Source organism: Chelon labrosus (genome assembly GCF_963514085.1).
Source record: "Chelon labrosus genome assembly, chromosome: 1".
NCBI classification, from domain to species: Eukaryota; Metazoa; Chordata; class Actinopteri; order Mugiliformes; family Mugilidae; genus Chelon; species Chelon labrosus.
In genome coordinates this window covers 17,499,794-17,571,882 of record NC_140337.1, presented here as the reverse complement: position 1 = coordinate 17,571,882, position 72,089 = coordinate 17,499,794, and the positions used below count along the sequence as shown (strand labels likewise).

General features: G+C 40.0%; 3 protein-coding genes across 3 annotated transcripts; all 3 read left to right on the top strand.

The window, feature by feature from the left end:
- Window positions 1-15,120: 15,120 nt before the first annotated feature.
- Window positions 15,121-25,577, top strand: LOC311491475 (uncharacterized protein; the record flags this gene model as incomplete). Its single annotated transcript, XM_084549403.1, has 3 exons — window positions 15,121-15,321; window positions 24,994-25,047; window positions 25,133-25,577. The coding sequence occupies 3 exons, from the start codon at window positions 15,121-15,123 to the stop codon at window positions 25,406-25,408; spliced, it is 531 nt and encodes a 176-aa protein (XP_084405529.1). The 3' UTR covers window positions 25,409-25,577.
- Window positions 25,578-46,513: 20,936 nt separating this feature from the next.
- LOC311487302 (uncharacterized protein) lies at window positions 46,514-48,023 on the top strand. Its single transcript, XM_084543524.1, has 3 exons — window positions 46,514-47,152; window positions 47,339-47,392; window positions 47,478-48,023. Exons 1-3 carry the CDS (start codon window positions 47,024-47,026, stop codon window positions 47,751-47,753), a joined length of 459 nt encoding a protein of 152 aa, XP_084399650.1. The 5' UTR covers window positions 46,514-47,023; the 3' UTR covers window positions 47,754-48,023.
- A 2,450-nt stretch (window positions 48,024-50,473) lies between these two features.
- Window positions 50,474-52,507, top strand: LOC311498212 (uncharacterized protein). The gene is made up of 4 exons (XM_084558713.1): window positions 50,474-50,695; window positions 50,815-50,947; window positions 51,115-51,168; window positions 51,387-52,507. Exons 2-4 carry the CDS (start codon window positions 50,843-50,845, stop codon window positions 51,660-51,662), a joined length of 435 nt encoding a protein of 144 aa, XP_084414839.1. The 5' UTR covers window positions 50,474-50,695; window positions 50,815-50,842; the 3' UTR covers window positions 51,663-52,507.
- Window positions 52,508-72,089: the final 19,582 nt, after the last annotated feature.

Below are 72,089 nucleotides of genomic sequence, written 5' to 3'. Positions count from 1 at the left end.
CCATCCACGCTGTACTCAATATCCGATGGCTTTACTGCTTTACTGCTTGACACCGTGATAATAGGGTCAAACAAAAATCAAGAAATAATGTAAAAAAAAAAAAATGAAATTATTGTGACAAACCCCATTAATGTGCATATTACCAACACATTTTAATATATATATATATATATATATATATATATATATACAGCTCTGGAAAAAATTAAGAGACCACTGCAAAATTATCAGTTTCTCTGATTTTACTACTTATAGGTATGTGTTTGAGTAAAATGAACATTTTAGTTTCATTCTATAAACTACTGACAACATTTCTCCCAAGTTCCAAATAAAAATAGTCATTTAGAGCATTTATTTGCAGAAAATGACAAATGGTCAAAATAACAAAAAAGATGCAATGTTTTCAGACCTCAAATAATGCGAAGAAAACAAGATCATATTCATTTTAAAACAACACAATACTAATGTTTTAACTTAGGAAGAGTTCAGAAATCAATATTTGGTGGAATAACCCTGATTTTTAATCACAGCTGTCATGCGTCTTGGCATGCTCTCCACCAGTCTTTCACATTGTTCTTGGGTGACTTTATTCCACTCCTGGCGCAAGAATTCAAGTAGCTCAGCTTTGTTTGATGGCTTGTGACCATCCATCTTCCTCTTGATCACATTCCAGAGGTTTTCAGTGGGGTTCAGGTCTGGAGATTGGGCTGACCATGACAGGGTCTTGATCTGGTGGTCCTTCATCCACACCTTGATTGACCTAGCTGTGTGGCATGGAGCATTGTCCTGCTGGAAAAACCAATCCTCAGAGTTGGGGAAAATTGTCAGAGCAGAAGGAAGCAAGTTTTCTTTCAAGATAACTTTGTATGTGGCTTGATTCATGCGTCCTTCGCAAAGACGAATCTGCCCAATTCCAGCCTTGCTGAAGCACCCCCAGATCATCACCGATCCTCCGCCAAATTTCACAGTAGGTGCAAGACACTGTGGCTTGTAGGCCTCTCCAGGTCTCCGTCTAGCCGTTAGACGACCAGGTGTTGGGCAAAGCTGAAAATTGGACTCATCAGAGAAGATGACCTTACTCCAGTCCTCGACGGTCCAATCCTTATGGTCTTTTGCAAACCTCAGCCTGGCTCTTCTTTGCTTCTCATTGATGAAGGGCTTTTTTCTAGCTTTACACGACTTGAGCCCTGCCCCTAGGAGCCTGTTTTGAACCGTTCTTGCTGTGCACTTCACCCCAGCTGCCATTTGCCATTCTTTTTGTAGGTCACTTGATGTCATCCTACGGTTTCTGAGTGACATTCGAATGAGTTGACGGACATCCCGGTCAGTGGAGAGTCGTTTCCGCCCCCTGCCAGTCTGCTTTGTTGTCCCCAGTGTCTGCTGCTTGACCTTGTTCTTATGAACCGCCGTCTTAGAAATTTTAAGGATGGAAGCAACCTGACGCTCACTGTATCCCTCTGTCAGTAAAGCCAGAATTGAACCTTTCTTTTCCTCACTCAAAACTTTTCTTTTCAACTCTTTTGGCATGGTCAATAGTTATTGTTTGATTCTAATTATTTTTGAGGTATTAATAGCACTGTTTTTGCCATCCAGCTGGTCCTATTGCAACAGAATAGTGATGAACACAGCAGTGGTTTTTATACTTTTCCTCCTTAAATGAGATTTGGTTCAGGTGATCACCTAATCAGTACCTCATTACGCAGAATGAGGTGTGCTTGTGTTGGAATTCAACAGACGCTGGAATGGAATGGCTGTCATACATGTAGAGATGCTGATTTCAGAAAAAAATGCAGTGGTCTCTTAATTTTTTCCAGAGCTGTATATATATATATATATATATATATATAAAAACGTCCCTCTCACCCTCCTCGGGTGGTATCTGTGTCATCATCAAGCTTGGTCCTCTACCAGAGGCCTGGGAGTTTGAGGGTTCTGCGCAGTATCTTAGCTGTTCCTAGGACTGCGCTCTTCTGGACTGAGGCTTCTGATGTTGTTCCTGGGATCTGTTGGAGCCACTCCCCCAGTTTGGGGGTCACTGCCCCGAGTGCTCCTACTACCACGGGGATCACCCTCGCCTTGACCTTCCACATCTGCTCCAGCTGTTCTTTCAACCCTTGGTACTTCTCAACTTTCTCGTGTTCCTTCTTTCTGATGTTGGCGTCTGCTGGTATCACCACATCTATCACCACCGCCTTCTTCTGCTCTTTGTCTACCACCACTATGTCCGGTTGGTTAGCCAGGACCTGTTTGTCAGTCTGGACTTCTATTCCATACTGGGTACAGATGTTCCTGTACACTATTCCAGCCACTTGGTTGTGTCTCTCCATGTACGCTGACCCGGCTAGCATCTTACACCCTGCTATTATGTGCTGGACTGTTTCAGGGGCATCTTTGCATAGTCTGCACCTTGGATCTGATCTACTCTTGTAGATCTTGGCCTCTATGGCTCTTGTACCTAGGGCCTGTTCTTGTGCTGCCATGATCAGTGCCTCTGTGCTGTCTCTGAGTCCAGCCTTTTCTAACCATTGGTAGGTCTTCTCGATATCAGCTCCTTCTTCAATTTGGCGGTGGTACATGCCGAGTAGGGGCTTGTCCCTCCAGGTGATCTGCTCCTCTTCCTCTGCACTCTTATCAGATTTCAGTTGCCTGAGACATTCACTTAGCAGTTCGTCCTTTGTGGCCATCTTTCTGATGTACTCGTGGATTTTTGATGTTTCATCCTGGAGAGTGACCTTGGTGCTCACTAGTCCTCGGCCTCCCTCTTTCCGCTAAGTGTATAGTCTCAGGGTGCTGGATTTGGGGTGAAACCCTCCGTGCATGGTGAGGAGCTTTCTTGTCTTGATGTCTGTGGCTTCTATCTCCTCCTTTGGCCAGCTTATGATCCCAGCAGGGTATCTGATGACTGGTATTGCATACATGTTGATGGCTTGGATCTTGTTCCTACCATTTAGGTGACTTTTCAGGACCTGCCTCACTCTCTGGAGGTATTTGGTTGTGGTTGACTTCCTTGTGGCCTCCTCATGGTTACCATTAGCCTGTGGGATACCAAGGTACTTGTAGCTGTCTTGGATATCACCTGTTGCCCTCTGGTAGGTCGACCCCTTCAGTTCTGATCATCTTGCCTCTCTTTGAGACCATCCGGCCACAGTTGTCCAATCCGAATGACATCCCTGTGTTGTTGCTGTAGATCCTGGTGGCGTGGATCAGTGAGTTGATTTCTCGCTCATTCCTGGCGTACAGCTTGATGTCATCCATGTAGAGCAGGTGGCTGATTGTTGCTCCACTTCGGAATTGGTACCCGTAACCACTCTTTGTGATGATCTGACTGAGGGGATTCAGGCCTATGCAGAACAGCAGTGGTGATAGTGCATCTCCTTGGTATATGCCGCATTTGATGTTGACTTGGGCAATTGGCTTCGAGTTGGCCTCTAGGGTTGTCTTCCACATTCCCATCGAGTTCTGGATGAAGGCCCTTAGGTTCCTGTTGATCTTATACAGTTCCAGACATTCCAGTATCCATGTGTGTGGCATTGAGTCGAAAGCTTTCTTGTAGTCGATCCAGGCGGTGCACAGGTTGGTCTGTCTGCTCTTACAGTCTCGGGCGACTGCTCTATCGACCAGTAACTGGTGCTTGGCTCCTCTGGTGTTGCTGCCAATTCCCTTCTGAGCCCCGCTCATGTATTGAGCTACGTGCTTACTCATCTTAGCCGCAATTATGCCTGACAGCCTGTCAGGCATAATTGCCTGGATGACAGCTTGATGTCATCCATGTAGAGCAGGTGGCTGATTGTTGCTCCACTTCGGAATTGGTACCCGTAACCACTCTTTGTGATGATCTGACTGGAAAGCCCTGTCAGTGACAGGGCTTTCCATGTTGTGGAGAGACAGGTTATTGGCCGGTAGTTGGATGGGATAGGCCCCTTCTGGTGGTCCTTCAGGATTAGGACTGTCCTGCCCTGGGTTAGCCACTCTGGGTGGGACCCATCCCTTAGCAGCTGGTTCATCTGTGCTGCTAGGCGTTCATGGAGTGCTGTTAGCTTCTTCAGCCAGTAGGCATGGATCATATCGGGGTCTGGTGCTGTCCAGCTCTTCATCTTTGACACTCTTTCTTGGATGTCTGCCATTGAGATGGTTACTGGTTCTTGTTCTGGGAGGTTGCTGTGGTCTGCTCTTAGGTCCACTAGCCATTGGGCATCTGGGTTGTGTGATGCCTCTTTTTCCCATATACCCTTCCAGTATTCTTCCACCTCAGCTCTTGGTGGGTCTGACCGGTTGTTATTTCCTCCCTGCCACTGAGAATACACCTTGGCTGGTTAAGTGGAGAACAGCTTGTTTATTCTCCTGGCCTCTGCCTCCTTGGTGCATCTCTTCAACCGGGTGGCCAGCGCTGTTAGTCTCTGTTTGGCAGTTTTGAGTGCGTCAGGTATGGAGAGCTTGGTGTACTTCCTGGGTGCCCCTTTATTCACCATGTTGCCTTTCTGCAGTTCTGTTAGCTGGCTAACTTCTCTCATTGTTGCCCTTATCTTGGCCTCTTCTCCATGGTGGGTGCTGCCTGTTATGGTCTGAGCCCATCTTGTAGCCAAGCATTTCTAGGATTACTGTTGGTCTCAGTGATGGTTCCCGTAGGGATTGTTGTTAGTGCAGCATTCACATCCACTAGTAGATCTTCTGAAGGTACTTTACAAGTCAGCTTCGGTATTCGTCGGGGGTTCCAGGCTTCTAATTGTGCCATGATCTTCATTCTCAGGTCAGCAGCTCTTGCACTGAGGCTGGTATCTGCCGTAGCCGTAGCATTGTTGTTGTATCTCATCAATCTCTAGTTGTGATAGGAGTTTTCGAGTTTTCGATGTTGGAACACTGGTTCCACATTCGCTACATGTATCCCTTCTCTCTAGGGTTGTGATAGGAGTTTTCGATTGCGGATGTTGGAACACTGGTTCCACGATCCCTTCTCTCTAGGGTTGCTCGTATAGTAGCATTCCAACAGTTCCATGTTTTCCACCCTTATCCATCTATGTCTTGTTCCAGTAGCCCATTTCTCATCAGGTTGCCGTGGTTCCCTAGCACCTGTCGCGGACCTTGTTGTGTTTTTGCCCTCACTGGCCCCCAACGGGATTCGAACCCTCCCGTGTGGTAGTCCACGTTACTAACCGCTCGACTATCCTATCAAACAAACGTGGCTACAAATATAGTTTACTGAAGGCCGTAAACAATGCACTGCCAAGAAACAAAATATAGCCTCGCATCCATACAAATATAACATTGATGCGATATATGCATCTTTAACACAGACAGACAATTTTTCAGTAAATGATTCCCCTAGGAGATGAATGTTGATTCTCTGACTGCTCAGTTCTACAATGCTCTTACAATGAGGCTGCCTAAAAAGTCTGTGGTTCCAGCCAGGTCAGAACTGAGGGTGTAGCCTAAACAAAAGTTTGTTGTGTATCGCAACCACAGATTCTGCGAGTATAGGCATGTCTTTGTAACCTGGCACTGGCTCCACTAAGCCAGATGTCATTGGTATAGATGTAACCGAGGGGGGAAGGAATGATGAGAAGTGGAACATGAAATAATGATAAATGAAAAAGTTATTGTTATTAAAGGGGAAAACGCAGGTATTGGTGAATTATCGGGGGAGAGCACGCTGACAGCGACCAGGGGAAAGGGAGGCGGAGAACCACTCGATGCCGGTGTGAACAATGATTTATTGGAATGGACTTAACAAAATAAAACCACAAGGTGCTAAAACCTTAAAAGATTTTTAGAAAAAAACAAAGATAAAACTACGATCGTTAAAAACAGTCCAATCCTAAAGGGCGTCTGCTGGGGTGGCCAAGCCGGGTCCAAGGGCAGTTCAGAGGGGGTGGCGGAGGTCTGCCGCTGGAGCCAGGGGTTACCGGTGCCTCGGTTACCGATTGCAGCGGCCGTCCCGGGAATCGCCTGAAAAGTAAAAATACGAGACCAGTACGGGTGTCCACACAACACAGTTGCGCCGCCGCAAAACCACACGTCAGAGCGTTACTATGTCCCTAAGGGAGGTACTCACCCGCCTGGCAGAGCACTATGCTCTGCCGCTGCGAGTAGTTCGTGTTGTAACGCTCTGGGGTTTCTTCTTTCCTTCGGTCGGCGCACCCGCTGCCTGGCCTCGTCTCCAGCTCACTTGGCGTATTCCCTCTGGCGTATCCCCTCTGGCGTCCCGACCTCCTTCTGGCCCTCCGGCGTCCCGACCTCCCTACGGTGTCCCTTTCCTGTATCAGCTCCCCTCACCAGTCCCGTGATGCCACTTTTATTTCCGGGGCAAACCCTCCGTGCTCCTCTGATTGGGTAGGTGGCCGTCTATTAAGCACAGAGGGCGGAACCTCCCAGGTGCAGCTACTCCAAAAAGGTGTGTTCAGGAAGTCGTTTAAATCACACGCATGCATTGAACATAAATAAAACAATTAAAACACAACACAAATAAAAGCATGCAAAGGTAAAAACACAATAAAATATAAAACAAGTAAAAAAAACAATCACTGTAAAACCTGTCTTCCTGCCCTGTGACACTTCACCACACCTTAATGTTAGCAGTCCCTGCAACATTGTCAATCCCTGCATCTCACTGGGGGTTGTCCCAAATTTGCCCCCGTGGACCGTCGTGGTTCCGATTCTTCTCTCGCAGGAGGCATCCCTACAGGCCTCGGGGGAAACCCATAGATCAGAGGCAAGGGAAGCTCCTGAGTCTCTGCAATCGCTAGAGCTATCGGTGGAGTCTCTCATTTATCCAACTGTTTGGGTTGGCAGTTGACCGCTGTTGCTCCCTCACGGTTTGTATAGGTGGCTCTGGCACAATGCTGGTTGGTTGGAGGAGCAGTCTGATCTCCCTTAACAGTTCCTGAGTGATTCCGGACATTTGTAATCTTACATCCTCCATTATCTCTCGCTTCAGGGTCTCTTTCCAGTTGGCACCCTGAGTCTGAGCAGACACACCTGGGTTACTCACAGACGCACATATTACCTCAGGCCTTGGGCTTCCACGCTCCAAATCCAGCAACAGTGCTTCCTGATGAACAGCAGAAAAGGTTTCATCTGGGTTGCGGCGGACGTAAACCTTCAAGGTTTGGGCCAGGGGACCCTCACGTAGCCCCAGTAGTAGCTGGTCTCTCAAGGCAGTGTCGGAGGGGGCACCGTCTGGGTCATGTCGCCGCAGCCTGCAATGCAACTCTCGTAGCCTAAGGACATATGAGGGTACCGTCTCATCTGGCCTCTGGACACAGCTAAAGAATTGGGACCTTAGCACAGGTGTAGGGGTCCTATCACCATATAGTGAGTCTAAATACAAAAAGACTTTGCGAATTTGGTCCCTTTCACCCTCATCTAAAACACTTATCTGACGCTTAGCTTCCCCAGCTAATGCACCCAAAACAATATCGACCTTCCTGGCTTCTATCAAGTCTTGTGTGCCCAACAAACCTTGCATTTGTTCCTTCCAATCATTGTATTTTAAATCGTCACATGGTCCTTTAAACTTTGGCAACCAAGGGGCGCCAGGGTACACCGGCATCATCATGGCCGCCTCCTATCTTGGTCACTGCAGGTGCTCTAAACCCCGATCCTGCCGACAACGCCAAAATCTGTCACGAGGGGAAAGAGGGGGAGATGAGAAGTGGATGATGATGAATGAAGAAAAGGTTATTATTATTGAAGGGAAAGGGGGGAAGCACAGGTACTGGTGATTTATCGGGGGAGAGCACGCTGACAGCGACCAGAGGAGAGAGAGGACGGCAAACCAACGGGAGCCGGTGTACTAAAAACAAAAAGGTTTATTAATAGAACTTAAAATAAATACAAAAACAATAAAAGAACAAAAACGTTAAAACCTTAAAAAGGTTTTAAAACCAAAAGTTAAAAAGATACAAATAAACATTAAAAACTGTCCGTTGCTAAAATAAATTTAAAAAGAGTCCATCATGGCCGCCAAACCAGGGACGAGGCGGCTCAGAGGGGAAGATGACGGAGGCCTTCCACCTCTCCAGGTGCCGCAGGCGCCTCTTCTTCTCTCTTGGCAGTCGGCTGCCCGGCTGACACCTGGAAGATAAAAAGACACGGCCAGTACGGGTGCCCACACAACGCACGGGTTCCGGTGCCGCCGCACAACCACACACGAGAGCGTTACTGACGGCCCATAGGGAGAAACTTACCCGCCAGGCAGGGCGCACTGCCCTGCCGCTGCGAGTACTTCGTGTAGTAACGCTCCGCGGTCTCTTCATTCGTGCGGCCGGCACACCCGCTGCTGGGACACCCGCTGCCTTCGCCCGTTCTCGGCTCGATCACGGCCTCCTCCTCGTTCTCCTCCCCTCACGCCGCCCCGACGTCCCTCTGGCGTTCCTCTCGCATGATGACTCGTGTCCTCTTTCAGTCCCCGGTCAGTCAGTCAGTCAGTCCATCCGTCCATCCATCCGTCCATCCGTCCGTCCATCCGTCCATCCATCCATCACGTTCTCCTTCTGTTCCTACATGTTATCGCCAGACCTCTGGCGTCTTTCTCCCATCGTGCCTTTTTTTTCATCTTTTCCGGGTCGTGCTCTCTTTATACCCCTCCGCCACTCTCCCCCGCTACCGATTGGTTCCGTGGTACGGGGAGAGGGCGGAGCCTCCCAGGTGTGGTGTGTTCACGGGCAGAAGTAGTTAAAAACACACGCATGCATTAAAAACATAACAAATAAAATGGTTAAAAACAACACAAGTAAAAGCATGCAATGTTAAAATTCAGTAAAACAAACCATTCAAATCATGCTAAAACCCACACTTCTGCCCCGTGACATCTCCCCAGATCTTAATAATTGCAGTCCCTGCAAACATTAACTGTCTTCACATCGCACTGGGGGGTCATTCCAACTTTGTCCGAGTTCCTTCCAGCTTTGTCCGTGTTCCTCCAACCTTGCATTTTAAAACAGTCACTTGGTCCTAAAAACTCTGACCGCGGTGCACCAGGGTACACCGGCATACTACATGGCCGCCTCCTCTCATGGTCACTGCAGGTGCTCTTACCCCGATCCTGCCGACAACGCCAAAATCTGTAACCGAGGGGGGAAGGAATGATGAGAAGTGGAACATGAAATAATGATAAATGAAAAAGTTATTGTTATTAAAGGGGAAAACGCAGGTATTGGTGAATTATCGGGGGAGAGCACGCTGACAGCGACCAGGGGAAAGGGAGGCGGAGAACCACTCGATGCCGGTGTGAACAATGATTTATTGGAATGGACTTAACAAAATAAAACCACAAGGTGCTAAAACCTTAAAAGATTTTTAGAAAAAAACAAAGATAAAACTACGATCGTTAAAAACAGTCCAATCCTAAAGGGCGTCTGCTGGGGTGGCCAAGCCGGGTCCAAGGGCAGTTCAGAGGGGGTGGCGGAGGTCTGCCGCTGGAGCCAGGGGTTACCGGTGCCTCGGTTACCGATTGCAGCGGCCGTCCCGGGAATCGCCTGAAAAGTAAAAATACGAGACCAGTACGGGTGTCCACACAACACAGTTGCGCCGCCGCAAAACCACACGTCAGAGCGTTACTATGTCCCTAAGGGAGGTACTCACCCGCCTGGCAGAGCACTATGCTCTGCCGCTGCGAGTAGTTCGTGTTGTAACGCTCTGGGGTTTCTTCTTTCCTTCGGTCGGCGCACCCGCTGCCTGGCCTCGTCTCCAGCTCACTTGGCGTATTCCCTCTGGCGTATCCCCTCTGGCGTCCCGACCTCCTTCTGGCCCTCCGGCGTCCCGACCTCCCTACGGTGTCCCTTTCCTGTATCAGCTCCCCTCACCAGTCCCGTGATGCCACTTTTATTTCCGGGGCAAACCCTCCGTGCTCCTCTGATTGGGTAGGTGGCCGTCTATTAAGCACAGAGGGCGGAACCTCCCAGGTGCAGCTACTCCAAAAAGGTGTGTTCAGGAAGTCGTTTAAATCACACGCATGCATTAAACATAAATAAAACAATTAAAACACAACACAAATAAAAGCATGCAAAGGTAAAAACACAATAAAATATAAAACAAGTAAAAAAAACAATCACTGTAAAACCTGTCTTCCTGCCCTGTGACACTGAACTGAAGTCAGATTTGGAGGCCATTGCTGAGCAGAGAAGAAAGTCCTACATGTCATTTCCAGTGCATAACAAGTCTGTGGTAATGACTGCATCTGCCTTTAGTCTGTAGCGAACATTTATGTACTTTTTATATTTATATACATCCATATGTCATTCAGTTGTCTGATAATGGACATGCTGTGGTGTATTATCCTTTATATGATGAAGAATTAATGTGTGATTGATTAAAAATATATTTTTCCTCCATCAGGCTGAAAGGAATCGTCAGAGCCTTAGTCCTATTAAATCAACAATTATATGAGACCCATTTGAAATGGGAATGCTTGTTTACAATCCACCACTGATAAAGTGACGCACATGCTGATGCACTTAGTTGGGAAATTCAAACATTTCTTAGACAAGAAGATGATACTCTCCTGCTTCCCTCATGATATTCAGCATTTGTTTAAAATAACTGAGAGAGCTGTTGATTCAACATTGTTTTCACTGTGGAGGCTGTGGTTTGTAGTTCTATTAAACTGTATTGTTCTTCTCCATTTAACACAATGGAGAACAAAAAACACGTTACAATCAATGCAAGGTATTTGAAATAAACACAATTTTAGTTTGTGTTAAGATTTTGAATTTTGAATTTGATATGATTGTTTTTACTTTTGCTGTGACTAAAGACAGTAGTGTGATGTCAATAAAGCCAAAGTCCCAATGCAGCCGTTGTCTCTGATTCACTTTATTTTTCTGCTTCGTTCTATTTTATGTTTTGAATACAAGTCTTTACATTTCAAGTTTTGTTGTCTGGTGTTTCATTCAAATATTTGTATTTTAGTTAAAAGCATAAAAACAGGGAATATCATAAGAGCAACCCAGGCACTGCCCCATAGGCACATGAGAGGGGTGTTACATAGTTTTATGACAGCTTTTCACTTGGTTCATGGCAGTGTAGGAATATGCACCGTTGAGTCTGATTGTTAGATGATGAAACTATTACAGTCACACATAGTTGACATGAAAAGGCCTGGAGGCTTCTTAAAATCAAAGGTGCTGCTTCAAAGCTTTTAATCTTGTATTGAGACAATTGTCATACAACAATACAAGTCAACCTCTCCATTAGTACTAAGTTATCATCACTAATTCTGTGATTCTTCCATGAGTGTCTTTTTCACGTTTGTAATTTACTGGAATATTTGTGTAAAGTGTAACTGCTACATAGAAAAGAGAGTTAAAATGAAGAGGCTCATCACAGTATATACCACCCTGCCCTGCATGTAAGGTTTTCAGACATTGCATCTATTGTAGTAATTTTTTTTTTTAACATCCAACTCAATAGCTGTATTAAATAACTAAATCATTAGGAGGTCTGAGTCAGTAGATGAAAACAAGTAAAGCTGATTATTATTAATGATGTAAGGAAAGCATGTGTTCCTTCATCTTGTTCATCCCCATAATACCTAACTAGTCCCTTTTATTGTGTCTTTGACCTTTGTCTTTTAGGTGGTTAGAGGGTAAAACATATAGTATTCTCAACTTGAAAGACCGGTTAGGGCTCCTGATAGACTCATCTTGTAGAGAACTATTGTCTGTGAGTGTTTCATTAATGTTTTATCTCACAGCACTGACAGGTGTTATCATATTCCTGTAAACAGGTATTATTCCTTGGGAAGTGAAAGCAAAAGAAAAGCGCACACACGTGATCTGTAACTCCGAGCGACGTGACGTCAGGAGAGTATAAAATATGTGTCGTGCGTCCTCTGTTCATATTTTCATTCCCAACCTCCACAGCAGCAGCTCGACTCCCGCACGCCACGCAGGTAAGATACAATGCAGTTTATACTGTAAACTGGTAAACTATACACTGATAACTGTAAAAATGTTTCTGCTGAATTCTTCATCAGCCATCATTTTTTTTTAATTTTTATTTTCTGTAAAGTTCAAACAGCGTTTTAACCTTTTCAGCTGTGATGGCAGCAGCAGTCTTACCCAGCAGCAGAGGACTGGCTACAGTCAGAACCTCCAAAGGCCTCCTCCTCATCTTGTCTCTGCTCAGTCTGGTTCACGTCTCAAGTTCACTGTTAGGCTATGGCCAAATTGTAAAAACATTTTCATTTAATATTTTATTTGTAATGTAAAACATTTACACATATGCGGCAATTCTCCATGGGCTCATAAACACTTATAACCACATTCATCTTTAAATTTCAGATCAAGTTCAAGCAGTTCATGAGGACAGTAGATGAACAGCTAAAAGAAATGAAGGTGGGTCAGATAATTATCAACTGGGCCTTTCTGTGTGGAGTTTGCATGTTCTCCCTGTGTCTGCGTGGGTTCTCTCCGGGTACTCCGGCTTCCTTTCACCATACAAAGACATGCTGGTTAGGTTAACTGGTGATTCTAAATTGCCCGTAGGTGTGAGTGTGAGTGTGAATGACTGTCGACCTGTCCAGGTTGTACCCCGTCTCTCGCCCGATGAGAGGTTCCAGCAAACCCTGCAACCCTTAACAGGAATAAGCAGTTACAGAAGATGAACGAATGAATGAATGCATGTTTGTGTATGGACAGTAACAAAAAATAAATATTTAAGTATGAACAAAGAACTGCATTTGATATCCGATTGTCTTTATAAATACCTATAAAAATAAAAAGTGCAACTAGGAAGTATACATCATGCTCTAATAGTAAATTTAATGTGTGCTAAAAGTTTTATTCTCCTCCATCAGGCAGAAAACCAGCGTCGGACTGAAACTCTGTCAGATTTACTTGTTCTGTCAGATTCGCTCAACACCAAGGACCAGCTGGTAAATGAATGAGAACACATTTGTTGAATTTAAAACCACTGCAAGTCATCGTGAGCTCATCAAGTGTTGGAATTCTCTTTATTTACGGTTGTTTAAAGGTATATACGCAAAAGCAAGTCTCATTCTCACAATGATATTTCTGGAAAAGTTTCAGAAAATATTCAGAGAAAACCTCCAGAGAGCAGCGAAATATGCAAGAGAACAGAAGGTGGGTAATTCAAGTTTCATACTTCAGCCTTAGGCTCTCTTCATTGGTACGATGTTGATCCTGATGACATACTCTGAATTTGTTCTGGTGTTAGGGTGAAAGTTCAGCCCCCTGGCTAAGACATATTTTTAGTTTGAGTGAGCTCCCTATCTGACAGTTTCATCACCCAGCCGTGTATGGTCCTGTCATCCTGTTTCCTCTATCAGTCAGTTCTTCTGTTTGTTATGACGTGTTATTCTTGGTTTGTAAAGGAAGACATTTCCATTTCTTCTATTCTATACCTCTGGTGTTTTGTGAGATCTGTGAAACCTGGATAAACTTCCCCCAGAATTACCTTCGGTAGGTGCGATGCCAGTTTTTTTGAGCATGTGTTCAGCTTCTGACATAAGAGCATCAGTGGTGAAGTGAACCTGTCTCAAGCTGAGTCTTAGCTTAGCTGCACCTTAGGTTCAAATGTAAGTGGTTTCTGTAATCTACAAGTTTCCTTGATGTCCTCTCATGCTACCATTCGAAGGGTGCTTGTCCCGATAATTACTTGAATGCCCAGTGATAGGTTGTTACAAGAACATTGGGCAAGGAAAACTGAATCCAAACAGATCCATTGGATCTTGGGCAAACAGCTGATCGTTGACTTGACCCTAGTCATGCCATTTACAGGGTAACAGCCCACCAGCCTCTTAGAACAGAAGAAGTTACTTGGATGAAACATCTTCAAGAAATCCTTCAAGTCCAGTTGCCCTTGTTTCAGCTTGTTTTCTGGATATACCGTGACCTGAATGACTGAGAACCTTCACACACACGTAGCAGGCAGATGTTACCACAGTTATAGTTTTAGAGTTAACTAAACTAATGGAAATTTATGGTCTTTTGCTTGTTGTTACTTGGCAGTCGACTATGGTTTAAACAGGGTAATACCTTTCATTCAGTAAATTGAATGTGTGCTTAAAGATTTATTTTTCCTCCACCAGGCCGACAACTATGACATTACATCGCGCTCAACACTACTTGACGAAGTCTTTGAGCAATTTCAACCTTCACTGCAAATAGTGAAATTGATGGCTGGTGAATCTCCACTGGGAGAAGAACTGATAAATATCTTGGAGGATGTAGTTGAGAAAATGAGGGTTTACTTCCACAAGAAGATGAAGATGCGTCATGCAGAAAGCCTGAAGTCCCAAAGGGAACTGTAAGAAATGAGGAATTTCATTGAACTGAACTTTAACAGCTCTTTTTTCCATGTGTCTCTGCTGATCTGTCATGTTATGCTGTTTACGTTCTCATTGACACTTTATAAACCGCCATGAGTAGCATAAAGTTTGCCAGGACAATAATCATGTATCTATATGCATGCAACATTAAAATATATTTCTGTCCAAGAACAGTGCTGGAGGCAGTGCAGAAACACTTTTGGTTATGCCCAAAAATTTGAACATTGTTAGGAATACACAATTCCTAACAATGTGATGATCCTTTATTTCTATGTCCTAAACGAGAATGTGATTATTAAAAAAGGCTGGTATCTATGTAAAATCCTGTCGATCGCTTGTAAAAAAAAAAATAAAAAAAAAAAAAAGCTGGAACAGAGTTCTGGTATAAAACTGAGTCTCCAAGTCTTAACCAACGGATGGGCAGAGTGAAGGAAATGGAAAGGATGACTCTCAGATCTAGAGGAGCAACCTTTTCCAGGAAATGGGAGAAATATACTGCTTTTATCACAATGATGATGCTGCACATTAACAATTAAAGACACTAAACATTATATACAACTATTATTAACAGAGGAGCCCATATGTTTTTGTTTGTGTTTTTCTTTTCATTTTTCCTTGACAGCTTGTTGTCAACTTGCTTTCCCTTAAATTGAAAATACTAAATAAAAAGTACCAAAAAATATATATTTCTGTCAGTGTGAAGATATACTCTGTGTTTTGCTGTCATTAAAAGTTTGATTAAAGACACAATTCGATTGCTAGTAAAAAAAACTATGACAAATACAGTTTTAATTTTTAATTTAATTAAAGAAGTTTGCCTGGATGAATAAACCATGCCACCCAAAGCTTCTAACCATGCCACTGAGGAATATGTCACCATGGCTCAAGTGCGTGAATTGCTGGACCAACAAAAAGACTTTTACAGGACTTTGCTTGAGCAACAGGAAAAAAGCTTCAAAACTTGTGTTCAGATCATAGTTGACTCTTCAAACAGGAGGACTGATGATCTGTCAAAGCAAGTCTATGATCTCAAGGTGAGTCTGGAAATGACTCAAAAGGAATTTGATGATTTCAAAATCTCATGCAAATCTTGGTCCAAGAACTGTATGGAAACCAGGACTGACTTGGACACAATTTGTAAAAGCATGATTTCAATCTCCGACAAGACAGAATATCTCGAGGGCCAGTCAAGATGACAAAATGTTGTTGTAAATGGCATCAAAGAGTCTGGGAACGAAAAGGTGTCTGAATCTGAAGAAAAAGTGAGAAAACTACTCAGTGAAAAACTACTACTGGATCACTTGAAAATAGAGCTGGATTGGGCTCACAGGACTGGGAAACCAATGGCATCGTCAGATAAGCCACGACCCATTGTGGTCAGATTTTTGCGGCTGAAGGACAAACTTGCTGTTCTGGATAAAGCTAAAAACTTGAAGGGCTCTGGCATCTTTATAAACGAGGACTTCCCTGAAGCCGTCCGGCAAAGAAGGAAAGAACTTCTCCCAGCAATGAAGGCCGCTCGGGAGAGAGGTGACATTGCATATTTGAGATGTGACAAACTTATTGTCCATCCACCCACCCAAAACCCATCACACCAAAGGAAAGGTAACGCTCAGAGTCTGGCTCATTAGTTTTCTATCTTTAGACATTTATACAGTATTTTGATTATTTAGTTATATATCTGCAGCACATTATTCCTTATAAACACTATGGACTATAACAAACTTGATTTTGAAGGCCAGACTTTTGAGCCCTTTGATCCCTCGACTATTGACTCTTACAACTTTGATGTTGACCCAGACCTACATTTTTTTTCATCATTTGATGCCTCCAAAATTTGTAGTTATTATAATGATACTCAGTTTAATGACTTGTGTGTTTCTATGCCTCCTAATATATTCTCTACTTTTCATCTGAATATAAGAAGTCTTTCCAGCAACTATGATAAATTCATCCATTATCTATATACACTTAAACATGATTTTTCTGTTATTGCTTTATCAGAAACATGGCTTACAGAGGACTCTAAAGACATTTTTAAATTACGTAAATACAACTCGGTTCACTGTGTAAGAGAGAATAGATCTGGCGGCGGAGTATCTCTGTTCATCAATGATGTTTATGAATATAAAATCAGGGATGATCTCTGTCAGAGGCGATTGCTCTAAGACTACAGGGGAAGCTCAGCCTCCCCTAAAATATCACTGGCAATTTCGTCAAATACTACGAATTTACGTTACTACTCAAACTAAAATGTGCTAGAACATGATCGACTTCATGGCTACTTCTTATAATAACACAATCGTTAATAAGTTTTAGCCGTTCGTCCATCGTGATTTTTTTTCTCATATCACGGTCTGTTTAAAAACCCATTGAGGCTCGGCTTCAATGGACTTTCAACGGGGCTTCAGAATGGGCCGATCTCAGGGCAAAAAAGCTCGACATTTATTGGACAAACGCTCCAAAATCGTCACTTCCAGGGAAGCCGGGCGTCTCTGGGAGTGAATGGGCAGTGGGATGTACCAGGACGCCGAGCTTCTGTATGATGATTGGATGAACTGTTAACGTGGCTGGAACTCGTCGTGATTGACAGCGCTTTAAGCCTATACCAGACTATACTTCTGCATCGAAGGATTTTAGGTCAGTCCCATGCGGATATTTGGCGAGAGAAGTTACAGTAATACCATAGGGTTAATACTAAGCTACTGCTAATTATCTGTTGCGATATATCGCACTATTTCCATCTGTCAAAATAAAATCGTGAATATATGGTGTTATTGAGTTTGCTACTTGTTTTCATTTCAGTTTTAAAAAGTTTGTTTATTTGCAATTGTAGGGGGTAAACTAGCCAGCCAGCGAGCTAGCTGCATTTACTGTAGTTTAAAAGTTGATAGCTTAAAAGTTGAATGAAGTTTCTACGTTAAACGTTAAACGTTCAAGCTGAATTAATTAAATTAATTTTGGTTAGAAGAATGATAATAATAATACGAAGAACACTTCTGATAACAGTAGAGTGCATTTTCATGCACTCTAATTAACTAATAATAACTATAAACATAGGCCTATACAATATAAGGAGAATTAATTAGTAACCCTGTTAAATTTAATGATGTAATATTTGGCCAATTTTACAAAACTGGGCTTCCCCTATTTGAAGGACCAGCAGATCTCTGTCTAAAGTCTGATGGGGCTGAGGTGGAATCCGTTTTCGTAGAGCTCTCTGGTGTCTCTGGTGGAAAGAATGTTGTTGTTGGTGTTGTTTATCGCCCACCTGACTCTATCATCAAAGATTTCAATGAAAGTTTGTCAAATTCTCTTGATCTGATAAACAATGAGGATAAACTTTGTTACATTTTAGGAGATTTTAATATAAATCTTTTTAAATATAAATCAGATACCCTTACTGGGGACTTCCTTAATATTCTTTATTCTAGTTACTTTTTCCCTCTTATTCATAAATCTACACGAGTTAAAGCAAATTCAGCAACCTTGATCGATAACATTTTAACTAACTCTTTGAGTGAAGGAATGAAATCTGGGGTCTTGTATTTAGATTTGTCAGATCATTTTCCTATTTTCCAGTACTCTTTAATCAAGAGTTTTAATAGAGCTAAACATACCAAGAAAACAATGCACAAAAGAATTATGAGCAAGTCTAATATTTCAAAATTTAAAAACAAGCTTACCAGTATTTTATGGGATGACCTATATGAGGAAAATAATGCTGAATTTGCTTATCAATATTTTATGAAAGTTATTAGCTCTAGCTTTGATGAATGTTTCCCAACTGGAAGTTCTACCAGGAAATACAGTCAAGACTCCAATAAGCCATGGTTTACAGCTGATTTGTTGAAGCTGTTGAGGAAAAAGAATAAACTGTACAGAAAATATCTCTCAAATCCCACTCCTCTTAGCCATTGGGTTTATAAATCCTATAGAAATAAATATATTCATTCCATCAGATCTACAAAAAAGAATTATTTCAGCGAAAAATTTAATAGATGTTCAAACGATATTAAAACCACATGGAAAGTGATAAATCAGCTGTTGCAAAGAGAAAAAATTACCCCAGAGCTACCTGCTGTCTTTTTGGATGGTGAACATTCTTTTAAAAATCCATTCGATATAGCGCAAAAATTTAATGATTTTTTTGTTAATATTGGTTATGAATTAGCTAACAAAATATCTGTATGTCATGGTAATCCACTGGACTTTATCCATAGATATTATCCTATTATTTCTTCTTTCGAGTCCCCTGATATTTAAGAAATAAGTGACATAATTGATGAGCTAAAAACATCTTCAGCCGGCCGTGACTATATTACTGCATTCCTTGTTAAACAGGTGAAACAGTCAGTACTGCAGCTGCTTGCTCACATATTTTCTCTGTCTTTGAAAACAGGCGTTGTACCAGAGGATTTAAAAGTTGCCAAAGTGATTCCTCTGTTTAAAGCTGATGATCCATGTTGTTTTAATAACTATAGACCCATATCTATTTTGCCATGTTTTTCAAAAATATTAGAAAAAATTATTTATAAAAGGATTCTTTCTCATTTAGATTCTAATTCAATTCTTTACAAACACCAATATGGTTTCCGGAAAAAACACTCCACTTACATGGCTCTGCTTCACCTGATTGACAAAGTTACTTCTGCACTTGAAAATAATGAATTTACTTGTAGTATTTTTCTTGACTTTTCAAAAGCTTTTGATACAGTTAATCATTATATTTTACTTGAAAAGATGTATAAATATGGTTTTCATGATACCACACACAAATGGTTAAAAAATTATGTTTCCAACAGAAGACAGTATGTTTGTGTCAAGGGTTGTTATTCTAACAAAGCTAGACTACTCTGTGGGGTTCCGCAGGGATCCATTCTGGGACCATTATTATTTCTCATATACATTAATGATTTGTCTAATGCCTCTAATATCCTTTCTCCAATAATGTTTGCAGATGACACAACTCTAGTTCTTATTCAAATTTCAGTTCATTGATTAAGGATGCAAATGTTGGTTTAACTGCCTACGCTACCTGGTTCAGATTAAATAAATTATCTTTGAATATAAAAAAATCTAACTTTATCATTTTCAGTGGCAAAAAATCATATTCTAAGGATTTATCTAAAATTTCAATTGAGTCTGTTGAGATGCCTCAAGTGTCATCTACAAGATTCCTGGGAATTACTGTTGATGAGAGTTTGAGTTGGAAAGAACAAACTGACTGGGTTAGCAGAAAAATAAATAAATCTATTGGTATAATTAGAAGGGTCAGTCAGTTTGTCACCACAAACTGTCTCCATACTCTATATTACAGTTTAATTTATCCCTATCTTTCATATTGTAATATAGTTTGGGCAAGTACTTTTCCTAGTACGCTCAACAAAATCTTGGTCCTCCAGAAACGTTTTGTTAGAATTGCAACTCGAACTGAGTCACACACTCCATCTGCTCCTTTATTTCAAAAACTACAAATTCTTACTATTTTTAACATCAATATTTTTGAAATATGTGTCTTTATGTATAACATACATTCAAGTGAAGGGAATATTCCTGAGCTTAAGACATATTTTAAATCAAATTCACAGGTCCATTCCTACTCAACTCGTCAATCGTCAGATCTTCATCTTCCTAAATTTCTTACTTGCAGAGGTCAATTTTCAATAAGATTTAGGGGTACTAAATTGTGGAATGACTTTTCCCATTTGGCAAAAAACTGTTCCTATAAAACTCTACAAAAGACACTTAAAAGATTATTTAACGGTCGTTTTGTAATTTGCTTTTCTTCATATGTTGTTGTTCATGTCTCTGTGTTTTATCTTTGACTCACTTATGCTCAAGGAATCAATAATTTAGGGGTATAAACCAATATTTCCCTCATGGAGACACACACATACATACACATGGCACACATTACACATTCACATTTTTTGTTTTTATGTTAAATGTTTGTTTGTTTGTTTGTTTTTTTGTATGTTAATTTTGTGTTCTCTTTTAAATATTGTAAAATTTTAACATTAATTAGGTAGAGGCTTCAGATAAGCCCATTAGGCTTTCTGCTTCTTCCTGCACTGTGTGTTACTTTTTTTTATTCTTTGTCAATCTTGTATTTTTTTCTTTTAAACTGTGCAAAAATAAAAATCTAAATCTAATTGTTCACGTAATATTGAAACACTGGTCAGTATTTAACCAGAGAGCAACGGCCGTTAATAACCAAGAAACTTGTTTCATTTTGTCCTAGAGCCGTTGCCAGTGTTGCCTGGTTGACAAACTAACCTCAAAGAGGCTGGTGTTTATGCATTATATCACTGGTTCTCAACCTTTTTGGGGTCTTGGACCCCCTGCATATTTTTGACCGACCTTTAGGACTCGGGGGTGGGGGAGCAATTTGATAGCAGAAACTGCATTTTAAACTGCATTATAGCATCTATATGCTAGAGTCATTCATTCATTCATTCATCTTCTATACCCGTTTAGTCCTGTTAAGGGTCACGTGGGTCTGCTGGAGCCTATCCCAGCTGTAATCGGGCGAATGCTAGAGTCAGTTATCTTGTTATTTGGGAAATTTATAGTATGATATTCTAGTCTGGAAACGAGAACAACTTATGGGAAATTTGGTCTGCAGTCTCTCCTTTGGGAAGTGATTATGCAAATCAAATTGTTTGTTTATGTCGTGATAGACAGTGTAAGAGCAACTCATCTGTGTGTCATAGAGTAGTATTTGTTTACAACAGAATGGCTCTGATTGGTTGAACGACTAATCAGAGCCATGACATCATGAGGCCATGACCTCAGCAGAATGTGACATCATGAGGTCATGACCTCAGCACAATGTGACATCATGAGGATTCCCTCAACAGGTCGCCAGTCTATCACAGGTCAGGTCCGGCACCCTCCCACAGTTTTTGGACTGTGGGAGGGTGCCAGAGCACCCAGAGAGAACCCAGGCAGACACAAGACCCTAGCCCTTATACAGTCCCTGACAAAAGTCTTGTCACTTATCCATTTTGTAGAAACAACAGTTTATAACCTGACTTTTAATTAATCCATTGGTTTTAGAAATTTCTCATATGAAAGCTAAAACCCTCCCAAATTATGTTTGATATACTAAAATAAATTTGCTTCATTGAAGAAAGATTGATCATTTAATGAACACAGAAAGGTCAGATTTTGGCAAGACAAAAGTTTTGTCGCCTACAGAAAGTAATGTGAAAATTGAACAAATCATTTACTTCAAATACAAAAATATGATGCATAACATCAGTGAATTAAGTACTGGTGCTGTGAGATCCATATTTAATATCTTGTATGACTTCCATGAGCTTGAAGGACTGCATCCATGCGGTTCGACAATGATTCATACAATTTATTGATGAAGTCATCAGGAATAGCAAAGAAAGCAGTCTTACATGCCTCCCAGAGTTCATCAAGATGCTTTGGTTTCGTCTTCCATGCTTCCTCTTTCATTCTTCCCCAGACATGCTCAATGATGTTCATGTCTGGTGACTGGGCTGGCCAGTCCTGGAGCACCTTGATCTTCTTCGCCTTGAGGAACTTTGATGTAGAGATGGAAGTATGCGATGGAGCACCATCCTGCTGCAAAATTTGACCCCTTTTATGGTTGGGAATGTAAGAGGTAGCTAATACTTCTTGATATTTTACGCTATTGATATTGCCTTCCACCCTGCAAATCTCTCGCACACCCCCATACTGGATGTAACCCCAGACCATGATTTTTCCGCCACCAAATTTAACTGTTTTCTGGGTGAATCTCGGATCCATGCGAGCTCCAGTAGGTCTCCTGCAATATTTGCGGCGGCTGTGATGTAATTCAACCGAAGATTCATCTGAGAAATCCACCTTCTGCCACTTTTCCAGCGTCCATCCTTTTAGCAGGCTGTGGGCCTTGGCAAATGCCACACGTTTTTTTAATTGCCTTTTGTTTAGTGCTGGTTTCTGGGCACTGATTCTACCATGGAGGCCATTTCGAGACAGGATTCTACAAACTGTTCTGGTTGACACGGGGACTTGAGGTGACCAGGCCTGGTGGAGCTCTGCTGCAGTGGAAAAGGGGCTGGCCTTGGATTTTCGAGCCAACAAACGGTCCTCCCGAGCAGTTGTCTTGCGGGGTCTGCCGGACCTGGGCTTGTCAAAAACATCTCCAGTCTCTTCAAATCTTTTTCTTATTCTTGTAAGACTGCTTTCTTTGCTATTCCTGATGACTTCATCAATAAATTGTATGAATCATTGTCGAACCGCATGGATGCAGTCCTTCAAGCTCATGGAAGTCATACAAGATATTAAATATGGATCTCACAGCACCAGTACTTAATTCACTGATGTTATGCATCATATTTTTGTATTTGAAGTAAATGATTTGTTCAATTTTCACATTACTTTCTGTAGGCGACAAAACTTTTGTCTTGCCAAAATCTGACCTTTCTGTGTTCATTAAATGATCAATCTTTCTTCAGTGAAGCAAATTTATTTTAGTATATCAAACATAATTTGGGAGGGTTTTAGCTTTCATATGAGCCATTTCTAAAACCAATGGATTAATTAAAAGTCAGGTTATAACCTGTTGTTCCTACAAAATGGATAAGTGACAAGACTTTTGTCAGGGACTGTAGTATAACAATACTATAAGGGCCAGGTTCACTAATGGCCTTCCACTGGATTGGCTGAGGGCCACACCATTAGCATTAGCTTGGTGGCTTGAGGAGGCAGATACCTCCACCTGCAGCCGCAGTGGGCTGATCATCTGGCTGTTGGGTTTGACAGACCAGAGTCAGCAGAGGAGGTTGGACCTTCCAGCCCAACCTCCAAACTATTAGGGAGTGTTAGAAATGACTCTTATTTAAAAACTCCTACTGGTAACGTGACGATGTCATCATGGCATCATTGAGAACAAGTGGTTACTGGCCACACCTGTCAGATGTCACATGTATGTTTGCATTAGTCAGTGTATAAACTCAGATATATGTGATCTGTGACAACACTACATTTTTAATTATATATATATATATATATACACAAAACTCATCACCATATTGTTTTGAATTTCTTCCTGTTTCACATCTATCTATCTATCTATCTATCTATACACAAACAGGTTCAAGGCAGGTGAGCCAAATGTACAGACAACAAATAAAAGGCAGAGTAACTGAGCTTTCATTCATTTATCAAAATGATGATAAAGCCAAGGCAAAGAGTGCTGGATGAAAATCCAAAGCTAAAGTTGAAATCCAGAGACAGAGGCAGAGATGAGCACAGCGTGGGGAGAAAAGATGGTGGATCTTTGTCTGTGTCAGATTATTTACAGTAAAAGACATAATGGTGATGGATGCTGGTTGGAGAGGCCTTCCAGAAATGTTTGCCTGGGACCCCAGTAGACAGACAATAGAAGAAAGGGTACTGTGGTGTGGGTGAGACTCTCTTTGGCTTCACCGCACCTGTCGCACCTGTCTCCATTCTGCCATTAAGTAAAACATATAATTTATATTTTTATATTTAATTCATATATTTAAAACATAAGCAAGTGACACAAAAATGACTCCCAGTTCCAAGACTTCCAGTATGGTATGATAAGGAACAATATATGAAGACTTCCTGTTTGATTTTCAGCTTAACCCTTTATATGGCACTCATTGAAATACCTGGAAATTGTAAAATTCAACCCTAGAGTGTTATTGTAGGGCATAAGAAGACCTTTTTTACTTTTGTCAAAATTTTTAATTTTCATGGAGAAAATCAAGATTAATGAAGTTACCATATATGGTTCATTGCCCTTAGGTGGTAAACAAATTTAAACATGTATTTAGACCATTAGAACATAACATAAGTGCTGATTCAGGCACTTGTCAACTTAAGAATGTTGCCTTAATCTTCTCTGATTGGCTAGGTGAAAACCATATGTTTCTAGACCTCACTGAGAACAACTGGGACACAGTTTTGAATTTTTGCTTAAGTCATCTCGCTTTGTAAAGGGTTAATGGTGACAGTGATTGAAGCGGGCTAGATCTCAACGTCTGTAACAGTAAACAGTAAACGGAGGAGTGTGAGAGCACACTGCATGCACTGGAATGTTGTCAAACTGTTTTAATCGGTCAGGTTTTATCTCCCAACACTGACTGGTGTTATCATGTTCCCGTAAAGAGGAAATGAAAGTGAAAGGACAGCCCACAGAGCACAACCTGACAACAAGAGCGTATAAAACATTTGTCGTTTGTCGTTCCCCACCTGCGCATCAAGCTCTCCTCACTCAGCAGGTAAGATCACTGAACGATAAGATAGTTACTCTCAGAACGCTGAAACCTCTTTACAATTTTGCTGTAAATTGTAAAGAGGTATGTTGCTTTTTAATTTTCTATCAAATTCACAGAGAGTTTTATTTACAGCTGTGATGGCAGCAGCAGTCTTACCCAGCAGCAGAGGACTGGCTACAGTCAGGACCTCCAAAACCCTCCTCCTCATATTCTCTCTGCTCAGTCTGGTTCACGTCGCAAGTTCACTGATAGACCAGAACACACTGGTACATTGTTTCTAGATCTACATTTGCAAATGATAAACAATTATGGTTAGATTAGAATTTAAGGTTGTTCTTTTTTTAAAAAACTTGACTTTGTTGTACTATGTTTCACCAGCTGTAAAAACACTGTGCTCCAAATGCATTCATTTTTTTGATATTTTCTCTCGTGTTTCAGGAACAGCTCAAACGCGACCTTCAGACCCTCGAGGAAGAAGTAGCAACAAAGAAGGTGAGTGGGTCAGTTTAGCTGGGAGAGTCAATTTATAGTAGAAGAATACTCTATACGTATTCATTTGGTTTTATTTCTCCTCCAGGCCCACCACATGCTAAACAAAGACTTCTTCTCAGAGTTAATGGATGACTTGAAAAACGCGATGGACACTGCCAGAAAAATGGCTGTCATTTCTATGCTTGATATACCACCACTGCGGGTGTTCATTGAAGACATCGAGGGCATCATTGAATCAAGTAAGACTTTCATCACTAAAATGCACGAGGAAGAAGCTGCATTAATCGAGGACAATGAAGAGAAACTGAGAGGAATGAAGGAGAGGATAACGTCTGTAGAGGAGTATCAAGCTGAACTGTAACGCGTTTGTCTCTGTCTCTGATTTTATCTGTTGTATCCGTAAAGCTCCTCTCTCTCTACTGTGTAGCTTCGGTTTTTATTAGATGGTTCTGATGGATATTTGATCCTGATGGACTGTTGTCAATAGTTTGCTCAGAAAGATTTTATGTACCACTGAAATAAGTGACTAAAGCCAATGATCTGAGGAAACAATTCATCACAAATTGTAAATATTGTGAAAAAAAGCAGCATATGATTTTATTTATGAACTTGTCCATTCTTACTCACTGCAAAAGAAAAATGTACTCATTAACCAGTCACCCATTTAGATGATGTACCCCAAGCAAATAAATTCTTATGTCTGAAATATCGTTAAATGCTACTTTATTTCCTTCAGACTTCTTTCGTACATCTCTGTTACATCTCTGTCTCTGTTGAGGCAAAGCCATCTGATTACGGTACTGGGCTTGTTCAATTCAATTTCAATTTTGTTTATATAGCATCAATAAAAATACAAATCGTCTCAAGGCGCTTTACAAAACCCAGCCTGAAACCCCCAGAGCAAGCCTGAAGGCAATGGTGGCAAGAAAAAACTCCCTTTTAACAGAAAGAAATCTTGAGCAGAACCTACCTCATATGGCCAGGTAGAGACAGAAAAGAAAAGAGAGAAGAGAAACCTCTCTCTGTTAAATTCTTAAGTGTCTTAATGATAAACTGTGGCAAAAATTGACCTATTCATAGTAACTTTTATTTGTACTTGTTACATACTATATATGTTCTTTCTTGTTTTTGTAATATATCCACAAAATGCGATGCTACCTTGGTACGATGTGGAACATTTACCCGTGATTGAACAGAACCCACATGACAATATGCCCAGTCCACCTTTGCAGGTGCCCCATTGACTCCCACGCCTAAGGCCTTTGAACCAAGTGCAGTGGGATTTGGCCACTGCTAAAACACAACACAGTACTATTAGATGTGCACTGCACAACCTAAGTTTTGGAATGTGTCTGAGGCCATGATAGAGAAACTAAAATCTGAAAGATCCAACAGTAACACTAATAGGACACAAAGGGGCTGAGGGCGCTCAGGAGACTTCAAAAAGTTTGTAGCTTAGGTGCTCTTCTGCGATGGGTGAAGTAATAATCCAAAAAAAAGAAATTACAGAGGCACACTGAAGTTGAAGAAGTATCAAAAAAAAGCCTTTAATTTAACATGGCAAGGTCTGATTAAAAGCACATGAGCCTACGCGTTGCGGCCATCTTGGCCTTCATCAGGGCATAGACACAGGAAGTAGATCACAGCTTAAAATGGACACCCTTGGGTGTTTAGTGGGTGGAGCCTTCCCATTATGTCACAGCTCATGTGACCAACTAGTAGGTTATCAAAACACAATTAATAGACAAAACATAGATAAAGAGATATCACTAGAGAGAGAAAGGGAGAGAGAGAAATAAATTTCAATAAAAGCACACAAAAATGTCCAAACTTCATAGAAAGGGGGAAAAATCACATTCCTCATTTAGGCCAGGGAAAGAGGTTGCCTTGAGTTTACTAATCCAAAAAGTTTCTCTTTGGAGAAGGGTCCTTAGATGGTCTCCACCCCTCAGGGGTTTGGAGACTACCTCTATCACCATCACTTTGAGGGAGGAAGACGAGGGATGACCTGCCTGCTGGTAATGGACCGCCATGGGATACGCAGGGTTTTTTATCCTTATGGCGTTTTTGTGTTCAGCCACTCTGTCCTTCAGCCTTCTTTTAGTTCTGCCGATATAGAAGCAGCCACACTCACACTCTAATCTGTAGACTACAAAGGTAGTGTTACAATTGGCAAAGGCATTGACAGTAAAACTTGTATTGGAAAACACATCCACAAAAGCAGCAGTTTTAACCACATTTCCACAATGGTTACAGTTCCCACATCTGTGATTCCTTTTAATTTTACGTAGCCAGTGTTCTTTCTTTTGAACTGTAAGGTGACTATGCACCAATTTATCTCTCAATCTGGGTGCTCGTTTCAAGCAGAATGAGGGAGGATCACGAAATACCTCCTTCAGTGAGGGGTCGACTTGAAGTATGGCCCAATTGCTCTTAATTATGTTTTTAATTTTCAAAGCTGCCTTACTGTATCTGGTGGAAAAAAAAGACTTGATGATTGCTCGGTAGCGAGGTAGATTTGCTTTTTAAACAAGACCTCTCCACACGTTCGAATCTAACTAAAAAGGAACATGAGGCATTAGTTTGGTTGAAAAACAATGATGAATTGATTATAAAACCTGCTGACAAAGGCAGTGCTACAGTAATTTGGTCCAGACAGAAATATACTACAGAGGCACGCCGCCAATTAGATAATGCCCACTTTTATGTACGTTTGATGTCAAACCCGCTGGACAAGCTTAAACAAGAACTTGAAGATCTCCTCTTAGGGGCAAAGACAAACAACTGGATCAACAATAAGGAATATGAATATTTATGTCCCTCTGAACCTTGTCTTGCAACTTTTTATATGCTACCCAAGGTGCATAAAGATCTGGATAACCCACCAGGCCGCCCCATCATTAGTGGGATTGGCACTCTCTCAGAGCCCCTTTCAAAGTTTATTGATTGTTTCATTAAACCTTATGTGTCTACTCTTCCGTCATTTGTAGAGGACACAACAGATGTACTGGTGAAATTATCCACATTGAAAAACACTGAGGATGCATTCCTTGCAACCATGGATGTTGAGAGCCTCTACACGAATGTTGATCATACAGAAGGCCTTCATGCTATCAAATACTTTTTAACATCAAGACAAAGTGAGTGCTTGCCACCAAATGACTTTATTTTAAAACTTATTGAATGGACACTCAACAATAATGTGTTTTTCTTTGAGGAAGATGTATACAGACAGGTCAAGGGAACAGCTATGGGGGCATGCTTTGCACCCAGCTATGCTTGTCTTTTCTTGGGTCTTTGGGAGAAGGACTACATTCACAACACATGCAACCCCTTCCTTGAAAACTTGATCTTCTATTGCCGCTACACTGATGATGTGATTTTTTGCTTTAAAGGTACTGAATACAACCTTCTGGAATTTCATAAATATGTGAATTCCATTAATCATAATATAAAAATGACATTAGAATACAAAGAGAAATATAATTTTTGGATTTATTAATTAGCAAAGAGGACAATGGAGACTTGCATTCATCTATTTTTAGAAAAAGCACTGATTGTAACACTATTCTGAGAGCTGATAGCTTTCATTCACCACACCTGATAAATAACATTCCTTATGGACAGTTCCTTCGTCTTAAAAGAATTTGTGACACACAAGATGACTTTCAATCTGAATCTGTGGAGATGGCTAAACGTTTTGAGGAAAGGGGGTACAAGACAGAGGTGATTCAACAGGCCAAAATGAGGGCCGACCAATGCGACAAAAATGACCTACTAATAAAAAGACGGAAACCCAAGAGCAATCATCAAGTCTTTTTTTTTCCACCAGATACAGTAAGGCAGCTTTGAAAATTAAAAACATAATTAAGAGCAATTGGGCCATACTTCAAGTCGACCCCTCACTGAAGGAGGTATTTCGTGATCCTCCCTCATTCTGCTTGAAACGAGCACCCAGATTGAGAGATAAATTGGTGCATAGTCACCTTACAGTTCAAAAGAAAGAACACTGGCTACGTAAAATTAAAGGGAATCACAGATGTGGGAACTGTAACCATTGTGGAAATGTGGTTAAAACTGCTGCTTTTGTGGATGTGTTTTCCAATACAAGTTTTACTGTCAATGCCTTTGCCAATTGTAACACTACCTTTGTAGTCTACAGATTAGAGTGTGAGTGTGGCTGCTTCTATATCGGCAGAACTAAAAGAAGGCTGAAGGACAGAGTGGCTGAACACAAAAACGCCATAAGGATAAAAAAACCCTGCGTATCCCATGGCGGTCCATTACCAGCAGGCAGGTCATCCCTCGTCTTCCTCCCTCAAAGTGATGGTGATAGAGGTAGTCTCCAAACCCCTGAGGGGTGGAGACCATCTAAGGACCCTTCTCCAAAGAGAAACTTTTTGGATTAGTAAACTCAAGGCAACCTCTTTCCCTGGCCTAAATGAGGAATGTGATTTTTCCCCCTTTCTATGAAGTTTGGACATTTTTGTGTGCTTTTATTGAAATTTATTTCTCTCTCTCCCTTTCTCTCTCTAGTGATATCTCTTTATCTATGTTCTGTCTATTAATTGTGTTTTGATAACCTACTAGTTGGTCACATGAGCTGTGACATAATGGGAAGGCTCCACCCACTAAACACCCAAGGGTGTCCATTTTAAGCTGTGATCTACTTCCTGTGTCTATGCCCTGATGAAGGCCAAGATGGCCGCAACGCGTAGGCTCATGTGCTTTTAATCAGACCTTGCCATGTTAAATTAAAGGCTTTTTTTTGATACTTCTTCAACTTCAGAGTGCCTCTGTAATTTCTTTTTTTTGGAGTAACACTAATAGTTTTTGTGAAAATAGCAGAGGTGGTATGTCATGAAATTACCAACAATTTCCAACAACCTAATTTTAATAAATAAAACACATACAAAAACTTTATGTGAAAAAGGGGAATATGTGAACTTTGTGTATACTTGTTTTTTGTTTTGCTTCAAATTATGAAGATCTTTACATTAATGGACGGTTGATAGGTTGATTTTGTAAACCCCATGTTTATAATGCTCAGTCTACAAATCCAGTACTACAAGCTAATGTAGTTAAGTAGTTCTTTTTTTTTTTAATTGTTCATTTGGCTGTTTATTAAAATATGTTGGAGTTACTGTTATGACAGTGGAGGAAGAGTTAAGGAATTACAACTATTTTCAGAAGTGACTGAACAGGTAATGTAACTGTTTCGTGGACAGATGCTGGATATTCCACCATTACGCATTTAAAGAAAAATGCACTAGTGAAAACACAGTGGTGCATGATCTCCACACCCTAAATAAAACCCACTTCACAAAATCCTCCCGGAGGAGGTACGTATATCATTATCCAACCCTACCATAAAGAAATGACCATCACAAGGGCAAATTTCTGTCCCTGTACCTTTAATCCAACTAACTTGAATATGTTTCGGTAAACAGCAACAACAACCACGATACTGCGGATGCGAACTGGAAAGACCGGTCAGAATTCTTGATGGAGCTCCTGATAAGGTGTTCTTGCAGAGGACTATTGTCTGAGTGTCGTGTATCACAACACTGTTATCATGTTCCTGTAAAGTGTAATAAACTTCCATGGAAATGAAAGTGAAAGGACAGCTTCACACAAGCGATCTGTGACGTAACAACTGGAGCGTATAAAACATTTGTCGTGTGTCGTCTTTTCACATTTTCATTCACCACCTGCACAGCAGCTGTCCTTCCTTTGAACCAGCAGGTAAGATCACAAACACCAAACAATAAGGTAGTTGTACTAAACACTGTAAAATATTAGATTGTGAACTATAAAAACGTCTCAGTGGAATTCTTTGTTAACTGTAATGCTTTTTTAAAGTTTTTTTTTGCTTGTTTTAGCTCCAGCTGTGATGGCAGGACTGGCTAGAGTCAGAACCTCCAAAGGCCTCTTCCTCATCTTGTCTCTGCTGTGTCTGGTTCACGTCGCAACTTCACTGTTGGAAAACTTTTTCCATGTATTTATTTATCCTTTCGTTTGTGATGTAAAATACTGACATATTTATTCGTGCAGATACAATTATATCCACTGCAAGTCATCATGGGCTAAGTGTTTTGTAATGCAATGCAATGCAATAATAGAACAGCTGTCATATTCACACAATCTTTCTGGGATATTTCAGAAAATGATTGAGGAACAGTTTCAGGAAGCAAGAGAAGACCTAAAGAAAATGAAGGTGGGTCAGTCAGTAATCCACGTATCATTTGTTCATTTCATATTCAGTTTGCTCACGTGTTGGCTCAGAATCTACATGTGACAAATATACATTTAAAAACATATTATTCTTTGTGATGGATCCACTGCAGAGGAAAGAGAACTTCCTGCAACTCATGCAAGCCTATAATGTACAAGTAGATTTGATGTGTGATCGAATTTTTTACTTGTCTCCATCAGGCAGACCACGAGAAGGAAATGGCAGATGCGTCAAAACAACTCAATGAAGGAAAAAAGCAGCTTGTTGCCCTAGAGGAAATAATGAAGGAATCGTCAGGTGAATTTCCGCCACTGTTAGAACTGCCGAATGTCTTTAAACGTTTCATTGAGAACATGGAGGCTTACATGGACAGGGCGAATCAGGACTTTGCTAAAGATCTGTCGAACAGGGTAATCCGACTAGAATTACTAAGGAAAGAACTAAAAGAGGGCATACAAGAGCAACATCAAGTGGAACTGTAACAGTCTTAGTTTCCATCTTTGTGGTATGATTTGTTCGTGCTGCTTCAGTTTTTGTGAAATGATCCTGAGATCATGGTTTCCTCTCTGTTTCTGAATGGCACGGTATGTAGGGGCCATACTAACTTCATATATGCTGGAAACCAAAACAGACAATGCAAGGTCTTTAAAATTAATACTTTTCTGGCACTTTGTGTTTTAAACACATGATTAATATTCGTCTGTGACGCTATGTTAATATTGTCAGATGATGTTGCGGTTCAAAACTTAGGATTTTACTTGTTCCATTGTGTTACAACAGAAACTGAAAAATATCTAAGTGAAAACAGGTCTATTGGAAAGTATATTCACACATACATACATACATACATAGATATAATGTGAGCACAGGCAGTAGGAGAGCAGCAGACAGAGGTAAGGGCAGGACACAAGGCAGAACGCAAATACGATTCAATCAACAGGAATACGTTCGTTTCATTTAAATTTTGTGCACATTTTGATTGATGCCCTGATTAATTTTAAACTTGATCCAGTGCCTTGGAGGATTTTCTTTAATGTTTGATTTTGCCTCTCACTCATACACATGCATTTTTTGTTGCAAGGTAAAATGAGGAATATAACTGATTTGAAATTTTGTGCTCTATCATCATATTAACTGTATATAAAAAAGAGCATAGTCTGGACCAGTACTCTAGGTTTAGACATGGCTGTTAGACTTCACTTACTGGAACTTTTTTAGATTTAGATTTGTTTCTATAAATGTTGTTTTTATCAATATGTCGTCTTGTGGTTTTTGATCAGGGTTTTAATAATATGCAGCCAAATAATGCAACTTGTTCCTCCTTTCAGTCAGTCACAGTTCATCTAAAAGTTGCAGCAATCCATATAACCTGTATTCTGTATATAAGATTTGTTGCTTTTAATAATGTTATTTATATCTCTTTATTCCTCTGAAATGGACACATATATTGCAGTTATAAAATAAAGATAAAAAATAAAAAGTCCTGACGCGATTCATCTTTGTGCCATATTATATGAGTATGATGCTACATGGACACCATCTGCAGTTTGTCTGCACCACTCTGCACTAGCATGTAATGACTCCAGTGTTCAGGATACCACAGTCAAAAACTCTGTTTAGACACTTTGTGGGACATTGGGAGGTAAATAATATGCTTCTGCCATATTTGGGAAAAAATTATTTTGAAAATTACAGAAAACCATATTATCTAAGTAGATTTTTGAACAATTATAAAAACACAGATGAAAAGTGTAAACATGAAAGAAAAAGGAAGCCCAGTTTTGTCTTTTGTAGTGTTCACATCTTATCTTTTAGTGACCCCTAGCGGCCAAATGTGTCAACATCACTCATTTCACCAAATTCATCAGTGGACATACAGCATGTTTCTGCTCAAGTGTCAAAACCCTGCAGTGGAAATTTCCATTTGACATCTGAAAAATGAGAACACTCTGGTCTTAAGATGTGTTTAACTCATCTGCAGATGGGCTACATACAAAGCACAAAACTTCTTTCCCAGTACAGGTCAAGTTTTTTTGACAGTATCGTTAACATGCGCCCCTTCTGAGCCTTGGACCTGGGTCGTCTGTATCCGCCCTGAACTCCCACATGCACTGATTTTTTTTTTTTTTTTTTTTCATGGACTCTCTCCAATGTAATACTGTTTTAATGTGCAACAGTCCAATCATAAATGGATGACATACATTATGTGCAATATATATTTATATATTTATACTTACATACTGTATATTCACCATATTTATTTCTGCAAATCTCCTCAGGACTGTGCACCTTAACTGTTTATACTGTATATATTTTTCATATGTCTTTTTACACTGTATTTTTGTTTTTTGCACTGTTATTGGTGATAGCTTTGATCTCATTGTATATGTGTATAGTGACAATAAAGGCATTCTATTCTATTTTCTCCAAGTAACTTGAATATTATTTGGTAAACAGCAACAACAACCACAACTGTGTCACTGTCCAAAGACCCAACTGTTTGCTGTGCCCTGTTTATTTAGTTTATTTGAATTTGAATGGTCTAAGAGGACTATGGTCTGAGTGTCGTTCCTGTAAAGTGTAATAAACTTCCATAAATGAAAGTGAAAGGACAGCTTCACACAGGTGATCTGTGACGTGACAACAGGAGAGGAGGACATTTTCATTCACCACCTGCACAGCAGCTGTCCTTCCTTTCACCCAGAAGGTAAGATCACAAACACTGAACAATAAGGTAGTTGTACTAAACATTGTAAAATATTAGATTGTGAACTGTAAAAACATCTCTGTGGAATTCTTTGTTAACCGTAAAGTTTTTTTTTTTTTAATGTGTCAAGTTCACAGAGTGTTTTAGCTCCAGCTGTGATGGCAGGACTGGCTGGAGTCAGACCCTCCAAAGGCCTCTTCCTCATCTTGTCTCTGCTGTGTCTGGTTCACGTTGCAAGTTCACTGATAGACAAGGACACACTTGTAAATTAATTATTTACAGTCAATTAATCAAATTCCTTTCATTTGTGATGTAAAATATTGACATATTTATTTGTGCAGATGTCTGGTTCACGTGGCACGTTCACAGATAGACATGAAGAAAATTGTAAATTAATTTGTACTTAAACTTTTATCTGTTATGTAAAACTTTTACACATTTATTTATGCAATTAAAATTGCTTCAATTCTCCATGAGAACAGCAACAGTACGGTAACGGTAACAGTACAAGAACTAAAGAGAGAGAAGGTGGGTGACTCAGTAATCTATGTTTATTTCTTTATTTCATCGTCACTTTGCTCACATGTTGTCTCTTGTGTTTAAATGATATCTACAAAAAACTGCCTTTCACATGAAATTATCATTAATACACACACTAAGACAACAACAAATGGTTGAAAGTGCAGTATATATAATGTAAAGTCAGAGTAAATTTAATCTGTGCTAAAAGTTGAATTTTCTCCATAAGGCAGAGAACAAGCATCGTAATGAAACTCTCTCAAAACTACTTGATCTGGCAGGTTCACTCAACACCAAGGACCAGCTGGTGAATTCATTTTTTCTGTTTCTGTTACAAATGTATTCAATTTAACCTACTGCAAGACATTATGAGCTCATTAACTGTTGAAATACTGTACCTAATAAGATGATCCTTCTGGAAATTCTCAGAAAATATTCAGAGAAAACCTTCAGAGAGCTGCAGAACATGCAAGAAGACAGAAGGTGGGTTATTCTCTCGCTATGTTACTCACATGTTGGATAGTGTGGTCTGTGAGAAACGCTGAAAGCGTGTAGAAATAGCATTATATACAACTTATACTGATTGGTTGTAGTAGTTACAGTGAAACCTGCATGGCCGCTGGTTTACATTGATGTGCAGCCTGTATGCAAAGTAGGTAACCATATAAATAGAATATTCTTTACTTGTGGACCTTTGGTGTCACTGGGACACTGGCTACACTGTTAAGAATTTTCCTGTAAAATAACAGTAAAGAACTGGCAGCAGGGTTGCCATTATGTTATTGTCACTAAAATTTACAGTTTTGTACTGTTATTGAAAAATACAGCATGGGACTGTTTTTTTATTACTTTCCTGTATAAAAACTGTAAAGAACTAAAAATGTTTGTGCTGTTACTGAAGAATACAACGTTTAATGTATGTTAGGATTACTTTAACAATACTTTACAGTCAACTGGTTTGTTTAAAAATACATTATCAGTCTTCACAAAATCTACAAACTGTAATTCATTCATTCATTCATCTTCTGTAGCCGCTTGTTCCTGTGAAGGGTCACGGGGTCTGCTGGAGCCTATCCCAGCTGTCATTGGGCAACACCCTGGACAGGTCTCCAGTCTCTCTCAGGGCTAACACAGAAAGACAGACAACCATTCACACTCACACCTACAGCCAATTTAGAATCACCAGTTAACCTAATGAGCATGTCTTTGGACGGTGGGAGGAAGCTGGAGTACCTGGAGAGAACCCACGCAGACACAGGGAGAACATGCAAACTCCAGCTTCCCATGTGTAGTTCGGGTTAAATTTCCCAGAATGCAAAAAATACATCATGATACCCTGATTTAGAAGGTTTGGATGAATAATTAGCGGTAAAATGCTGTATTTTAGAAAAACGGTATAGTTCCATTAAAAGAACAGTAAATTACCAAAATTTCACAGTTTTTGTTTGTATTAACAGTAGAGTGATTTATTTAAAAATAACAGGTTACAGGCTGTAAGTTAACAGTGATTTCTAACAGTGTACATCTGCCCCTTTCTTCACTAGTCCTCTTCCTTCAATAGGCAGACAGATAACTCCATCCACACACTGTAGTCAATATCCGATGGCTTTACTGCTTGACACCGTGATAATAGGGTCAAACAAAAATCAAGAAATAATGTAAAAAAAAAAAAATTAATTATTGTGACAAACCCCATTAATGTGCATATTACCAACACATTTTAATATATATGAATCTTAAAGTCCTATCAAACAAATGTGGCTACAAATATAGCTTACTGAAGGCCGTAAACAATGCACTGCGCAAGAAACAAAATATAGCCTCGCATCCATACAAATATAACATTAATGCAATATATGCATCTTTAATACAGACAGACAATGCTTCAGTAAATGATTCCCCTAGAAGATGGATGTTGATTCTCTGACTGCTCAGTTCTACAGTGCTCTTACAATGAGGCTGCCTAAAAGTCTGTGGTTCCAGCCAGGTCAGAACAGAGAGTGTAGCCTAAACAAATGTTTGTAGTGTATCGCAACCACAGATTCTGCGAGCATAGGCATGTCTTTGTAACCTGCCACTGGCCCCACTAAGCCAGATGTAATTGGTACATAAATTAAGTCAGATTTGGAGGCCATTGCTGAGCAGAGAAGAAAGTCCTACATGTCCAACATGTCTGTGGTAATGACTGCATCTGCCTTAGTCTGTAGTGAACATTTATGTATATATACATCCATATGTCATTTAGTTGTCTGATAATGGACATGCTGTTGTGTATTATCCCTCATATGATGAAGAATTAATGTGTGATTGATTAAAAATATATTTTTCCTCCATCAGGCTGTAAACAAGAAAGGAATGGTCAGAGCCTTAGTCCAATTAAATCAACAATTATATGAGACCCATCTGAAAAGGGAATGCTTGCTCACTGTCCACCACTACAAGAAGTGACGCACATGCTGATGCACTTAGTTTGGAAATTCAAACATTTCTTAGACAAGAAGATGATACTCTCCTGCTTCCCTCATGATATTCAGCATTTGTTTAAAATAACTGAGAGAGCTGTTGATTCAACATTGTTTTCACTGTGGATACTGTGGTCTGTAGTTCTATTAAACTGTGTTGTTCTTCTCCATTTAATGTGCGATGACACACAAATCATGTTACAATCAATGCAACTTATTTGAAATAAACATAATTTTAGTTTGTGTTAAGATTTTGAATTTGAAACGATTGTTTTTACTTTTGCTGTGACTAAAGACAGTGGTGTGATGTTAATAAAGCTGAAGTCCCAACGCAGCCATTGTCTCTGATTTACTTTATTTTTCTACTTCATTCTATTTTATGTTTTGAATATAAGCGTCTTTACATTTCAAGTTTTGTTGTGTGGTGTTTCATTCAAATATTTGTATTTTATTTAGAAGCTTAACAACAGGGAATATCATAAGAGCAACCCAGACAGCTTTTCACTTGGTTCATGGCAGTGTAGGAATATGCACCGTTGAGTCTGATTGTTAGATGATGAAACTATTACAGTCACACATGGTTGACATGAAAAGGCCTGGAGGCTTCTTAAAATCAAAGGTGCTGCTTCAAAGCTTTTAATCTTGTATTGAGACAGCTGTCATACAACAATACAAGTCAACCTCTCCATTAGTACTAAGTTATCATCACTAATTAGAAGACTCAAACACGTTTTCTGTGATTCTTCCATGAGTTTCTTTTTCACGTTTGTAATTTACTGGAATATTTATGTAAAGCGTAACTGAAAAGAAAAGAGAGTTAAAATAAAGAGTCTCATCACAGTCAGGTAGATACAGTACCAACCTGCCCTGCATGTAAGGTTTTCAGACATTGCATCTACTGTAGTAATTGTTTTTTTAACATCCAACTCAATAGCTTTATTAAATAACTAAATCATTAGGTCAGAGTCAGCAGATGAAAACAAGTAAAGCTGATTATTATTAATGATGTAAGGAAAACATGTGTTCCTTCATCTTGTTCATTCCCATAATACCTAACTAGCCCCTTTTATTGCGTCTTTTGACCTTTGTCTTTTAGGTGGTTGGAGGGTTAAACATATAGTATTCTCAACTTGAAAGACCGGTTAGGGCTCCTGATAGACTTGTCTTGTCATGTTTAATCTCACAGCACTGACAGGTGTTATCGTGTTCCTGTAAATAGGTATTATTCCTTTGGAAGTGAAAGCGAAAGAAAAGCTCACACACGTGATCTGTAACTCCGAGCGACGTGACGTCAGGAGAGTATAAAACATGTATTGTGTGTCGTCTGTTCATATTTTCATTCCCCACCTCCACACCAGCAGCTCGACTCCCGCACACCACACAGGTAAGATACAATGCAGTTTACACTGTACACTGGTAAACTATACACTGATAACTGTAAAAGTATTTCTGCTGAATTCTTCATCAGCCATAATGTTTTTTTAATTTTTAAGTTCAAACAGCGTTTTAACCTTTTCAGCTGTGATGGCAGCAGCAGTCTTACCCAGCAGGAGAGGACAGGCTAGAGTCAGAACCTCCAAAGGCCTCCTCCTCATCTTCTCTCTGCTTAGTCTGGTTCACGTCTCAAGTTCAGTGTTAACCCATGACCAAATTGTAAATACATTTTTATTTAATATTTTATTTTTAATGTAAAACATTTACACACATGCGGCAATTCTCCATGGGCTCATAAACGCTTATATCCACATTCATCTTTAAATTTCAGATCAAGTTCAAGTTTTTCATAAGGACAGTAGATGAACAGCTAAAAGAAATGAAGGTGGGTCAGATAATTATTGACTGGGCCTTTCTGTGTGGAGTTTGCATGTTCTCCCCGTGTCTGCGTGGGTTCTCTCCAGGTACTCCGGCTTCCTCCCACCATTCAAAGACATGCTCATTCGGTTAATTGGTGATTCTATATTGCCCGTAGGTGTGAGTGTGAATGATTGTCTGTTTCTCTGTGTTAGCCCTGAGATAGACTGGCAACCTGTCCAGGGTGTACCCCGTCTCTCACCCGATGAGAGGTTCCAGCAGACCCTTAACAGGAATAAGCGGTTACAGAAGATTAATGAATGAATGCATGTTTGTGTATGGACAGTAACAAAAAATAAATATTTAAGTATGAACAAAGAACTGCATTTGACACCCACAAAACTAAAAATGCAACTAGGAAGTATACATCATGCTCTAATAGTAAATTTATTGTGTGCTAAAAGTTTTATTCTCCATCAGGCAGAAAACCAGCGTCGGACTGAAACTCTGTCAGAATTACTTGTTCTGTCAGATTCGCTCAACACCAAGGACCAGCTGGTAAATGAATGAAAACACATTTGTTTGATTTAAAACCGCTGCAAGTCACCGTGAGCTCATCAAGTGTTGGAATTCTCTTTATTTACGGTTGTTTAAAGGTATATACGCAAGAGTAAGTCTCATTCTCACAATGATATTTCTGGAAAAGTTTCAGAAAATATTCAGAGAAAACCTCCAGAGAGCAGCGACACATGCAAGAGAACAGAAGGTGGGTAATTCAAGTTTCATACTTCAGCCTTAGGCTGTCTGCATTGGTACCATTGTTGCTCCTGATGACAGACTCTGAATTTGTTCTGGTGTTAGGGTGAAAGTTCAGTCCCCTGGCTAAGACATATTTTTAGTTTGAGTGAGCTCCCTATCTGACAGTTTCATCACCCAGCCATGTGTGGTCCTGTCATCCTGTTTGCTCTATCAGTCAGTTCTTCTGTTTGGTGTGACTTGATATCCTTGGTTTGTAAAGGAAGACATTTCCATTTCTTCTATTCTATACCTCTGGTGTTTTGTGAGATCTGTGAAACCTGGAAACTTCCTCCAGAATTACCTTCGGTAGGTGTGATGCCAGTTTTTTTTGAGCATGTGTTCAGCTTCTGACATAAGAGCATCAATGGTGAAGTGAACCTGTCCCAAGTTGGGTCTTAGCTTAGCTGCACCTTAGGTTCAAATGAAAGTGGTTCCTGTAATCTACAAGTTTCCTTGATGTCCACTCATGCTACCATTCGCAGGGTGCTTGTCCCGATAATTACCGTATTTTCCGGACTATAAGGCGCACCTGAATATAAGCCGCACCAGCTAAATTTTGGGGAAACTATAGATTGTTCCATATATAAGCCTCACCCGACTATAAGCCGCACCCGACTATAAACCGCTGGTGTTTTCTTCTACCACGGAGGGGATTGTCGGGACAGAAATGACTGTTTGGAAACGCAAAGCGTCCCATTTATTTACATTTGACAAACATAAATCTTTCGATCAATCAAACAAAAAATCAATCGATCAAACTTTCACATCTTTGACATTACAAACAGCATTCATGCAGTAGCCTACACAAATAATACAACGGTGCGCTCCTAGCGCACTTCCTGCAGTCATAGTGGCCTACCTAGTGCAGTATAACAAAAAACAACGCTTGACGAGGCAATAACGTTAAATGGCTATATTTAATTTGTTTGTAAAAGTGCTTGCCTGTAACACGGCAGCAAAAGTGCAGTAACCCGGCTGCTCAACTAAATAACCAGCATCTTTTTCGAAAACAGCCAACACAGCAGTAAAGGTGCAGTAACACGGCCGTTTACTGTATCAAAATAACCAGCCTACTATACCAGAAAAGTCAGTTCTTAATCCTCGTGTCATCGTCTATGACATGATAGTGCGCCCCTGGTGACCGTTAGCTGTAAAAATCCATCCGCCGTTGTATAAGCCGCAGGGTCCAAAGCAAGTGACAAAAGTAGCGGCTTATAGTCCGGAATTTACGGTACTTGAACGCCCAGCGATAGGTCATTACAGAAACAAAGAGATCCATTGGCTCTTGGGAAAACAGCTGGTTGTTGACTAGACCCTAGTCATGCCATTTTCAGGGTAACAGCCTCTTAGAACTGAAGAAGCTACTTGGATGAAACATCTTCAAGAAACCCTTCAAGTCCAGTTGCCCTTGTTTCAGCTTGTTTTCTGGATATACCGTGACCTGGATGACTGAGAACTTTCACACATACGTAGCAGGCAGATGTTACCACAGTTACAGTTGTAGAGTTAACTAAACTAATGGATATTTATGGTCTTTTGCTTGTTGTTACTTGGCAGTCAACTATGGTTTAAACAGGATAATACCTTTCATTCAGTAAATTGAATGTGTGCTAAAAGATTTATTTTTCCTCCACCAGGCAGACAACTATGACATTACATCGCACTCAACACTAGTTGATGAAGCCTATGAGCAACTTCAACCTAAACTGCAAATAGTGAAATTGATGGCTGGTGAATCTCCACTGGGAGAAGAACTGATAAATATCTTGGACGATGTAGTTGAGAAAATGAGGGTTTACTTCCACAGGAAGATGAAAATGCATCATGCAGAAAGCCTGAAGTTCCAAAGGGAACTGTAAGAAATGAGGAATTTCATTGAACTTTAACATCTTTATTTTCCATGTGTGTCTCTGCTGATCTGTCATATTATGCTGTTTACGTTCTCATTAACACTGTATAAAATACCATGAGTAACATAAAGTTTGCCGGGACAATAATCATGTATCCATACGCGTGCAACATTAAAATATATTTCTGTCCAAGAACAGTGCTGGAGGCAGTGTGGAAACACTTTTGGTTATGCCCAAAAATTCGAACTTTTAGGATTAATGTATGTATGACTCTGGGATACACAATTCCTGACAATGTGATGGTCCTTTATTTCTGTGTCCTAAACGAGAATGTGATTATTAAAAAAGGCTGGTATCTATGTAAAATCCTGTCGATCGCTTGTAAAAAAAGCTAGAACAAAGTTCTGGTATAAAACTGAGTCTGCAAGCCTTAACCAAAGGATGGGCAGAGTGAAGGAAATGGAAAGGATGACTCTCAGATCTAGAGGAGCGACCGAAGTATAGCTGTTTGTATTATTATTATTACTATGATTTCTGTTGACATCCCAATACGTTCGTTTAATTTTAAATTCTGTGCACATTTTCATCGATGCCCTGATTAACTTTAAACTTGATCCTGTGCCTTAGAGGATTTTCTTCAATGTTTGACTTTGCCTCTCACTCATACACATGCCTTTTTTGTTGTAAGGTAAAATGAGGAATATAACTGATTTGAAATTTAGTGCTCTATCATCTTATGTATATAAAAAAGATAATAGTCTGGACCAGTACACTAGATTTAGACATGGCTGTTAGACTTAACTTACTGGAACTTTTTTAGATTTAGATTTGTTTCTGTAAATGTTTTTATCAGTATGTCGTCTTGTGGTTTTTGATCAGGGTTTTAATAATATGCAGCTTAATAATGCAACTTGTTCCTCCCTTCAGTCAGTCACAGTTCATCTAAAAGTTGCAGCAATCCATATAACCTGTATTCTGTATATAAGATTTGTTGCTTTTAATAATATGTTATTTATATCTCTTTATTCCTCTAAAATGGACACATATATTGCAGTTATAAAATAAAGATAAAAATAAAAAGTCCTGACGCGATTCATCATTGTGCCATATTATGAGTATGATGCTACATGAACACCGTCTGCAGTATGTCTGCATCACTCCATCATGTAATGAATCTAGTGTTCATGATATCACAGTCAAAAACTCTGTTTAGACACTTTATGGGACATTGGGAGGTAAATAATATGCTTCTGCCATATTTGAAAATTATGGAAAACAGTATTATCTAGGTAGATTTTCTCTCTAAGCAATTATAAAACATAGATGAAAAGTGTAAACATGAAAGAAAAAGGAAGCCCAGTTTAGTCTTTTGTGGTGTTTACATCTTATCTTTTAGTGACCCCTAGCGGCCAAGTGTGTCAACATCACTCATTTCAGCAAATGCATCAGTGGACATACAGCATGTTTCTGCTCAAGTGTCAAAACCCTTGTGGTGGAAATTTCCATTTGACATTGAAAAATGAGAACACTGGTCTTTAGATGCGTTTAACTCATCTGCTGATGGGCTACATACAAAGCACAAAACTTCTTTCCCAGTACAGGTCAAGTTTTTTTACAGTAGCGTTAACATGCGCCAGTTCTGAGCCTTGGACCTGGGTCATACCTGTACCCCCTGACCTTCACTGACTACTGGTCTGCAGTCCTTCAGGGTCAAATATAGTGTGTTCAAACAAAAAAAACACACACACAACTCCAAAAACAGCTGAAAATTAAGACAAGCACATGAGGAACTGAACAGCAAAACAACCCAACAGAGAACAAAGACAAAGGCAGGCCTATAAATACACACACGGGCAGAGGGGTTAACTAGACACAGGTGACACTAATGAGGATGGAGCACACCTGAAGAAACTAATCAAACTAAGTGGAGAAAACACCAAGGAAGTGGTGATAAAGACACTTTATAAAATAAAAACAGGGTCACAGAAAATATTCAAAGCCACGACGCATAAGAAAATACTTGATACTGGAGATTCTGGTGGTCTGAACTCAACATGGACCCCATTGGGTTTCGACAAGGGTTGCATCAATTTTTAACTTCAACAGCAGCCAAGCTAGTCAAATCATATTGACCGCGATTTCATTTCTAAAAGCAACACAATGGGAACACAACCAAGGAAGTGGATTCTTTTCATAGGCACTGTATTTAAAGTTTGACAGCAATCATATGATGTGCTGATTGAGACTGTGGTGTGGCAACATCTGAATGGTTAACACCACAGTGTGAAACTCACAGTCAGTTGAGTAGAAAAGAGGGAGCACTGAAAAACATATTTGTTGATATTTGTATGATATTTACTTGGAAAAACCTAGGAAAGGTTTTACACTTAAAACTTGCAAGTAAAGAGCGATAGAAGAGCGATCATCAAGTAACTTGCAAATATAAGTTTCTTTTCCGAGCAAAAGTCAAGTAATTTACTGATGATTATTAATATGCTCATTGAATTTTACTCTCTCCTTCTTTGTAAGTTTTACTTCAAACTGAAAAATTTCACCTTAAATCAATGGCTTTTCAAGGTAATTTTTAATCACCTTTTCGAACTTTTATTTAAGGACTATGTTTAAGTAACATTTACACAACATTTTACATAATTTTTCTGCAGTTTAAATTGCCTAAATTTGTTCCTAATGTTTTTGTTTATTGAAACAATGACTTTAAAAAAATGAGGCAACTGTTTAATTTAAAAACACCTTTATTTTTCGAGTGAAAATTTATTTTTTTCAATAAAACATTTTCCAAGAAGTTTTGTTAACATCCGTGTTCTTCTGTGAGTTTGAGAGGCGTTTTTTCCCCTTGTTTTTTTGAGCGGTATCTTAGCTTCAAACGTCCAAAAATACATCAATAATCAATCAAATGTCTCCATACTGCTCGTCTGAAGTAATCCAAGTGCCCCGTAGCTCGACCATTTCATCTTTTTTTTAATATGGAAAATACAGAAAGAAAGAAATCAAACCTCATCTGAACTAGATTTTCATATCACTGTAAAAGTGAACTTTAATCTTTCATTTTTTTTTTTTTTTTACCTAAATAACCAGATGGTTTTGCTTGTGACACAGCTTGCTGTAGCTGCTGCTGGACTTCACTGTGTCAACTGCGGAAAGTTGTTGCTTTGGGCTTGAGGACAAAAACGCAAAGACAAAATACTACATTAAAATTACAGAATCATGTAACCAAAATAAACTGTATCACTGTAAAACCAATGTATTTTTGATAATATGATGTCAAAAGATTTTAAAAGGTCGCTCTGATCCAAAAAAATTCTTTCATACATCCAGCATCTAGCAAAGGATTAATCACACAGTCAGTCCCGGTTTACACACACACACACACACACACACACACACATACGTCTCACTGCAAGTGCAAAATAAAAAGAGGTTAGCTGGTTAGCTAGCAACACATGTTGCACTGGCCACATTATATAAATAAAGAAAGAAAACCACCGTCAACTTTACATTAAAAGAACGTGCTCAACCGTTTGGGAACTATACATTTCATAAACTCAAAATAAACCACTCGTTTTGTATATAATTAAGATAATTAATAAAAACGATGGTGGGGACTTACCCCTGGGGTGTACGACCCAAGTCCACAGAGACAGTGCGTTTAGTGATCATAGTAACATTAAGCTACAGTGATAAGTGATTTTAACTCCATTATATATGCAGGAACAAGCCTGAATGACTTACCTCCAAAATGATGTAGCCGCTCATGCCTCTATTAAAGTTGAAAGTCGATTCAAAATACGCAACACTTAATAAAACTTACTTAATATTTCTACGTTTATGTGCAATGACTATGAAACCTTTGAATATTATGTGAAAATACATAGTAAAACTTACTCTTCCCACAGTTTGTTTATTGCATTACTTGCATGACATGTATAGTTTTACTTGAATAATTCAAGTTCTCACTGATACTTACAATTACAAAATAAAAATTGTGACAGTTAACCTAATAAATATTACTGCACCACAAAATCTTTTTTTTTTTTTCCATTGAAGTGAGGTAGAATGAAAATGGTGTGGTGGTTAGCACTGATACCTCACAGCAAGAAGGTTCTGGGTTCGAATCCATCGGCCTTTCTGTGTGGAGTTTGCGTGTTTTCTGTGTGGGTTCTCTCCAGGTTTAACTGTCCAAAGACATGCTCGTTAGGTTAATCTGTGAATCTAAATTGGCCGTAGGTGTGAGTGTGAATGGTTGTCTGTCTATCTGTATTAGCTTTGCAACAGACTGTACCTGGGTCACCAGTCCAGGTACAGTGAGAGTCTGTTGCAGGCCTTGATAATGTTGATAATCCAGCCTTGCAGAGGGTGGTATTAGTGCCCATATGTCAAACTCACCATCCTGCTAAGAGCTTCCTTCAACACCTTCACCATTGCCACTAAGATATCCACAAGGTTTCACGTTTACCACAGTTAAAATATATATCACCATAAACTGGAAGACCCATCGTTCTGTAATTATTACCCCAGTGTGTAAACTACTCTAAGTAACAGCAGTGCTTCAGTGTTTAAATTTAGTCCAGTTTAACAGCACCACAAACTACATCCTCCACAGCAGACTGTGAAATCAGCTCACAGGATTTTACAGGACCCCCTCCTGTATTCTGTTTCCTGAGTTTGAGTGGCTTCTTTCAGGACGCTGACTTCGCTGTCCAGGCTGCGGGACACAGAGAAGAGGACATTTAAGAAGCACTTTTAAGTTGCCCCTTGGGGACAAATAAAGTGATTTGAACTGAATTCAAATGGGAATGATCTTGCAGTTTGAATTACCACCTTTCTTACAATGTTTCACTGTGACTGATCATTAAAACAGCCATGAAGTGCAGGACTGTTTTCACCTGTGTATCTAACCGTTATCCGTCTGTTGTCCTTTATCATAATTCTTTTCACTCATCTCTCAACTCTTCCAATAATTCTCATATGGTTTCATAGGAAACACTGGATATACACCACCTGGCTTCCTGTTTAAATATTTATTCATCCTGTATTTTAGCTTGATGCTGATAACAGTGATGGCAGCAGCCTCGGGCAGAAGTAGAGGTCTGGCTGTTGTCTGAACCAATGTCCTGAACATGCACCTTTGCATTGAACTGCATTTTTCCCACTGTGGGATAAATATGTGAAGTATCCTCATGTGTCTGGCATGGCTGCTACTCTACTTGATCTTACCAGTGGTGACTGGAGAGAAAGAAGCTCTGGATTATAAATATATATTATTATATTCATGATTCCTGTTACATAACCTGTAAAGAGGAGCTTTTTACGTGAAAACAAAAGTGAAAGGGAAAACTCACACACGTGATCTGTAACATGAGCTAACAACAGGAGTGTATAAAACATTGGTCATGTGTCATGTTTTCACATTTTCATCCGCCATCTGCACGGCAGCTGTCCTTCCTTTCACCCAGCAGGTAAGATCACGAACACGGAACAATAACGTAGTTGTACTTGAACACATTTAAATATTACATTACCACTTTAACAGGTCTTTAAGAAAGTTTCTGTTTGGTTTGGTTAATTTTCTGTCAGTGTTGTAGTTACAGCTGTGATGGCAGCAGCAGTCTTAACCAGCAGCAGAGGACTGGCTAGAGTCAGGACCTCCAAAGGCCTCCTCCTGATCTTGTCTCTGCTCAGTCTGGTTCACGTTGCACGTTCACTGATAGACATGGACACACTGGTACATTGTTGTTTCTAGATCTACATTTGTACATCTGCAAATGGTAAACAAATATGGTTAGATTAGAATTTAAGGTTGTTGTTGTTGTTTTTAAGTTGACTTTGTTGTACTATGTTTCACCAGCTGTAATAACACTGTGCTCCAAATGCATTCTTTTTTATATATGTATTTTCTCACGTGTTTCAGCAACAGCTCAAACGCAACCTTCAGACCCTCGAGGAAGAAGTAGCAACAAAGAAGGTGAGTGGGTCAGTTTAGCTGGGAGAGTCAATTTATAGTGGAAGAATACTCTATATGTATTCATTTCGTTTTATTTCTCCTCCAGGCCCACCACATGCTAAACAAAGACTTCTTCTCAGAGTTAATGGATGACTTGAAAAACGCGATGGACACTGCTAGAAAAATGGCATTCATTGCTATGCTTGATATGCCACCACTGCTGGAGTTCATTGAAGACATCGAGGGCATCATTGAATCAAGTAAGGCTTTCATCACTAAAATGCACAAGGAAGAAGCTGCATTAATCAAGGACAATGAAGAGAAACTGAGAGGAATGAAGGAGAGGATAACGTCTGTAGAGGAGCATCAAGCTGAACTGTAACACGTTTGTCTATGTCTCTGGTTTTATATCTGTTGTATCTGTAAAGCTCCTCTCTCTCTACTGTGTAGCTTCGGTTTTTATCAGACGGTCCTGATGGATATTTGTAAATCATTTAACTTCTGTTGTCAGTAGTTTGCTCAAAATAAGAATTTATGTACCACTGAAATAAGTGACTTAAAGCCAACGATCTGAGGAAACAATTCATCACAAATTGTAAATGTTATAAAAAAAAGCCGCATTTGATTATTTTTTTAATGAACCTGTGCATTCTTACTCACTGCAAAAGAAAAATGTACTCATCAACCAGTCACCCATTCAGACGATGTACGCCAAGCAAATAAATTCTTATGTCTGAAATACTGTTAAATGCTACTTTATTTCCTTCCGACTTCAGACTTCTTTCGTACATCTCTGTTACATCTCAGTCTCTGTTGAGGCAAGGCCATCTGATTACGTACTGGGCTTGTTCAATTCAATTTCAATTTTATTTATATAGCATCAATAAAAATACAAATTGTCTCAAGATGCTTGACAAAACCCAGCCTGAAACCCCCAGAGCAAGTCTTAAGGCAATGGTGGCAAGGAAAAACTCCCTTTTAACAGAAAGAAACCTTGAGCAGAACCCACCTCATATGGACAGACCCATCTGCCTAAGGCCGGCGGGGTAGAGACAGAAAAGAAAAGAGAGAAGAGAAACCTCTCTCTGTTGAATTCTTAACTTTCTTAAAGGAACCATATGTAGGATTGTGGCCAAAACTGGCCAAAACTGGTACTGCAATCACTTTCAAAATACTGTAGAACGGTGTATCCCCTCCCCCTCCCCCCTGACTCGAGGTTGCCAGCTAAGCTGCAGGATCCAGCAGGAACGTAGGGTGCTACAAGGAGCTTCCAATGGCAAGTGACGAGTCCTACACAGTAAGTTTTTTTTTTCTGTTAATAAAGTTTATGCTTCATGAGAGATGTTTTGCAAAGTAATTATGTATCGCAAAAATTTACTAATGGCGATTAGCCAAATATTTCGTAAAGATGTACTGTAATACCACATTTCAGTCGGAACATAGATTGTTTTCATACCCTGCTAGTGGTGCGATATAAAGCTTTTTATGAATGCATTTAGCACAGGCGACCATGGAAAATCCACTGTCTATATGTACGGAAGCACGGGGCTTTTAGCCTATACCAAAAAACATGGTAGAATATAGCATCCAAAAGTTTCAGCCATCTCCATCTTTCAAAGGCATCTCCTATACAAATCCTTGTTTTATTTCGGACTTTGTCACGACGTATTTCGGATTCATAACGAGGTCTTTTAGGTTTAGTAACATTATACATGTTTTATCCGACACGTTCGTAGCTGCAGCTGTGGTAACTAGAGCAGAGCTGGCAACCCGGATGACGAAACTCTACTGACTTCGTGATTAGTAGATAGCTGGAGGGTGGCGCCTCAGGCCAAAACACAACATGACAACATCAACATCAGTTGAGGGCTGCAACTTTCACTTTTAAATGACAATATCCTGGCCGGACCACTGTTGTCAGTGATATAAGTATTTGAAATGAACATGATTTCTTCATGTCTAGTGACATATCAGGGCCATTTCATGATTAATTGAAATACATTTCTTACATACGGTTCCTTTAATGATAAACTGTGGCAAAAATTGACCTATTCATAGTAACTTTCATTTGTACTTGTAACATACTATATATGTTCTTTCTTTTTTGTAGTATATCCACAAAATGCAGTGCTACCTTGGTACGATGTGGAACATTTACCAGTGATTGAACAGAACTCACATGACAATGTGTCCAGTCCACCTTTGCAGGTGCCTCATTGACTCCCATCCTTAAGGCCTTTGAACCAAGTGCAGTGGGATTTGGCCACTGCTAAAACACAACACAGTACTATTAGATGTGCACAACCTTAGTTTTGGAATGTGTCTAACTGAGGCCAAGATTGAGGGACTAACACTAATAGTTTTTGCGAAAATAGTAGAGGTGGTATGTCATGAAATTACCAACAATTTCCAACAACCTAATTTTAACAAATAAAACACATACAAAAACTTTATGTGAAAAGGGGGAATATGTGAACTTCGTGTGTACCCTTGTTTGTTGTTTTGCTTCAAATTATTAAGATCTTTACATTAATGGACGGTTGATAGGTTGATTTTGTAAACCCCATGTTTATAATGCTCAGTCTACAAATCTACTACAAGCTAATCTACTTAACTATTTTCAAAAATGACTGAACAGATAATTCAACTGTTTCACAGACAGGTGTTGGATATTCCACCATTATGCATTTAAAGAAAAATGCACAAGTGAAAACACAGTGGTGCATGATCTCCGAATCCTTGCAGTGGTAAATAAAACCCACTTCACAAAACCATCCAGGAGGAGGTAGGTGTATCATTATCCAACCGTACTATAAAGAAAAGACCATCACAAGGGCAAATTTCTGCCCCAGTACCTTTCCTCCAACTAACTTGAATATGTTTCAGTAAACAACAACAACAACCACGATTGTGCCACTGCCCAAAGACACAGCTGTTTACTGTGCCCTGTTTATTTAGTTTATTTTAATGGTCTAACCACAAGTTTTCGCACTAGACTTTAACAATGTCTTATAGGTGGTTAATGGGTTAAACATATTGTTGTTCAGTCCCTGATCTTGCCAATGCTAACTGGAAAGACCGGTCAGAGATGGAGCTCCTGATGAGGTGTTCTATGGTCTGAGTGTCGTGTATCACAACACTGACATGTATTTTCATGTCCCTGTAAAGTGTAATAAACTTCCATGGAAACGAAAGTGAAAGGACAGCTTCACACAGGCGATCTGTGACGTGACAACGGGAGCGCATAAAACATTGGTCATGTGTCGTCTTTTCACATTTTCATCCAACGCCTGCACAGCAGCTGTTCTTCCTTTCAAGCAGCAGGTAAGATCACAAACACTGAACAATAAGGTAGTCGTACTAAACACTGTAAAATATTAGATTGTGAACTGTAAAAGTGTCTCTGTGGAATTCTTCGTAATGCTTTTTTTTAATGTGTCAAGTTCACAGAGTGTTTTAGCTCCAGCTGTGATGGCAGCACTGGCTAGAGTCAGAACTTCCAAAAGCCTCTTCCTCATCTTGTCTCTGCTGTGTCTGGTTCACATCACAAGTTCACTGATAGACAAGGACACACATGTAAATGTATTTACTTACCCTTTCGTTTGTGATGTAAAATATTGACATATTTATTTGTGCAGATACAATTATATGTGCAAGTCATCATGGGTTAATTAACTGTTTTGCAATACAATGCAATAATAGAACAGCTGTCATATTCACACAATCTTTCTGGGATATTTCAGAAAATGCTCAAGAAAAAACTTCAGAAAGAAACAGAAGAACTAAAGAAAAAGAAGGTGGGTCAGTCAATAATTCATATATCATTCATTCATTTCATATTCAGTTTGCTCACGTGTTGGCTCAGAATATACATGTGAGAAATATACATTAAAAAATATATTATTCTTTGTGATGGATCCACTGCAGAGGAAGGAGAACTTCCTGCAACTCATGCAAGCCTATAATGTAAGAGTAGATTTGATGTGTGATCAAACTTTTTACTTCTCTCCATTAGGAAGACCACGAGAGGGATCTGGCAGATGTGTCACAACAACTCAATGAAGGAAAAAAGCAGCTTGTTGCCCTAGAGGAAATAGTGAAGGAATCGTCAGGTGAATTTCCGCCACTGTTAGAACTGCCGAATGTCTTTAAACATTTCATTGAGAACATGGAGGCTTTCATAGACAAGGCGAATGAGGACTTTGTTGTAGATGTGAAGGAGAAGGAAATAGAACTAGAAGACTTAAGGAACTTAGTAAAATCACAAGAGCAACATCGAGTGGAACTGTAACAATCTTAGTTTCCATCTTGATGGCTGTATGATTTGTTTGTGCTGCTTCAGTTTTTGTGAAATGATCCTGAGATGATGGTTTCCTCTCCGTTTCTGGATGACACGCTACGAAGGGGTTAAATTAACTTCATATATGCTGGAAAACAAAACAGGCGAAAAATGAATACTTTTCTGGCACTTTGTGTTTTTAACACATGATGAAAAGTCGTCTGTGACGCTATGTTAATATTGTCAGATGACTTTGTTATTCTAAAGTCAGGATTTTACTTGTTCCATTGTGTTACGACAGAAAAAGAAAAATATCTAATGAAAACAAATCTATTGGGAAGTATATTCAAATATACATAGAAATAATGTGAGCACAGGCAAAAGGAGAACAGCAGACAGAGGTAAAGGCAGGACACAAGGCAGAAAGCAAACACTATCCAATTAATTTGAATTCTGTGCACATTTTGATCGATGCCCTGATTAAACTTGATCCTGTGCCTTGGAGGATTTTCTTCAATGTTTGATGTAGCCTCTCACTCATACACATGCATTTATACATGGTTGTTAGACTTAACTTTCTGGAACCTTTCTAGATTTAGATTTGTTTCTATAAACCTTGTTTTTTTATCAATATGTCATCTTGTGGATTTTGATCAGGCAAGCAATCCATATAATATATATAATATATCCATACAATCCATTTAACCTGTATTCTGTATATAAGATTTGTTGCTTTTAATAATGTTATTTTTATCTCTTTATTCCTCTGAAATGGACACATAGATTGCAGTTTTTAAAATAAAGATAAAAATAAAAAGTCCTGACGTGATTCATCTTTGTGCCATATTATATGAGTATGATGCTACATGAACACCATCTGCAGTTTGTCTGCACCACTAGCATGTAATGAATCCAGTCAAAAACTCTGTTAAGACATTTTGTGGGACATTGGGAGATAAATAATATGCTTCTGCCATATTCAGGAAAAAAATAATAATTTTGAAAATTATAGAAAACAGTATTTAGGTAGATTTTCTCTCTAAGCAATTATAAAACATAGATGAAAAGTGTAAACATGAATGAAAAAGGAAGCCCAGTTTTGTCTTTTGTGGTGTTTACATCTTATCTTTTAGTGACCCCTAGCGGCCAAGTGTGTCAACATCACTCATTTCACAAAATGCATCAGTGGAAACACAGCATGTTTCTGGTCAAGTGTCAAAACCCTTGTGGTGGAAATTTCCATTTGAAATATGAAAAATGAGAACACTCTGGTCTTTAGATGCGTTTAACTCATCTGCTGATGGACTACATACAAAGCACAAAACTTCTTTCCCAGTACAGTAAGTGTTTTTACAGTAGCATTAACATGTGCCAGTCCTGAGCCTTGGACCTGGGTGATCTGTACCCCCTGACCTTCACTGACCACTGGTCTGCAGTCCTTCAGGGTCAAATATAGTGTGTTTAAACAAAAAAAAATAAAAAATACACACACAACTCCAAAAACAGCTGAAAATTAAGATGAGAACATGAGGAACTGAACAGCAAGACAACCTAACAGAGAACAAAGACAAAGGCAGGGCTATATATACACACACGGGCGGAGGGGTTAACCAGACACAGGTGAAACTAATGAGGATGGAGCACACCTGAAGAAACTAATCAAACTAAGTGGAGAGAACACCAAGGAAGTGGTGATAAAGGCACTTTATAAAATAAAAACAGGGTCACAGAAAATATTCAAAGCCACGACAATATCAGGCATAGGAAAATACTGGATACTAGAGATTCTGGTGGTCTGAACGCAACATGGACCCTGTTGGGTTTCGACAAGGTTTGCATCAATTTTTAACTTCAACAGCAGCCAAGCTAGTCAAATCATATTGATCGCGATTCCATTTCTAAAAGCAATACAATGGGAACACAGCCAAGGAAGTGGATTATTTTCATAGGCACTGTATTTAAAGTTTGACAGCGATCATATGATGTGCTGAGCAACATCTGAACGGTTAACACCACAGTGTAACACTCACATAGTCAGCTGAGTAGAAAAGAGGGAACACTGAGAAACATTTGGAGTGATATTTACTTGAATAAACCTAAGAAAGTTTTTGCACTTAAAAATTGCAAATAAAGAGCGATACAAGAGCGATCATCAAGTAAACTTTACTTGCGAATATAAGTTTCTTTTCCTAGCAAAAGTCAAGTAATTTACTGATGATTATTAATATGCTCATTGAATTTTACTCTCTCCTTCTTTGTAAGTTTTACTTCAAACTGAAAAATCTCACCTTAAATCAGTGGCTTTTCAAGGTAATTTTTAAACACTTTTCTAACTTTTATTTATGGACTATATTTAAGTAACATTTACAGAACATTTTACATATTATTAAATTCCCTAAATTTGTTCTTAATGTTTTTGTTTATTGAAACAATGACTTTTAAAAATAAATAAATAACATAATAATAATAATATAATAATAAAATGTCTCCATTCTGCTTGTCTGAAGTAATCCTGTAGTAATCCTGTGTCCTGTAGTTCGACCATTTCATCATTTTTTTTTAATATACAAAAAAAAAACAGAAATAAATCAAACCTCATCTGAACTAGATTTTCATATCACTGCAAAAATCTACTTTAAATTTATTAAGTGCAAAAACACACTTTTATTATTATTTTTTTACCTGAATAGCCAGATGGCTTTGCTTGTGACACAGCTTGCTGTAGCTGCTGCTGGACTTTACTGTGTCAACTGCGGAAAGTTGTTGCTTTGGACTTAAGGACAAAAACGCAAAGACAAAATACTACATTAAAACTACAGAATCATGTAACCAAAATAAACTGTATCACTGTAAAACCAGTGTATTTTGATGATATGATTTAAATATCATCGCTAAAAAAGGTCGCTGTGATCTAAAAAATTCTTTATTACATCCAGCATCTAGCGAAGGATTAATCACAGTCAGTCCCGGTTTACACACATACGTCTCACTGCAAGTGCAAAATAAAAAGAGGTTAGCTGGTTAGCTAGCAACACATGTTGCACTGGCCACATTAGATAAATAAAGAAAGAAAACCACCGTCAACTTTACATTAAAAGAACATGCTCAACCGTTCAGGAGCTATACATTTCATAAACTCAAAATAAACCACTCGTTTTGTATATAATTAAGATAATTAACAAAAATGATGGTGGGGACTTACCACAGAGACGTTGCGTTAGTGATCATAGTAAAATTAAGCTACAGTGATAAGTGATTTTAACTCCATTATATATGCAGGAACAACCCTAAATGACTTACCTCCAAAATGCTCCTGCCTCCATTGAAGTTGAAAGTCGATTCAAAATACGCAACACTTAATAAAACTTACTTAGTACTTCTACGTTTATGTGCAGTGACTATGAAACCTTTGAATAAAATGTGAAAATACATAGTAAAACTTACTCTTCCCACAGTTTGTTTATTACTTGCATGACATGTATAGTTTTACTTGAATAATTCCAGTTCTCACTGATACTTAAAATAAAAATTGTGACGGTTAACCTAATAAATATTACTGCACCAGAAAATGTTTTTTTTTCCCCACTGAAGTGCGGTAGGATGAAGACGGTGTGGTGGTTAGCACTGATGCCTCACAGCAAGAAGGTTCTGGGTTCAAATCCATCGGCCTTTCTGTGTGGAGTTTGCGTGTTCTCTGTGTGGGTTCTCTCCAGGTTCAACCGTCCAAAGACATGCTCGTTAGGTTAATTGGTGAATTTAAATTGGCCGTAGGTGTGAGTGTGAATGGTTTACGACAGTTAAAATACCCATAGTTCTGTAATTGTTACCCCAGTTTGTAAACTACTGTAAGTAACAGCAGCGCTTCAGTGTTTTAATTTAGTCCAGTTTAACAGCACCACAAACTACATCCTCCACAGCCTGTGAAATCAGCACACAGGATTTCACGGGACCCCTCCCGTATTCTGTTTCCTAAGTTTGAGTGGCTTCCTTCAGGACAAATAAAGTGATTTGAACTGAATTCAAATGGGAATGATCTTGCAGTTTGAATTACCACCTTCCTTACAATGTTTCACTGTGACTGATCATTAGAACAGTTATGAAGTGCAGGACTGTTTTCACCTGTGTATCTAACCGTTGTCCGTCTGTTGTCCTTTATCATAATTCTTTTCACTAATCTTTCAACTCTTCCAATAATTCTCATATGGTTTCATAGGAAACACTGGATATGCACCACCTGGCTTCCTGTTTAAATATTTATTTATCTTCTGTATTTTAGCTTGATGGTGATAACAGTGATGGCAGCAGCCTCGGGCAGAAGTAGAGGTCTGGCTGTTGTCTGAACCAATGTCCTAAACATGCACCTTTGCATTGAATTGCATTTTTCCCACTGTGAGATAAATAAGTAAAGTATATCCTCATGTGTCTGACATGGCTGCTACCCTACTTGATCTTACCAATAGTGACTGGAGAGAAAGGAGCTCTGGATTATAAATATATATATGTATATATTATTATATTCATGATTCCTGTTACATAACCTGTAAAGAGGAGCTTTTTACGTGAAAACAAAAGTGAAAGAGAAAACTCACACACGTGATCTGTAACATGAGCTACTTAACAACAGGAGTGTATAAAAAATTGGTCATGTGTCATGTTTTCACATTTTAATCCGCCATCTGCACGGCAGCTGTCCTTCCTTTCACCCAGCAGGTAAGATCACGAACACTGAACAATAACGTAGTTGTACTTGAACACATTTAAATATTACATTACCACTTCAACGGTTCTTTAAGAAAGTTTCTGTTTGGTTATGCAATGCTTTTTAATTTTCTGTCAGTGTTGTAGTTACAGCTGTGATGGCAGCAGCAGTCTTACCCAGCAGCAGAGGACTGGCGAGAGTCAGGACCTCCAAAGGCCTCCTCCTGATCTTGTCTCTGCTCAGTCTGGTTCACGTGGCATGTTCACTGATAGACATGGACACACTGGTACACTGTTGTTTCTAGATCTACATTTAAAATAACTACAATTGCTCACAATTACTCTTTTCATTCAGCATTTTGCATTAAACAAATGTGAAGTAAGTCATCGCAGTAAGATTTACGGATTAGGCTCTTTGTCATAACACCATGATCCAAATGAAAATGACTGTTGATTGTTCTCTCTCTCTCTTATTTTTAAAGAGAGAAATCAAAGGCAATCTTCAGATACTAGAGGAAGAAGTAGCAAGAAAGAAGGTGAGTCAGTCAGTTTGACTTGTGATGATTCGACGTGCAAAGGTAGATATTTATGACATAAATAACCTAACTTCTCACCATGTGAAAGTATTGATAAGAACAGAATATTCAGTATGTATTCATTTGGTTTTATTTCTCCTCCAGGCCAACAACAAGTTAGACAAAGCCTTCGTGTCAGAGATCATGGATGACTTGAAAAGCATGATGGACGCTGTGAAAAAAACATTCATCAGTCTTTTGCCTTCTTTTATGCCAGAGTTTACAGTGTCGTGGTTCACTGATGGCACCAATCGCATCATTGAGGCAAGTAAGACTTTCTACGATAAAATGTATGAGGATGAAGCTGCGTTAATCAAAGACAATGAAGAGAAACTAAGAGGACTGAAAGAGAGGATAAAGTCTCTGGAGGAGCATCAAGCGGAATTGTAACGTGTTTGTCTCCACCTCTAGTTTTATATCTGTTGTATCTATAAAGCTGTTGTATCTATAAAGCTCCTCTCTTTTTACTCTGTAGCTTTTTTTTTCTTTTCTAAAATGGACCTAAAATCTTAAATTGCTGACCAAAGTAAACATTTAAAAACTGTACTAATTTATGTTCGCATAAGGATTACACATGCAACCATATGACAGAAATATGACTGCACTGTGTACCAGTAATCAAAGCTAATAATTTTCAGTAATTTCAGGAAAATCTGTCTGTAAATAAAGAAATCAAATTACTGTTTTCTGTTTTAACAAACTGAAATGTACGTTGTGGAAAAGCAGCAGCTGTGCCTGTTGCTGAAAAGCTGTTATCATTATTGGTTGAAACTGGACAGACTTTCTTGTATTTATTAACCATTCATCTGTTCAACCGTCCATGTATGCCAAGCAAATAAATTATAATATCAGAAACAATCTTAGATTCTACTTTATTTATTTGCAGTTCTGTCTTAACTGTGGCCGTTTCATACTCTATCTACTTCCATGTGAGAACTGTCTAGCTCTTAACACATTATTAATCACCTATTTATGTCCAAAGCCCATAACAGGGTCTGGTATTCAAACCAAGTACCAAGAATGGGAAAGGCGTTTTCAAAACCTACTTGATGCATTTAGTTACTTTCCAATACTCTAGGAGTAGAGGACAATCCCACAGGCCCTCCATCATGAGGTATCTTATATTATATCTTATATATTGGGTCCCATGGGTTGAGGGGAGTGGTCTCTGTGGATCATCCCACAGATATTTGATCAATTTGGGATCTAGTGAATTCAGAGGCCAGGTCAACAACTTGTGCTGTTCTTCATGTTTTTTAGTTGTTCCTAAACCGTTTTTGTGTGTGTTCCTGTGTCAGGTTTCATCCTGCTGGGGATGACTGCTGCCATCATGGAGTGTCATTGCTGTGGGGTGGGGGTGCCTGGTCTGGTCTAGGTGGGTGGTACATGTCTAAGTAACATGCACATTAATGCCAGGTCCAAAAGTTTCCCGGCAGAACACTGTATTGTCACAAGATGGTCAGTGTTATTTACTTCCCCTGTCAGTGGTGGGGAGGCTTCTCAGGAGCAGGCCCTGGAAGGCTTGTAAAGGTAGAGGGTAGTATGAATGGAGCAAAATATAGAGCAGTCCTGGAGGACAATCTGATTCAGTCTTCATGAGGACTACGACTTAGGTAAATAAAATTCTGTTCACTACATTTAATGGTCAATCATAGATGTTTACATGCGCCACACTGTTCAGAAGTGTTGGCTTAATGACTGAGGGAAATGAGGCATCAGACAAAAAGAAATAACTGTTTATTTGAGATGGATAGGTTTGTTATAGATCACCGGTCAGGAATAGCAAAAGACAATAAAATAAGCTGAATGCAAACAAATAAAACACACCAATGTATTTAATCACTGCAAAGAAAAGTAAAAACGCTGACTCTTGCATATTCTCAAAGACCTTACATTCACTGTAACAAATAGTGTGTTACAGCATACGTTAGGTTAGCCTACTTTCAATGTCATTTAAATAAAAACTAAAGCTGCACAAAATAATTCAGCCACACATCCCTCAATGGAGACACAGATAGAAACAGTCACAGCTCGGCGTGATGCCGCTCTAAGACTTTTATTAACATGTGAATTCTTTGCAGTTGGTTTTCAAAGCCACGCAGGTCTTCAGCATGGCTCTCCATCTTCCTCTCAGTGTAAGTCATGATTTTCTCCAAGAAATGCTCCACCATCTCCTCCAGTTCAGACTCATCAGACACTTCCATCACTAGCGCCAAAACAGAACCAAGCTGATCCATGATTTCATCAAATGCAGCTGAAGCAGTTGCGACTCTGTTCTCGTGTTCTGCCTGATGGAAAATTAACAAAAACAGTGCAGTTTTTACTGCTCACTACAGCCAAACAACAGACTCTCAGCCAGCATGCAAGTTGAAAAGGAAGGAATGATACATGGATTCCTGATTGACCCACCTTCAGTCTCTTTAGTTGTCCAAATGCTTTCTGGAGGAATTTCTTATGCAATTCCTGAAATTTTCCATAAGTATTATGAGAGTATGCCAACTGCACAAATGTAAATTGAATTGTTTTGCTTCCCAAAGCACAAGTAAGCAATAAAAGAAAGTACCAGATTGTCCTTGTTACTCGTTTGTGAAGTTGCGACGTGAACCAGACTGAGCAGAGACAAGATGAGGAGGAGGCCTTTGGAGGTCCTGACTCTAGCCAGTCCTCTGCTGCTGGGTAAGACTGCTGCTGCCATCACAGCTGTAACTACACTTTTTTAATCTTGTCTTATCTTCATAAAATATTACAATTTTGTAAATGTAGTTTCCTTACCTGCTGGGTGAATGGGAGCAAAGCTTCTGTGTAGGTGATAAATGAAAAGATGAGGAAATGACCAATGTTTTTTTTACACTTTTCTTATCACAATATCACGCACGTGAGCTCTCCTGTCATTTTCATATTGTTCCACTTTATAGGAACAGGGCAACACATGTCCCTCACCTGTTCACCTCTAGACAGAAGCAGCCATGACAGACACACAAAGAAAATATATTTAACCCATTAACTAGTGACAAAGATCATTGTGATTAAACACAAATATGTATTTTTAGGGTATGAAATAAAGACGACACAATATCAGAGCAGTAGTCATTCCTGTAAATGTAATGTTTTTAAATATAGAGTTTCAGATTTAAAATATTTATTTTATATATTTGTCTTATTTTAATCATATGTCAGTGAAGATGCGCTTATCACCTTGCATGACTGCCTAAAATGGATAACAGTATTAGAAGTCTGGGCCTTATATTTCAGAACAGCAAAGAAAAGAATGTGATACACAACAGTACTTTATTCACTTTATTTGTACAGCCATGTTTACATCCTACGCAGACGGTTTGGTAGGTTACAAACATTTATGGCATTATATATATATATGAGCGTTTGGCTCATTGATTTTCGATTTTGTAACTCTCTTCGTGAATTGCATAGTTTGCAAAAACAGATAACAATTCAGTGATGTGATTTCTTTATCAACACGTGTTTTTATTTATTTAGTTGTGATTTATTGTAAGTGGGCGGATATTTTGCAGTTAGAAGGAATTCTTGTAAAAGCCAAAGGATAGCTGAAGAAAAATGGCTGGTGACAACTGTTGAATGAAATGATCGATGATGACCTCTTCAGATGTGTTATCCTGTTGCCTTACACAGAGAAACCATTGGACACAGTCAGTGGGCTGCAGCCATAAAGAAAAAATAAATAAATAAATAAATCACTCCCATGTAAGACCTGAAGAGCTTTACTGTGAGCGTCTATTTAGTCCCCAAACAATTTGGTTGGTCATCTAATTCAAGGTTAAATAAAATAATATATGAGATGATTTAAGGAACAGTTAAATTGTAAAATATCCTCATTTGTTTTCTTGCAGAGACATCAATGAAGAGATTCATACTACTGTGCATTAAGAAGGAGCTGCAAACTGGGAGGTCCTTAGCTTAGCATTGATTGAACTGTCATTTTCTACATTTGTGTACAGATTAAGCAAATGTTCTGGCCTGACATAGCTGGAAGTTACTCATAGCAGAATATGGGTAATTGGATAGCCCTACAACCACTCAGAGCAATTTAGTTCCAGCTCTACAGTGCTCAGACGACATGGATGACCATGTTGCCTGGCAGATGTTTGCCAGAGCGTAGCGAGTTCCAGATGGAGCGACTCCAGACCAGCACAAACATTTTGTGTGCGAGGGAGGTTGCGGGACGGCTTCCAGGCTACAAATGTTCACAGCAAGGTTGAGAAGTGACTTTTAGAGAGAACAATGTCAGCGTCTTCTCTTAGTTTTCTGTTTTTATGCTAACTTTAGCTTGGCTAACAACCCTCTAGCTACATACAGGTCCCTCCTTTTTTTATATGAGATAGAAATATCAGTAATCAAACCATTCACAAATACATAAAAAGGTATTTATTAAATATTGTAGCAAAAATAAGTCATACATAGTGTTACAATGTGAGCATTATTAAGATGCATTCATTCATATTACAAGTAAGTGTAATTTCGTCGCATTGCCACTAGGGGTAGCTGTAGACAAGACCGACTGTTCTTCCTCTTGTTATTAACTGTTGTGGTTTTTCACTGCAGCTCCAGGTGAGTTGTTATGAAAAAAAGTTAGTTTTCCTCTGCCGTACAAAGCACATGTCTCTCTGTACTGTTTCATGTCCATCAGAGATCAGAGTTGTCCAGTGGTCTCTCTTTTGAGCACAAGTTACCACACATAGTACATTCACATTATGCTTTTTCATTTCATATACAGTTTCATACTGTACACGTCATAAACCCAGCACACTGCCGGTATCAGTAATAGACAATGTCTGTTAGGTGTAGATGTCTTGCGGACTGCTCCTCCTCAGATGAAGAACCAAACACCTAAAGGAAGTTGAGAGGAGAAGATAAGCACTTACAACTCATACAACCAAGTTCAGTTACAGTATGTTGTCCAGCTGTGAGTCATTCGCTGCACACGTCAATAAACTAGAAGGTTTACAATGTGCGTCACTAAAACATCCTTGCTTACGTATGAAGCACGACTTGTTTTACGTCTGCATTGATAAGGGTGGCCATGAAATTGTTTTTGCTTTGGCGGAACTGTATTGGACCCTTTCATCACACATGGCATCATTGCTTTTCAAGAGCGTACAAGATTACTTTTTGAAATTTGCATTACATTTATAGAAAAAATATTAATTGGCACATGCAATATATTGTACAACTCTGTTACTCATTTAAAATGTGCAAATCTGCAATATTTGTATGTGTTTAAAATATATGTACACATATATGTTTGTTATTTGAAGAAGCAGTGTGACCATAGCTCTCACCTCCATCTTTTCATTTGCTACCTTGAAGACCACCAAGGCGAACACATGCTCCAGTTCCTGGCAGGTGTCAATAATATCTCCATGACCAGTCCGTTGATTTTTTTTGTCCATTATCACCCTCCTGATGTGCAGCCTGCTCCTCACCAAGGCCATCTCTGGAGGGAACCAGTCTTTGGAGCTCCTCTTCCTCACATTTTCGTACTTTTGGCCTTCTTCCCCGTGTCTGCACCTGGACTGGGCTGATGGGAGGCCGTGAGGTTCAGCTGAAATGGTCGATTCCACTGCCATGGCTTTGAATGAGCAGAAGTAAAGCCTTCACATGTGAGAGTAGTCTTCCTTTGTATCCGTGTATTTGAAAAGGACTGCTCAGGTTGTTGTACAGTGAATTAAGTATGTGTTGCTGTAAGCGAGGTGCTCAGCGATCAAAGTCTTGTGTTTATTGAGGATATTGACACCGCCTCAAGTTTATAAGACCTCTGCAAGGGCCAGGACCCAATAGAATTCTTAGCGTTATCTTTCCTTCTTCTGTATGGTACGCTTCTTTTTTCACTGATAGCTATATATGGACATGGTGCACTGCATCAACACATGGTCCTGCAACAGTCTGCTTCATAACAATGTTATTAAAATCCCTATAAGGGCTGTGGGCCCTTACTAAAACTTTTAGGAGAACTAGCAGAACATTCAAAGACATGCCTTAAGTCGACAAGCATCGCAATTATTTGCATTTTCTCTATTTTAACTCTATTACTGAAAAAAGTTTTGGTGATAAACAGGCTTACAAAAATGTCAGTGTGCTGTTTTAAGTTCAAAGGCATCACTGTCATTACGGTACAAGAACCTGAGCTTGACAAACACACACTGATGCATGGATGCGACCCAAGTATGCAAAGTATATGCTTCAAGCTGCTGTAACTAGTGTGTCATGTTTGAACTGTACCACCTGTATCCTATCTAAATGAACATAAAGGTTGGTCCATAATCCTACAAAAGGCTTTCGGTTTCATTTGAGTTACACTTTTAAGTGATCTGCTCATGCGTTATGCTCCGTCTAGTATCCTGTTTCACCAGAAAATGTGTCAAATTGTAAGCTATGAGCGCAATGAAACGCTGTCAGAGAGCTCATGCATCATTGTTTTGTTTTGCAGAGGCATGCCAAGACTCTATCACAACCTTTATGACTCTTACCTTTATCAGTCATGAAGTCCTGACGTAGTCATGGGCTTTAATGAGTAAATGTTCAACTAAGTGTTCATAATGTTATGGTTCCTTCACGGTGAGCTGCACAATCCTCCAGTGGATCGATATGTGAGGGCCAGGGATGGATGTGGTCAAAGTTCTCAGATGAACGAGGAGCAGAGAAGGAGAGGAAATGGAGGCCACAATGTTTCTTCCTTCAAAATGTGCTATGTGAAAGCTCACATGGATCCCACTCAGGATTCTGTTTGCAAATCAAGGATGGTGCTCGACCTCCTTTTCCTCAGATGGTAACATAAGTCTGAACTCTGGCTCTCTTGGAAGTATCAAGTCCTCTTTCAGTTCATAATTTCCCTCTCCAGTGGGGGTGTTCAGGATGCTTGACAATGGCACTGAGCAGCCAGCCTGTTTTCAAGTTGATAGATCCCCCTTTCAAGACTCCAGAGGGGAGAGTGTAGCTGCCATGCACCATTAGCATGTAGCTCTCTCTCGTTCCAGCGTATCCCACTTATTTAAGGTGGAGGATGGATGGATGTGGGCTTCAGAATGACAAGGAAACGGCTGTCAGATTTGTCTGGTGTTAAGACAGTATAAGTGTGGAGACACACACACATCGACAAAACCTTTCTTAAAGTTTGCGCACTTGGCTCCTGTTTGCTTTACCCCTGGCTTGTGGTCGTTCAGCATTATAATTTTCAACCTCAGAGGCAGAGAGGACACGCTTCACTGCAACATAGCAGAGATCTTATGGTGTTTTCAGACGTGCAGTGGCAGGCCGTGTTTTGATGAAGGTTTCTCATCAGTTGGTGGTTTCCCATATTAAATGTGCCAAATTCATAATGTGTGTATAGCTTTGAGAATGTGCTGAGAAACATGCTAGATTAGATTTCAAGACACATATTTTATAGCTTTCTCACAAGTGTAGGATGAGTCTTCACACTCATTCATCTCATTCCTGATTTGCGCTTTGCATGTGGCAAATTATTTATAGCCTTAAATTAAAATATCTTAATTTATTCACCATTAGTAACAGATAGAACTAAATTTTCCAAATTCACATTTTTAACTGGCAGTGTGTCTATGTTACTGAGCAGAGAGAAGATGAGGACGAGGCCTTCGGAGGTTCTGACTCTAGCCAGTAACCTCTGCCGCTGGTTAGGAATAATGGTGTGGAAACAGTAAGTGTTTTACAAATTCTTGGTGTCACTTTCTGTTTGACACACCTCTGCTTGGTGCAATTGTGTGTTTGCATTTAAGTCTCTGAGGGTGTGTCCACATCCGTTCCTGCATAGTTTTGATTACATGCAGGTCAGCATCTACTTGACTGTGATGAGCCTCTTTATTTATCTCTCTTTTCTATGTAGCAGTTACGCTTTACATGAATATTCCAGTAAATTACAAACGTGATAAGGAAACTCCTGGAAGAATCACAGACCCGTACCCGGAGAGATGGGAGATACAAGGAGAACATGCTAACTCCACACAGAAGGCCGCTTCATGCTTCAGCACCTTTAGTGCTGCTCTGTTTATGTTTATGAAGTCTTTCGAGTCCTTTTCGTGTCAACCATGTGTAGGATATCTTGTAGTTTGACACATGATAGTCAACATGTATGCACAACCAGACTTGGATGGAGGCAGGGGACCAACACAATCTATGATTAGATGCTCAAAAGGTTGACTAACAGCTAAAATAGGACTCATGGGAGCAGGTTTAATTACCTGACCAGGCTTCCCCACGACCTGACAAACGTGGCATGATTTAACATAACGGGCAACATCACGCTTCAAACCAGGCCAAAAGAAATAGCGTAGAACACGATCATAGGTCTTCTTTATACCCAAATGACCACAACTGTCATGGGCAGTTTTTAACATGTTGACCCGAAACCCATCTGGCACCACAACCTGAAAAATTGGCTCCCCCACCGAGTCACCAACACAGGGCACCCACTTACGCACCAGCAATTCCCCCTGAACAAAATAACCCCGGGCTACCTCTCTGGTTTCCTCAACTGACAACACCTTATCCCACAGTGCAGAGAGAGAATGATTCCCCCCTCTGGTTTTCCACCCAGTCCTCCCTCAGCACAGATGGAGGAAGATCCGGCAGTGAGATCAAATGCTCCCCAACACCTTCAGACTCTGAAACAGGCAGATCAGGAACAGACATTTTACGGCTATGTGCACATGTCACAACACAAACTGGAAAAATATCTGGAAACAAATCCTTTTCACTTGGATCGCCAGAGGCCAACGGTCTGGAAACAACCACAGGTGGTGGCACACCAGCTCACACAGCACTGCCAGCTAGGTCGTTGCCCAAAATCATATCTACCTCATCAAGTGGCAAGGCCGGACGTACTCTGACAGAAACAACCCCCTGCACCAGATCACAATCCAACACTATTGTATGGCACAGCACAGGTACCAAACCCATCTCCATCCCTCTCATCAGGACAAAGTCCCCTGTTGCCGTCTCTGGTGAAAAAGGCAACGCTGACTCAACAATAAATGAGTGCTTAGCAGCTGTGTCACGCAACACCTTAATTGGCACATGCTTATCACTGCCAACTAGCGACACTGTAGCATCCATGATAAATGCCTCAAACCCAGACTCAGCACTCAGGTCGGCACAAGCCACTTTGCCAGGTACGACACCTATACTCCGACCTGCACCTGACATTTTTTCCTCTAACACAGCAGAACACATAACTGGAGCATGAGATGAAAAAATCTGTTTGTCACTTGATTTTAACAACGGACACTTATCCTTCCAATGACCTTCCTCACGGCATTACACACCATGGCACCCCCAGCTCGCCCTGTCCCTGCAGGCTTACTGGAGGGACCAGAACTGACCAACTCTGCACCACCATGAGAACCTTTCCATCCCACTCCAGAACGTGCATCCAAAAAACTTGTCTCATGCGTCGCACAAATTCATCAGCCAACTCGGCTGCCTTAAATGCGGTGGGGGGCTTCTGCTCACTCACATACATGGCAATGAGCTGTGGAAGTGTGTTTTTAAATTGCTCTAGCACGATCAGTGCTGCAAGATCGTCAAAATTGCTCACCTGTGCCGCTGCGCACCACCGCTTAAAATGGGAGGTTAAATCGCGGACAAACTCCACGTTGGACTGTTTGTCACCCTTAACCCAATTTCGGAACCTTTGACGATAAGCTTCAGGAACCAAATCATATGATTTTAATACGGCCGATTTTACCATGTCATAACCCAAATTAGCTTCGCTACAAATCGCTGAGTAAGCCTCCTGTGCTCTCCCGGTGAGGACACACTGAAATAACAGCACCATCTCCGAATCCGACCAGCACCTCGCCTCCGCAACGCGCTCAAACTGAATGAAAAATATATCAGGGTCACGCTCATTAAATTTTGGCACTAGACCAGGGGTGTCAAACTGATCCGTGAAAGGGCCGCTGTGGCTGCAGGTTTTCATTCCAACCATGCAGCACCCATGCAGTGGGTTTTTGTTCCAATCAAGCAAGAGGACACCTGAAATGACTGTGTGAAGGCAGTTCAGTTGATTGATTAAGCCAAGTCAGGTGTGCTGCTGCATGGTTGGAATGAAAATCTGCAGCCACATGGCCCTTTCACGGATCAGTTTGACACCCCTGCACTAGACCAAGTCCAAAATAATATCGACACCACCTGATGCAGAACCCCCAGGACCAGTCCCATGAGAGGCAAGCTTGCCCTCCTTAATTATCTGTAATTTCGAGTGTTCTAGCTCCAGTTTCATCCTCTCTATGGTATGGCGATTTTTTTCCAATTCAATTTGCATGACCAACATCTTTTTACTGCGACAAACCTGACATCTGAGCCATCGCTGGCGCGGACACCGGCATGGACTCAGATTCTGCAGCACCTCCCTTTTCTGCAAGATCCCCTGCTCAACCAAAGCCAAGAGGATTACTTTTTTTGAGTCATCCTTATGTTTGCTCGCTGACACCTCAATGCCATAATGCTGCACTATTTTGATTAACTGCTCCTTCTTACAACCATCAATGAATGTTTCCGAAGGTGTCTCAAAAAACGCAACCAATGAAGCCATGATAATAACTTTAACTCAGTCAGACAGTAGAGTGTTAACTGACGACACGCATGGGCAAACCATCTACCCAACAGAAACACTTCCCCCTAACTGCCTAGCCAAATCTAACTAATACTCACCCCTAGTCTTCATGCAGCTGGTGGCGGGTATTTACGCACGAGAAACCAGTGGATATGTGAAACAACCTGCATGCAGGCAATCCCACAACATCACACAGATGTCCACCCGAGACAGCCTGTCCGAAAACAGCTGACACTAGCCACGTTGCCACAACACTATGCAAACAATAAACCAGGGGGGTATTCCAGAAAGCAGGTTTAACAAACACTGAGATAAAACTTAACCTCTGGGTTGTCTGAACCTGAGGCGACTAAACCCGAGCTGTCGGTTCCACAACACCGGTTTGCAATCAGTTCAATCAACCCCGTATTGGTTAACCTAGAGTTGTGCGCGATCACGGCGAAGTTATAAAGGCATCATCTATTGAGAGTCGAAACCATGAGTAAAAATGGCAAAGCGCAGAGCAGCCTATTTTTGTGAAGCGGAGCAGCAAGTTCTGCTCGAGGCGTACGAGGAGGAAAGAGCGATTATATCAAAAAAAAGCAATACTTGCACGTCTGCTAAGGAACGAAACCTTGCTTGGCAGAGAATTGCCGACCGCGTAAATGCGTAAGTTTAGTACTATAGCCTACTATACTTTTATACTATACTTTACTAGCACATTAATGTATGTCAGAAGCACAATAATTCAGTAGATATTAGGCTACATATTAACTGCTTTGTATGAGACTTTCTTATACTGTAGACTACCTTGTCATATATTGTATTATTTTTAATTAGATGTAACCCGACCTCCCTCAAGAGAACGTGGCCACAGGTCAAAACAAAATATAAAAACATTGTTCAAGTTGGTAAGATATATCTGAGTGCATCATCTTCATCACTTATCCAGTATTATATTCTTAAATTGCCATATTGCAACAAAGTACGTTCATTTCAAAGCCAATAGGAAGAAAGCAGAGGAGAGGAAGACCGGTTCTGGGCCAGCGGTGTCCCCCCTCACCCCTGTGGAGGAGTTGGCGATCAGTATCAATCGAGGGCGTCCGATGATGGAGGGGATTCCTGGGGGCACGTCATCGGAGCCCTCAACCTCCCAGGAGGAGCAACATGAACTAGTGCAATGTATTTTCCCTAATAGGCCTACGCCTAAATCACTTATGTCTAATTTGTGAAGCCTTGCATGTTTGTAAATGACCAATTTATGAACTTCTCAGTTGAAGGTGGAGTGCTTTTACTGGTGGAGCCGCCCCCCCCCACCACCACAAATGATACTGCTCCTACTGCTGTAAGTCGTTATTTAATAGTCAGTGTTATATGGCCTATTAGCCTACTTCAGCCCCCAGCCAATATTACCGTTCATATAAATAATAGGAGGATGAAGAGACATTATCAGCAGTCACGGAGGAAGCACCCATGTCTGCAGAGGTATGTTTTGACATGATCAAATTATTTATGGAACCTAACATTCAGTGCTCACATAAATGCCAACTGGAAATGTACCTCTTATAGACCGTGGCTGCGGTGGAGGATCCGGTGCCAAGTAGGCCTAATGAATACAAAAACGTAAGAAATAACCATAGTTGGTCTAAACATGCATAACTAGCTCGAATGCTGAACATGACTGGGATGTATTTCAGATGTCTGCAAAGGAACTTTATCGAGTCCATCTCCAACGCCAAATTGCAAAGGCAGATTTGGAGATGGAATACCTCAAATTAAAGATCGAGGTAAAGAAATGGGCTGTGCAGAGACTAGAGCATAGTTGAGAACATTGGATCAGAACATTTGCTCTATAATGAAGTGTTTTCTCTTTTCAGGCCATGAAACACGCAATGGACAAATAAATGTGTGAAACAGTCTTACGTGCATTTTTTTTTTTTATTATTTTCAGTTGAAGTGATTGTGACAGATTTCATCACGCATTCTTTGTCCATCTCTGATGTCACGTTGCTGAATGTGTTCCTCCGGTATCTGCTCCTCAATAGCAGGAACTGATTCATTGCGCAACGTTGCAATGTTGTGCAATATGGCACACGCAACAATTACGTCGCATGCCCTTTCAGGACTGACCCTCAGCCGACGCAGGCACTGAAACCTCTCCTTGAGAATCCCGAATGTCATTTCGATTTTAGCTCGGGTTCTGCTGTGGGCCACGTTGAATCTGGTTTGCGGTCCAGGATCCGGATCAGGGTACGGGGTGATGAGTGTCGGAAGGCATGGGTATCCTCTATCCCCCAGAAGATACCCATCAAATTCCCCTGTAATTGCACATATAACATTAAGTTAGAGCCTACGCATTAATTAGCCTGAAGTGGATCTGATAATATTTGCATAAGATAACGCACCCCGTTGAAATCTGTTGCTCAAGTTAGATTCCCGGTACATCCTGGCATCGTGTACTGACCCTGGCCATTTCGCCTCCACGTTTGTGATGAGGCATGATGCATCACATATCATCTGGCAATTAGTAAAATTAAATGTGTTTTAAACATCAACACCATTAACAGAGCGTCAAAAATTAAAAGTGGCCTATAGCCTACACCTACCTGGACGTTTATGCTGTGGAAACCTTTCCTGTTCACATAATCTGCCTCGTTTGTGGAAGGCGCTTTAATAGGCACGTGCGTCCCATCAATGCAGCCAATGATGTTTGGAAAGCCTGAAATAGCCAATGCCCATTAATTGAAAGCTCACCAGCAAAGATAATTTCGGTGTAAATTTGAAAAAGTTATAAGTGATGCTGACCTGCCAGTTGATGAAACTCCACTTTGACGATCCTCGTCGGTTTGTGGCCAGGAAAACGAATGAAGTTGCGCAGGAACCGCTTTAGCGCAAGGCAAACTTTACGCACCGCCCGACAAACAGTTGCTTTGCCGATATGCTCTGCGTCTCCCACATCATACAAAAAACTCCCGCTCGCAAAAAAACGAAGAGCGATGCACATAGTTTGCAGAGAATTGAGAGCGAATCCACGATGTGTAACGCTCGAAATGTGGGGATGGAGAATGTTGTTTAAATAAATTAAAGATTCCGCAGAAAAACGGTAGCGCTCTCGCAAAAACTCATCAGGAAAAGAAAGGATATCAAGTCGTGGTCTCATCACCCTCTCACGGTGAATAGCCCGAATGATTTGTGCTTCTATGTCAATTGGATCTTCCTCAAAAGGAAACGCCATTGTGTGACAAGTGTGGCCCTGGCTGAACGTGCCCTTAAATACCCGAACATAACCTGAACAAAACCTACCCCTACCAGGTTAAGTTCAGAGCCTATGTTACCATAGTTACTTACATAGCTTGATCATTTTTGAGCGTTCTGGAACCGAAATCCCAGGTTTACTGCTAACTCTGGGTTTACATACCCAGTTAAGTTCAGAGCCTATGTTACCATAGTTACTTACATAGCCTGATCATATTTGAGCGTTCTGGAACCGAAATCCCAGGTTTACCGCTAACTCTGGGTTAACATACCCAGAGTTAGCGGTAAACCTGCTTTCTGGAATACCCCCCTGATGTAACCCAAAGGGGTAAACGCCACTACGGCCTAACGGGGAAATTCCTGCACAAAGCGTATCAAAAACAGTAACACTTACCTTCTGATCGACACACCCAAAAACCCAATAACCGTCCGGCCTTATACGGCTTCCTGGAAGCCAATACACGTGATGCATCTCCCAAGACAAAGGACCCAAAACCAGCACCCAGCTGGACCAAATCAGCTAATCAGCGGCACCCTGTGCCTTGATGCAGTGTTAATTTCGTTGACGAAAAATTTTCGTCATAGTTTTAGTCAACGACCTTTTTTTCTCTGACGAAAATGAGACGATAACTAAATACAAAATATGCCCAAAGACTAAAACTATGACGAAAGTTATTGACATTTTCGTCAACGAATAAAAACGAGACTAAAATATTTGACAATTTTTTTGTCCTGACCAGCATCGAAACAAGCAGAATAATGGTCTGTTCATTATATTATGCTGAGCAGATTTTGTTTTTCCAAGGGGAGCTTTATGGATCATAAGGCTCCTCTTGATAATCTAAGTTAAACTTATTTAATTTTATTTTATTATTTATACATGTTGATGGATGGACCTTTACATAATATTGCCGAACCTGACAAGGAGAGAGAAAGTGAAGAGAAGATAGATAGAGTTGAGGGGGGGGGGAGAAAAAGAGGGATACGCCAGGCAGCAACTGCTACACCTGTTGAGAAACACAACAAAGAACATCGCCCGGCCTCGGCCGGAGAGCAAGCTGACAATACTGAAAGGCACACAAAAGAGAAAGATTACAGAGAAAGATTACATTGGAGTACATAGCAACCATGGCACAAAAGTTTCATACACTCGTGTTTAAGTCTACACATACATGTTTGTATAACACAGCAGATAACTAAACCACAGTAGTCCTTAATGTTCACGGTTTGTATACACGGTTTAAATGTTCACCAGAGGATGCAGTGACTGTGTCACCATGCAGAATGAGGGTGAAGAGTGTTTAAGGATGGCTTAAAGATGGCTGT

What these genes read in the sequence shown, in the direction of transcription:
- LOC311487302 (XM_084543524.1), top strand. Translation starts at nt 47,024, where the DNA reads ATGGCAGCAGCAGTCTTAACCAGCAGCAGAGGACTGGCTAGAGTCAGG. An exon ending in TGATAGACATGGACACACTG is followed by an intron (nt 47,153 to 47,338) that starts GTACATTGTTGT and finishes CACGTGTTTCAG; the next exon opens with CAACAGCTCAAACGCAACCT. An exon ending in AAGAAGTAGCAACAAAGAAG is followed by an intron (nt 47,393 to 47,477) that starts GTGAGTGGGTCA and finishes TTTCTCCTCCAG; the next exon opens with GCCCACCACATGCTAAACAA.
- LOC311498212 (XM_084558713.1), top strand. Translation starts at nt 50,843, where the DNA reads ATGGCAGCACTGGCTAGAGTCAGAACTTCCAAAAGCCTCTTCCTCATC. An exon ending in TGATAGACAAGGACACACAT is followed by an intron (nt 50,948 to 51,114) that starts GTAAATGTATTT and finishes GGGATATTTCAG; the next exon opens with AAAATGCTCAAGAAAAAACT. An exon ending in AAGAACTAAAGAAAAAGAAG is followed by an intron (nt 51,169 to 51,386) that starts GTGGGTCAGTCA and finishes TCTCTCCATTAG; the next exon opens with GAAGACCACGAGAGGGATCT.